General features: G+C 38.5%; 1 protein-coding gene and 3 long non-coding RNA genes across 6 annotated transcripts; 1 reads left to right on the forward strand and 3 right to left on the reverse strand.

The window, feature by feature from the left end:
* Positions 1 to 4,947: 4,947 nt before the first annotated feature.
* Positions 4,948 to 6,808, reverse strand: LOC130996743 (uncharacterized). The gene is made up of 2 exons (XR_009092776.1): positions 6,353 to 6,808; positions 4,948 to 5,902 (listed from the first exon to the last, which is right to left on the reverse strand). It is a non-coding gene; the product is annotated as an uncharacterized LOC130996743 (long non-coding RNA).
* Positions 6,809 to 13,446: 6,638 nt separating this feature from the next.
* On the forward strand, positions 13,447 to 18,214 carry LOC130996744 (nuclear transcription factor Y subunit A-10-like). Of its 3 annotated transcripts, none has more exons than XM_057922033.1 (6): positions 13,447 to 13,642; positions 14,224 to 14,426; positions 16,950 to 17,047; positions 17,124 to 17,198; positions 17,421 to 17,549; positions 17,631 to 18,214. In XM_057922033.1, the coding sequence occupies exons 2-6, from the start codon at positions 14,231 to 14,233 to the stop codon at positions 17,823 to 17,825; spliced, it is 693 nt and encodes a 230-aa protein (XP_057778016.1). In that variant the 5' UTR covers positions 13,447 to 13,642; positions 14,224 to 14,230; the 3' UTR covers positions 17,826 to 18,214. The 3 variants fall into 3 exon arrangements, with proteins under 3 accessions (XP_057778016.1, XP_057778015.1, XP_057778014.1); XM_057922032.1 differs by lacking the exon at positions 13,447 to 13,642 and adding an exon at positions 13,725 to 13,969; XM_057922031.1 differs by lacking the exon at positions 13,447 to 13,642 and having other exon boundaries at positions 13,979 to 14,426.
* A 25,230-nt stretch (positions 18,215 to 43,444) lies between these two features.
* On the reverse strand, positions 43,445 to 44,531 carry LOC130996746 (uncharacterized). Its single transcript, XR_009092777.1, has 2 exons — positions 44,109 to 44,531; positions 43,445 to 43,636 (listed from the first exon to the last, which is right to left on the reverse strand). It is a non-coding gene; the product is annotated as an uncharacterized LOC130996746 (long non-coding RNA).
* Positions 44,532 to 45,179: 648 nt separating this feature from the next.
* LOC130996747 (uncharacterized) lies at positions 45,180 to 46,271 on the reverse strand. The gene is made up of 2 exons (XR_009092778.1): positions 45,844 to 46,271; positions 45,180 to 45,371 (listed from the first exon to the last, which is right to left on the reverse strand). It is a non-coding gene; the product is annotated as an uncharacterized LOC130996747 (long non-coding RNA).
* Positions 46,272 to 72,089: the final 25,818 nt, after the last annotated feature.

Consider the following 72,089-nt stretch of genomic DNA (forward strand, 5'->3'; position numbering starts at 1 on the left):
GGTACATGGACACAGATGAAATTCTGCCAAGGTACCAGTGGCTAACCTTCGTCGTTGCTGAAGCCCCTTACTTTTTGAAGACCCCGATCAACCAGTTCTACGAAGAAGTCAAGTTTGATGATGCGGGTGACATGATAACCAAGATCAATGTTTTCACTACACCGGACTTCAAGGAACAAGAAAAAGTCCACATCAATGTCTCTGAGAATGTTCGAAAACTCTTCAACCTACCGAACACTAGCCCAAATCCCTCCATCATCACTGATGCGGAAGCAAATAAAATTCAGAAGACGGCGATGCTTCAGGAGAGCACTCCCACCGAAGGGACTCTCAAGCTTGCGCTCTACAAGCCAGGGGACAACCTTTTGGGCAAAATTATTCAAAAATGCTGGTTTGGCGCTACAGGTTCCCCAAACCAGGCTTTGCAGCCGCGAGCCAAAAAGGAACTAAACATGTCTGAGCCTGCACCTCCTCCTCCCACCATCAAGTTGAAAGAAAGATAACTGATGAAGAAATATGTTGAAGAAGGTCTTTTGGTATCCCATCTGGAGAAATATGATTGTGAGGATAAATGGGTACCTGAAGACATAAATTCTTGGTGAGAAAGAATAAAGGAAATCTACACCAAATGGGTTGTTTTCGGCAAGCTCGATCAAGACCCAGATTTCCAGAGAAAAGCTTGAAGATACTTTCTCTCCAACTGGACTGAAAAAGGGATGGTGAAGAGACTGCTTGAAACGAAGGATAAAGCTAAGATGTCAATCATCCGCTACCCCCTGAGAGCTTTTGTAAGTCCTTCTAAGCACAAGAATCACATCAATCGCGAAACCATCAAGAAGGAGGTTGAAGCTCTGTGCAGAATCTAGGGAGTCACAGAAAGAAGCCATTCAAGAGAGTATGGTGACATCAAGAGGACCGTTTTTAGTTTGTATCAACAGAAGCCTTAGCCTGTTTCTTTCAGTTGTAATTCTTTACTGCTTTGGCTTTGTACTGTTTTGTACCAACTACTGATATCTCATCAGTTCTTATGAAATAAGAATATCTTTCCTCTTGATCTCAACCTGAAGACAATATCTTTTTGTCTAGGCTCTGATTACTTGTTTATGTCTTTCAGTTATGCTTTCTTCCTGCTCTTTAACTGTTTAGTTTTTCTTTCAGCTCACAAGATTTTAGGTTCTATTGTTAAAGGGGAATAGTATTCACCCTGTTTAGTGTCTTATTTTCTGTTTTCAGTCGTCTCATGTCTTAGGACTGATTGTATGGTTTTGACATCATTAAAAAGGGGGAAATTGTTGGGAACTTAATGAAATATCCTAGTCCTAGTTTTGATGACCGGAGGACTGAATACTGAAGGCTGAAGATCTCTCGACTGAAGATAGCATATGAAAATGACCAAGTCAATTATTGATGTATTGACTGGATGAGGATCTCACTGAAGAATCAATTATGACTGACTAACTAATGTTGGCCACATGGAATTAGCGGACTGATACTCAAGTCAAGTATCAGTTGACAACTTCATAGGACTGATTGTTTTAAGTTAAAAGGAAGCCACATACACTCAAGTACAGCTGCATTAAATGTAGAGATTTTGAAGATCGTCCTTCTCTGCAGATCATTCTTTTTTGGTGCAACCTTTTCAGAGGCGTCTTACTTCTGTACCTGAGATACCGTTCTTAACCAAATTAGGAACCTCGAACATTGAAGCCTCAGCCAAATTCAAATTACTCTCACAACGGATGAATTCTTGAAGACCATCTTGCCAACGGATCTATTCAAGACATCGCCTATAAATAGAGCTCGAGGAACACCACAATCTTCCCCGATTCAAACGCACAAGCTGAACCTCTGCCAAAATTGCAACTCAGCCATTCACTGCCTTCAAAGTTTGAATCGAAGAAGAGAATACTCAAAGCCCACATCAGTTCACTGATTATACACATTCTCTTAGTTTTTTAGGCAAATCTGTGTACTATCCAAAGCCTAAGTTCCCGATTACTAAGAGCCTATTCTCTGTAAACTAGTTGGTAATTCGAACCCCTTTTCAACTGAGCGAAAAGAGAGTTTGAGAGAGAGTTCAAGACAGGTGCTTGAACTCAAGAGTTCTTAGCCCCCACACGCAAGACGAAGTACAGTCATTGCATCTGCGAGCTGAGAAGGAGACGAGAAGTCCAATCCAGTGTATTGGCACTGAAACTTTATTTTAGTTGAAGGTTTTTTGTGCACCCGCAAGCACAAGCCCAAAGTGATTGTCAATGTGTTTAACTGACCGTGGACGTAGGAACTTGTTCCGAACCACGTAAGAATGCTTTGTCGTTTATCGTTTTCAGTTTTACTATTTTTATCTGTGCACAAATATTTTCTTAACTGAAACTGAGTAATTGCAAAGTGAAACTTTATTTGACAACGTGATAATCACACCGGCTATTTCCTAAGTTTAATTTTCCGCTGCTTGTGTTATTAGTCTAACTGATAAATTTTCGGATAATCAGTAAGATTCATAACACTCATCTATTTACAAAATATAGACTGAAGCCTTACGTGGATATCAGTTAATGCTTTAAGCCTAGCTGAAATTAAAATATTGAAGTCATTCAGTATCAGTCTACAACCACCTTTTAACTGAAGTTTTCTTTAACTACTCATTAGTTAACCTTTTCAGTATCAGTAGATACTCTTTTAGTTAATTACAAAAGAATTTTGAAAAATAACCTACAGGTGTAAGGAAGTGAACTCTCGGTCGAATTTCGACGGATAGAAAAAATGTACACTTGTGAAAGGAGGTGAATATCTTTTAATTTGGCAGCGAAGTCTTTACCATGCCCAAAATGTAATTTCACGTACATCACAAATATGTGTATGACTTTTCTCATCAAAGTGACTTTACAACATAATTATACCATACATACTTTGGCAATAAAAGTAAAACTAATAATTATCATGTGTCTGGCAAGTTTAATCTAACTATTTTTCTAATCAAGATATATAATTCAATTTTTTGCGTTATTCTTTTATAGGTCCGGGACGATATAATAATATTTTGAATATTTAGTTTTTAATCGATACGAATTGAATGGATTTGGTACGTTCATCAACCAGAATTTGTCGGGAGAACTTTATAAGTTTCTAAAAATTATACTCCTTTCATTTACAATATCGTTGTCATTTTATGAATAACATGAATTCCAAGAAAAATTATGAATAATAATAAATATTGTTGTGAGTAGAGTTTGTGTTCTATTATTATTGCGAGTGGAATTTGTGTGCTCAACTGCTATAAAATGAAAGTATGCAAGGATATTGTGGACGAATCAAAATAGCAAAAGTCACAACGATATTGTGCACGAAAAGAGTAAGAGATAGTCTCTTAAGAAGGCATTTATTTTGAAGGATTGACATTGATAGATAAAAAAAACTAAGAGTGGATTTTAAAATGGCTCATATTGTAAAGATAAAAAATGTCCACCAAAATAAAAAAAACTTAAAAAATGTCCACTATTACCAAAACACCCTTCACATTAAAAATTAAAAAAATGTCCACTTTACATCACTCCTTTAAAAAATCTTGCAATTCACAACTAGTGTGAATTCACAACCAAAAGTTTTTGGTTGTGAATTCACACTAGTTGTGAATTGTGAATTCACAACCAATCGAATTCACAACCATAATTTTTTATTTGTGAATTCACAACCAGTCGAATTCACAATTAAAATTTAATTCACAACCAGATTTTTTTGGTTGTGAATTCACAACCTAAATTTAATTCATAATAAGAATTTTTTGATTGTGAATTCAAAACCAGTCGAATTCACAACGAAAATTTAATTCACAACCCTAAACCCTAAACCCTATCTAAACCCTAAACCCTAAACCCTAAACTCACTCTAAACCATAAACCCTAAACCCTGAACCTTAAACAGTCAAACTCACAACAAGAATTTTTTGATTGTGAATTCACAAGCCTAAGCCCAATCTAAATCCTAAACTCTAAATCCACTCTAAACCCGAAACCCTAAAACCTAAACCCTAAACAGTAAACCCACTCTAAACCCTAAACCCTAAAACCTAAACCCTAAATCCTAAATCCTAAATCCACTCTAAACCCTAAACCCTAAACTCTATCTAAACCCTAAACTCTAAACCCTAAACTCACTCTAAACCATAAACCCTAAACCCTGAACCTTAAACAATCGAACTCACAACAAGAATTTTTTGATTGTGAATTCACAAGCCTAAGCCCACTCTAAATCCTAAACCCTAAATCCACTCTAAACCTTAAACCCTAAAACCTTAACCTTAAACCGTAAACCCACTCTAAACTCTAAACCCTAAAACCTAAACCCTAAATCCTAAATCCACTCTAAACCATGAACCCACTCGAAACCTTAAACCCTAAACCATAAACCCTACACAGTCGAATTCACAACAAAAAAAATTTGGTTGTGAATTTACAACCAAAATTTAATTCATAGCCAGAATGTTTTGGCTGTGAATTCACAAACAGTCGAATTCACAACCACAGTTTATTTTGGTTGTGAATTCAAGTAGTTTTGAATTTGAGTTTTTAAAGTTTGAATTCATAACAAAAACTAAAATTTATTTTGATTGTGAATTCGAGTTTTAGTGCATTCACAAACAGAATTCAATTCACAACCAGAATTTATTTTCGTTGTGAATTCAAGTAGTTGTGAATTTGAGTTTTTAAAGTTTGAATTCACAACTAAAACTATAATTTATTTTGATTGTGAATTCGAGTTTTAGTTGTGAATTAATAGATGTGGTTGTGAATTCAAGAATATAAAGTTGTGAATTTATAGATGTGGTCGTGAATTCAAGAACATTAAGCTGTGAATTCATAAATTTGGTTGTGAATTTAAGAACATTAAAAAAATAATTATACAGCTCAATCAAATTGTTGTACAACACCAAAATACAACAACTCAATCTACCATCAAAATACATCATTTCCTCTAAATCAACAATCAAAATATTAAACAATTCAATCTACAATCAAAATACAACAATTCATTCGAATCAACAATCTCAGCATTCAATCTCCGAATCAACAATCTCAACAGATCTTAGAACGAAAATCATTCACAGACGTCTCAGATCTAAACTTTTTTCAAGGAATTAAGACAAAAATCCCCAAAATTACTCAGTTATGGAACTAGGGGTTTTTTTGCCTGGGAAAACGCGCCGCCTCTGAGCGGCACCGCTGCACTGCGCCTTTCTGCTCGCCGCCCAGACCACTTCCCGGGGGCCTCTTCCAGACGCCAAACACCATCCTCAGCAACACCGCCTCCACCCTGGGGAATCGCCACAACCGCACGAAGAATGTACATCCCTGCTCAAAATCCTAATTCGTCCCCAATTCATCCGCAATGGCTCGAAATGAAGAGAAATTGCAGTCGATGTTGAACCGTGAAAGAGGATGAGAAGAAGAAGCCGAAGGAGTGTGGCACCACCTGGGATTGTAGGTGGTGATCATGTTCGCCACCAAAGTAATGAACAAGTTCTTTTACACATAGCTAGTCCTAGGAAAAAGTAAAAAGGGGATGGAAGGCCAGAGAGAGCAAGAAATTAGCAGATATAGTAACTAGCTCATATCCATGCCATCTCTAATTGGACTGACTGCAGATGGGGCTAGCAACAGTAAATGATCTCTGAAATGGCGATGGATGATGTTGTGCATCCCTTGTGTGCTTGAAAGCGCAACTCTCTACTGTGGAGCAACTCTCAGCGTCGAGCTTACTACGGACACCTCTCACGGCTTGTTGTTCACCTTGTGTTAATCGGCCAATGGCTTCATCCTATACTCCCTCATATTTCCAATCTGAATCACAGCTCTCAAAAACACAATCATCCAATATTTCCAGAACTACGTCCAAGAAACCAAATCTACACCAAAAAACATCACTTAAATACAATAATATCATGGAATTCACACCATTAACAAACAAAACGATGAATGAGTGCAATTCAGCCAAAACAGAGCAGTCAATAGTCAATACATCATTTTCTCTATGAAAACAAATAAAAACTTCCGCAATAAATTGAAGCTAATCTACAGAAAAAATTAGCCCATAAATAATTGATATTCTAGATAAATTCCCAATAAAGCAGCGAAATTCATCCTGATCCCCCATATTCACTGTGCATAAAAGAAATTAAATACATAAACTGACAGCATCTCAAGCTAATATAACAAATTTGACTACACTAATTAAGTACAGAGATAAACAAACTGGTCGAAATTTTTTTATTTGAGCTAAGCATTTCATCAAACAGTTTCTACTCAGATCTCAGAAAACCCCCCAACTTCTTATTGAATAACAAAATCGAGCTTACCCTAGCCTTCGGAGGAGCAAATACGAGATAGAGAGAGATAGACGGTGGAAATAACGATGCCGGATCCATTGACGACAACGATAAGCAATGCATCTGGTTTGACGATTCCGTAGTAAGTCCACAACGACACATTCAACACCGAACATATGTATGGGAAGCTTGAGAAATCTTCGATCGATCGCCTTTCACTATCCTCGCGAAAGTTCCTATGCAGCGAACATGATCGGAATCCTCAATTTTGAAAAAAATCCGATGATATCAAGAGATCGAAGATGAACGACGAAAGCAGAAGAGAGAGAGAGAAAAGAGAAAGGATGCGTTACAGATAGAGGGAGAGAGCGAGAATTTGCTCCTTTTTAAGTAGGGGTATTTTAGTCTTTTCGCACAAAAAGTGGGTAAAATTTTATATTTTTATCCTAGTGGCTAAATTTTTTTTTTTTGCTATATGAAAGTGGATATTTTTATATATTGACACAAAAACTAATAAGGTTAATCCCTTATTTACTTTGATGGATTGAATTTTACGATATCGCTAGTCCTTAATTATTTCAATTATTTGAGCTAGTTTTGCTTGATTTTTATCCTAACAAAAAAGTGAGATTGAAGAAATTCTAATCTTAATGATAAAAAAATGTTCAATCGTGCATTTATCAATCATGCAAAGTAAACGCCCCATAAGTGGACTGCTAAGATTTTAAATAAATTTTGATTTGGAGTTAAAAATCCTAATTAACCTTATATTATCTCTTAATTATAATTTATATATTAATTGTGGATGTTCGTACTTAGTTCACCGTAAAAATAAGAAATACCACTAATCTATAGGCTTGTGTACGAATTCATTAATTCTTAAAATTCTAATGCCCGTTTTAATAACCAACTAAATTAAATTAATAGAATATTATCATAGGCGACGAGCATGTATTCCTATATGTTAGATTTTTACAAAGAATGTTCATGTGATTGTATGTATCAAGACAAGAGCAAATAAAAAGAAGTACGGAGTATTTATATAGGTCTTTTCATCAAGTTTTACATGTCGATTATCATCTATCATTATCATAATATTGCCAGAAAACTAGACAATCATCATATTCATGGATTGCTAAAATAAAATAAAATTCAAGAAAAAAAAAATTAAACATCAGGGTCCCAATTGGGATGGCCTAGCTGGTGCAAAAGTGAATATTTATAACGTCAAATGTCATAGGTTCAAATTTTATTATCGCCTTTATATAAGTCTGCATGTCAGTGATGTCACACTTAATTTTTTAAATATAATTTAATTGTTGTGACAATAGTTAAAAGTGTCCACTTCTTATAGTGAAAAATTAAAAATGTCCACTTCTTATAAAAACTTGATTCGATGCCCAAAATACCTAAATTCCCTTTGATTGACACATCTCAAACGTACTTGTATGACAAATGTCTTACAACATTTCAACTTTTCAGCAAAAGTAGATGGAAAAGTATGCAATCAACCGAAAATTATTATGTTTTTTATTACTTCAAGGAGTCAATGCCTCGGTTAAATTAAAAGTTGTCAATTTTGAACAACACCCGGCAAGATACGTGATCTTGCCGACTCAAATTGATTCCAATTGTAGGCGGCAAGGTGATCCACGATCGGCACGGTCATTTTTTTAAAAATAATAAATAAATCTACAAATGAAAACGGCAAGGTTGACGAGGCTGCAAGACTAGTTGATTCTTTTAATTTTTACCGAATCAATTCACGGGGCGGCAAGATTCATACAATCTTTAACCAAATATACACATTTTGAAAAAGTAAAATCGGGCCAACAACATTTTAAATCACAAACCCTAATCTAAGATTAATAAATAGACATAAATCGGCAAGGCAAACCCCACTATCCTCACTCAATTAAACGGCAAGTCGGCAAGTACCCATCTTTTGCTTTCCTACATATTGCGGCGGCTGCGAAGTATATCCCGGCGACGGCGAAGCAAATTTTGGTCATTAGGTATGTAGTTTTAATTTTCGAAATTATTAACTCTTGAAGCGAATTCCGGCGAAGCATGATTTCGGTTGGGTTCACGCAAATTCCAGCTACTTCAAAAATATGGCTTCATTTACACAGGTCTTAGATTCGTCAATCGTGCTTTTTAATTTTTAGCTATTCTATTTTAATTAAATTGTAGCTTTTTGGAAATATTTAGTTTCGAATTAATAAAAGGGAAAAGGTGCATATTAGCCCCCGAAGTAGTAGCCCCTATAGCGTATAACCCATCTTACTCACTGTGTGTACAACTAAACCCATGAACTCCGAGAAAAGAGTGCAAATTCCCCCCTCTGACCTAACGCCGTTAAGTGTCCGTTACTGTTTGAATTTAATTGCACCCTCTACTTCAGGGGTGGATCTGCACCTTATTTATTTATTTTATATAATTTCAGCAACTCACCTCCGGCATCAACTTAACCACCCCCGTACTCATCGATTCTGACTTGCACCTTGTCAGCTCGCACGCGCCCAATCTCTTGGTTGTCGACTGCCCACCGCTTACATGCAGCAACGCCACCAGCTTCTTCACCGCCCCGCACAACATCATCTCCTCCAACACCTTAACCTTTTAGGCTTATCTTATGATATTAATTGTGTATATATTTATCTATGTAATATATATTTAAATTTTATTTATTTATTTTTGAATAATTATTAAAACTCTAGATAATAATTATGATTTTATTTTTGGTTAATTTAATATTTGTAAATTTATTTTAAAAGAGAAAAAATAATGGATCCGAGTCAGGACTCGAGACCCTGTGAATCTAATGGATCTGGACATGAATCTCATTTTTTTGGACCTAATGGATTTGGACCGGATCCTGACCTAAGTAAAAAAATACGGATATGGATTGGGACCAAGCAGGATTCGATCCAGGTCCACATCTGGAGTTGGTGATGTTGCTGCATGTCGGCGGTAAGTAGGGCTGGCAATTTTCGACACGACACGAAAACACGACACGAAACCGCACGAAATTAATGGGTTAGTAACACGCACGATAAGGTTCGGGTCCTTATCGGGTCGACCTGATAAGGACCTGATAATTTCGGGTCGGGTTCGGGTTGGGTCGGGTTCAGTTCGGGTAACCCGATAGTAATATTATTATTTTTATTAAATATTTATTTTAATTTTTTAATTTTTGATTTCTTTATTCACTTTAGTTTAGGGTTTCATTCATTTCAATATTTTCAAATTTGCACTAGAGATTGGTTGTTTGGAGAAAAAGGTATGAGTTTTTTGTGTTATTAATGTTAATATTTTATATTATTGATATATATTTAATATTAATTCATATTTTTTTCGTTCAAAGCCTTCAAAAGCGAAGTACCAACATCTGAGTTAGCCGAAGACTTTCTACATGGCGATGATGAACCTCAAACTGAATCTTCTTCGGTCTCCACTATTGTTGTTGCATGAAGGCTGTCACTTAGTCTAGTAATGTTTTGATTTGTTAAGCTCACTTGGATTATGTTGTAGTTATGTGAGGGATTGACAACTCTTGGTTGATGCATTGTTATTTTCATTTGAACTTATTATATTTTGTTAAGCTTATTGATGCTTATTGGTTTAATGCTTTATATTGATTGTATTTTTAGTTTGGCATACGTTGAATTGTTGATTTATTGGATATGTTGATTGTTGAGCACATGTGACGAATTTTGTATTTTTTTTATATATTATTATTCATGTGAATGAATCAAATCAAATTCGTGTTGTTATCAGGTCGTAATCAGATCGTGTTGCTATCGTGTCGTGTCAACCCGATTCAAATCGTGTTGTTATCAGGTCGTAATCAGATCGTGTCACTATCGTGTCGTGTCAACCCGATTCAAATCAGGTTGTTATCGGGTTCGTGTCGGGTTCGGGTTGGGTTCGGGTTTAGGTGTATCAGGTTGGGTTCGGGTTGGGTTCGAGCATTCCCTTATCAGGTCGGGTTCGGGTTTGGCCTTATCAGGTCGGGTTGATATCAGGTCGACCCGATAACGATCCGACCCGCACGATTTGCCAGCCCTAGCGGTAAGCAGTCGATGATCAAGAGATTGAGCGCGTGCGAGCTGACAAAGTGTAAGTTGGAGCCGATGAGTAAAGGGGGCGGTTAAGTTGATGTCGGAGGTGGGTTGCTGAAATTATATAAAAAAAAAAATTAAGGTGCAGATCCAATCCTGAAGTAGAGGGTGCAATTAAACCCAAACGTTAATGGACACTTAACGGCGTTAGGTCATAGGGGGAATTTGCACCATTTTCTCGGAGTTTAGGGGTTTAGTTGCACACAGTGAGTAAGAGGGGTTATACGCTATAGGGGCTACTACTTCGGGGACCAATCTACACTTTTTCCCTTAATAAAAATAGAGCATGCTCGGTTTATTCTATCTTTCTTGACCATGGCTCTCTGTAGTAGAGTGTGTCTAGTGGGAAAGGAGTTGTAGTCATTGTTGGGAGATATTTGGTGCTTCAAAATAATAAATGATCTCCGACTATTTATCAAATTCATGTCATACATATTGTACTAGAATTACTATAGTAAGTGTGACTACACATTCACGTGAATTAATTTAAAGGTAAGAAAGCTGCAGAATGATGTACTATGAAGTAATTGACTCGAATTTGAAAAATAAAGAGCTTGCCGCCAGACGGCAAGCTCAACATTCCGGTCGGCAAGCTTCAATCGTGGGCGGCAACCTATATACGTGTGTCAAGGATTTAATTTCAAGTCGAACCGTATATTTTGTTTTTTTTCACAATAAATTGGTTAATTCGAGATTACTATATAGCATAATAATAAGTAAAAAAACACCTAATTAATTAAAAGTACACAGCTGACAGTATTAAACAAAAATTAAAAAAAAATACCTACCATTCAACTCTAATTTTCGGTTATTGAACAATAATTGACACCAATTCTCACACTTTTCTTACACAATTGTACTTGTGTAAGAAAAGTGTAAGCTTTAATTTTTACATAAAAGCAATGACACCTTATCCACATTAAAAGGTAAATTAGGTGGTTCACTCAAACTTGGACATAAAATCAAGTTTCTATACGAAATTGGCAAATTTAATTTTTCACTTAAGAGGTGGGCACTTTGAAATTAGGGATAGGTTCTCATAAAAAAGAAAAATATTTAACGGGTAGTTCAATTTATAGATTCCTACTTGCCGTCCAAAAGATCTACCTACTTAGAAAATCTTACCAAATATTAGAGTATCCTTGAATCCGACAGTGAAAATGACCATAATCGTGATATATATTCTCAAATTTACATACACTGTATGTTAATTTTAAGTTTGGATATCAATATAATGAACTTTGATTAATATCCAACTCTGCTTTTTTTTTTTTTTTTATATGAATATTCAACTCTGCTTATGAACTAAAAAATGTACATTAATATTTTTTTGGTGGACCTTAACACGCTTGTTTTAAAACTCCATGTACAAAAAATCTATTTTCTAATTGAATTTCAAAATGGAGCACAAATTGGAAAATTCCTCGTACCTAATTTAGAATATTTTTTTTAAAAAAAAGCTCTTAAAATTAAAGAGTATATATATGTAGATGAAGATGCTCAAAGACGCTTAGTTAAGACTTTGGGCTTAAGCCGCTTAACTATAATCAATTTAGATAGTACGTAGATTTACATAGGAAGCTTTTAATTAATTCTTGGGTGGTGATCATTAGTCTAAATATGTCATTAAATATGGGTAGAGATAGAGAGGAATATAATCCTAGCATATATTAGTGTATTGTAGCAAAGAGCCATCCCATTAAAAGGGGACCAATCTCTTTCACGACATTAGATCCCATTTTCGATATTTAAAAGCCCTCCACATGTAATCCACTTAATTTGCCTAAGTAAACAGTTGGCAGTTGCAAGATTGTCAACATCTCCTCTATATTCATATAGTATTTCGTTTCTTTGAATTGATTTTATTACTATAATAAAATCATGCAACTTGTAGTTACCAAAGCTAAGAATAAATTATTAATTTGACCAACTTTTTAAGAGAGAGGGTTTGATGCTTATCTCATGTTTTTTTAATTAATGTATTTGCTAATAATTCTGGGTAAATTTTTATTTTTTTTTTAATTAGAAGATGTATATTTTATATAATCAAAATAAGCAAGCAGCACGCATGCAAGACATCTACATCACACAAATGTGAGAAAACTATCAACACACAGACGAAGCTATTAACCAAACAAAAGTGGAAAAACTACCTGCATACAGGCGTGCATGACACTTGAGCTAGGGGAAGATGATGAAGATGATCAATTCAAAGGGGAATTGAACCCAAGACCTATTACAAGAGTTTTTGCAAGCCTCAATTTTGCCACTTGAGTTAGGCCTAATTTGCATAATTCGGGATAATTTAAAACCTAATTGCTCTCCTTTCATATGTCCAATATTTCAAGGAATTTGGAATTTTTAATAAAGGGTTATTGACGGATAAATATACCAACTTAAGTTGAACCAATTCTAATTTTTAATATCAACTTTAAAAAGTGTCAAAAAATATAGCACTAACTTATTGATTGTAGTAATTTTAATAACATGAATTCTATTTACTTTTATATATACAATTTATGACGAACCAAAATAAATATCTTATAATTTAATATAATCTGACAATTCAAATTCGTGTTAAAATTACTACAATTCGATTTGTCCACATCAACATTTCGGCATGCTAAATTAGCTTTAATTTGATCAAAAATATAATTCGTGCTAAAATTATTACAATCAATAAGTTAATGTATTTTTTGGCACTTTTTAAAATTAATGTTTAAAATTAAAATTGATCCAAAATTAATATATTTATATGCCAATAACCCTTTAATTAATTGGTCAATTATAAGAGAAAGAAAAAAAAAACGCCAATATCCTACGTACTCATCAGTTTTATCTAGGTATTAATTATTAAATGTCGATATAACCTCGAAGATGGATCATCCATTTTTCATTTTTATTTTTTTAATTATTATCCTTTTTAGAAAAAGAGAAACAAATATTGCTCCTGATTTTGCACCTAATAAAGAAAGACGTAGAATGCCGGGGAAGGTTTAAATAATAATCATATAAAGAAAAGTAAAGTTGATGAAAGATACCTATTATTTGCATTCGTGTGCATTTGTCACTATACATATATACTCCCTCTCCCTCTCTCTCTCTCTCTCTCTCTCTCTCTCTCTCTCCTGTTTGAATAGTACCGACAGTTGATTTGGTGGTTGTTTTCTTCTCTAGCTAGGCCACCTGCAAATTGGTATGTTCTTCTCCATCACTTTCACTCTTATCCTTATATATTTATTTTAAAACGATGTTTAATTCCTAGCTGCTTCTGTTTTCATCTCGATATTTAATTTAGTGAATACATGCTACAGCAACAACCATCATGATTCAAATTTCTGCAGCTCTGAATTTATGAGCTGTACATACAATACTAATAATTGCAGTAATGCAAAAACAGCTAATGTTTTTAAGTTTAACTATACTTTGTTTATATGTATCTATCTATATGTGTATGGAATTTTTAGGTAAAGAAAGCCGGCTATTTTTTATACACCTCCAACATCCAAAGAATTTGGATAAGGTGCCCACTTTTGTTTTTGCTCCTTTTCTGATTATCACTATTTTACTTTATTCTATCTTCAATTATTGTCCTTTTTAGTTATTGCAGTGTTAATATCTTATTTTAATCAATTTTCAACTTCATTTAATTCCCCTACAGACCATAGCCATAGCTGTTTCCGCGACCACCAAAAAAAGAAAAAGAAAAAGAAGTCATTTTTAGGGTTTGTTGAAGGACCAATTATATTTAATTGGTTAATGCATTCTGATTTTCAGGTGAAAAATGACCCTGCACACTGTATTCTTCAAAGATGGGAGTGCGAATGCGGCGGCGCAGTCAGCCGTGCCGCGGTGGAGCGGACTCGGATGTCAGCCGCCGGGCGTTTACGGCGAAGGGTTTATCCAATCAAAGGGCGCCGCCGCGTGCCTCGATGGTGTTAAAGATCATCATGGAAAGCCTCACTTCACTCTTTTCTCTGGTAATTTTTGTTTCTCGCAGATCTACTATACTATATATATATATTCTCTCTCTCTATAAATACGTGTATATAATACTCTACGCCACATAATTATTCATAAGAGTGTAGTGTAAAGATGCGTTAATCATTTCTAAAATAGTTTAAAATAATTTTCCAAAAAGAAAATAGGCAAGTTAAATGGGGCAACCAAAATATATAATACATGCCAAGTCAAATGGTATATAATTTAATTATGCTTCATGGCCGTGATTGAGAGTTGAGACCACAAAAATGTCCTAGAATCTGCTGATGCTTTTGGGTTGGCAAATAGTATAATATGAAAGGCATTCATACGTAGTTAATTGATGCAGTAATCTTAACTACAGACCATAATTTTTTTATGTTCCACTTTGCTATAGATATATACATCAGTATTGTGAAGTTGTTATCAATGTACAACATATATGCATGTATATATGATGGGACACTCAATTAATTAAGTGTTAATGGATAAATATGTCCATATTTATAATTTTTTATTAAAAATGTCATTTTTATAAAAAAGAATTACTCATATGTCTAAATTAAAGTAAAGAGTCGAAATTACCCTTCAATATTGATGACTTTACATCATTTTTTGTGTGAAATTTTATACTTTTCTGATACAAGTACAAATGTATAATAAAAGTGTAAAAAAAATAGATTGTTATCGGAAAAGTAGATTATCGCCCAGGCGACAACCTACTTAGTGAGCGACAACCTACTTTTTCTTGTAGCAAATTAAAATTTTCAATAAAAAAGTAGCTTGTTGACAGAAAAAGTAGGTTGTTGTCTGAGCGGCGACCTACTTTTCCGATAGCAAATTATTTTTGTCTTGCAAGTTGCAAGTACATTGATTGAAACATTAGAGATAATTTAATTAATTATAGATATAAACACAATAATTTTATAAAAGTGGACATTTTTCATTACAATTTAATAAAAGCGGGCATTTTAAGCTTTTACTCCTCAATTAATATCAATATACACTATGTCAATATCGATATTGTAGATTGGCCATTAACTATGCATGTATAAGTATATAATCCATTATATTCTACTCTACATATAGTCGATCGATAAAACCCAATAAAATTCAAATTCGTCGTAATTCGCTATTCCACAGCTGAACAACTGTATCTTCTATAAGTTTTTTGGGCATTTCTTAAACCCATCGATTTAAGACACATTCTGGTGATATTTTCAAGAGAAATTATCTAATGGGCAGTATATACTTTAATATTATCTAAATGAGAGTTTTGCAAACCGACAGTTTTCGCCGGTTCCGATTTATAATTATTTTTAATGATTTTATATATGACTATATATAATAACTTAAATATTAAAATTGAGTGGAAGAAAAAGTAAGATTGAAAAATAATGTATAGTTCTAACTTCTAATTAATATTTGATAATGATGTATGATTCCAATTACAATTTGCAAGTCACAAATATACAATCTTACAAAATAGAACTAATAACTCTAGTAATTTGCGATCTTTAAAACAGACAGCAATTAACCTAGAAAATATTAATTATCCTCCATATACGTATTTGATATCTTGAGAGATAATCAATGCCAATTGATGGTTTTTTTTTTCTCAATTAGCAGAAAGATCACACTTGAAGGAAAACTAACTCATCATTGTTATTCAAAGTAGTTCTTTGGAATATATATTTATTTGTACTATATATGTTTTGTGTTACCGATTTGGTGGATTAGACGAGATTTAGAGGGTGTTCGGCTAAGCTTATTTTAAAGAGCTTATAAGCTCTTGGAGATTATAAGATGTTTCAAGAGCTTATAAGATGTAATTTCTTAAGAGCTTAAGTTGTCAAAGTGTTTGGGTAAATGAACTTATAAGCTAGAGACAGAATTAATTTTTAGTTAGTGAGAGAAAATCTTTGTTAGAGAGAGAAAATCGAAGAAAAATGAAATTAGAATGATATATGATGAAAATAAAAAATTATAGTTGAATTATTTTTGTAAAATAAGTGTTGCTTATACGATAATGAGAAAATAAGTTGGGGTAAATGAACTTATTTTTTATGGAGCTTATAAGCTCTTGGAGCTTATTTTTACAGCTTATAAGTTGTTTAGGAGCTTAATTATTTTGTCAATACTTTGAAAGAGTTTATAAGCTCCTAAACAACTTATAAGCTGTTTTAAAGAGCTTATAAGCTCAGCCGAACACTCTCTTAATCTCATTTCGGTACGTTGGGTGGATTTGACCAAGTATTTAGTCTCAGGGCAGTGGGACATATGTGATTAGTCTTGTCTCCTCCGATCAAAAAATTAACTCGAAGCAATTCAATATGATCAAATAATCTCTAGCAAATTTAATCTCGAACTCCACTAGTTTGATAATGTAGAAATAGTAAATTTTGAGAGATGTCCCCGTAGTGTGTTCGGGCTTGCGTATTTGTTTCTATAAATTAGTGTAGTCTACTATTCTTGGAGATTAGCCACACATACTAATTGTAGAAAGAATATGGTATGTATAGGTGACTGCAAAACTACTCATGAAAATGAAAAAACTCCGTTGCAGACAGCTTCCTCTGCCGCCGTGGACTATCTAGAGCTTGGATTTGGACAGCCAATGGTAAACTTTAATTTCTCACAAAGTGCACATTTTTTTTATCAAGAAAGATGAATTGAAATGTGCATTAATTTTGCAGATTTGTGGTGCTAAATATCCATATCCAGATCAGTGCTACGGGTTATACTCATCCTATAATGGACCTCAGTTTGCGGTAATCGTCTTCATCATATTAAAAATAATTTTGATGAATAAATAATCACTCCCTCCATCCCATTAATAATAGTTGTAGCTAGCTTCACCCCTTTCTATCTCTTTTATTTTTTAATTATTTTTTTTAATAATGGTGCCTAAAAGTAGGGAGCGATACTTAGTGTAGGACGGATGAGGTATATATTAATTAATTAATTTGGTCATGATGACATTAATTTATCAGGGGCGAATGATGCTGCCGTTGAACGGAGGGCCGATCTTGGTGAACGCGAAGCAGTACAACGGAATCATGAGGCGCAGGAAGAAGCGCGCCGAGGCGGAGCTCGAGAACAAGCTGCTCAAGATCCGAAAGGTAAGTAATTAATGAAATACAATTAATTGTAATTGTAATATAATGTAAAGAGACGTTGAATTTGAATATATGCGCATGCAGCCGTATCTGCACCTGTCGCGGCACCTCCACGCGAAGCGGCGGCCTCGGGGAAACGGCGGGCGCTTCCTGAACACCAAGGGGAAGGAGAAGATGACGACGTCGAGCAGCAGCCAGGGATCGGATGTGAGCAGCGATCAGGAGCTGCACTTTCCGAGGCTTCATCTCTTCCATCACCCCTTCTCCTTCAAGGTCTGATGTGATATCATCACAATGGGCAATTCATTCTTGGCTATCTCAACTTAGTTTGATCAATCGTATCCTCTATATATATATATATATAATAATTATGGTTTGCATGTGATTTAGGCCTTTGCATCTTCTCATTAGTTGAGAAATGAGAATCGCAATGTCGCCTGATTTGCACTACTTTCCTGCTTTAATTTGGAAGTCATGTATGTGTGTGTAATTATAAGATCATAGCTAGTGTGTGTTTTGAGGTTGCAAAATAAAAAAAAGACTCTCGTCTTTTAATGGTGTTGTAATTTAAGCGTGTGGTTTGTTTTAATCTTGTAATTAGAGGTGAATAGATGCTATAGTCTCCTTGTAACATATTTAAAGTTGATATTTAATTAAGGTTTTTGGTATGTTTGATCTATAAGCGTCTTTAATTATTCAATTTTATGTCGCTTAGTCTCGGCCGATTATTGTATATAAACATGTGGCTAAAAGGTTTGGTGTAGTATATATTATGCGAGTGGAATCTAATTGGAGAACAATACAAGATACATCTATACTATCATAAAAAGGCAACTCTCAATTTCAAATTTATTTGAATGAAAATTTTAATTTGATCCTAAAATAGGATATTTTTGTATACATTTAAAAATAAAGTTTGGATTCAACATTGATTTTTTTATGAAAATTTATCAATTAAAATAATAAATAAATTAATACAATTTGAATCACACATTAATTTTCTTAAATTTCACATGAGATGATTTTCAGAACTTAGTTATGATTTTCCAAAATTCAAATGAGATGATGCCCACAAATCAATTTTGTTATTTCGAACTTCAAATGAGATGAAGCTCGAAACTCAATAATGATATATATTTTAAGATCCACATGAAGTAATGCACAAAAGTTAGTCAAGATATTTTGAAGCTTCATACAAGATGATCTTAACTAATAAATAATTTATAATAATTTCCCGTCGAAATTCGACGGGTTACACACTAGTACTATCATAAAATGACAACTCTCAATTTCAAATTGAATTGAATGACAATTTTGAAAATATATATAATATGAAGGTTACAAATAAATCACATTTCATTCACATCCTCATTGTCTTACCCACTATCTTGCACCCTTTATAATTAGTAGAATTCTTTACATATGGCATTAAATGAATTAATTAGTATGGTATATATATTTGAGTGGATTTTGAAAATAGCTTATTTCTTTTAGTAAACTTAAAAATTAACCACTAAAATAAAAATTTTAAAAAATATCCACAATTACCATTTTACCATTGCATATAAAAAGTTAAACACTACCCTTTAAAAAATTCACGCATTTCACAACCAGTCGAATTCACAACCAGGATTTATTTTGGTTGTGAATTCAAGTAGTCGTGAATTTAAATTTTAAAGTTTGAATTTACAACCAAAACAACTAGTTGTGAATTCGAGCTTTAAAACTCGAATTTACAACCAACACTAACAATTCAGTTGTAAATTCATCGAGTTGGTTGTGAATTCTAGTTTTAGTTGTGAATTCATAGATCTGGTTGTGAATTCAACAATATTAAGTTATCAATTCATAGATGTGGTCGTGAATTCAAGAACATTAAGTTGTAAATTCATAGATTTGGTCATGAATTCAAATTTTAAATAAATTCACAACTATAAATAGTGGTAGTCGTGAATTCACACCTAGAAATATTGTTGGTCGTGAATTCGCGTGAATTCACAACTATAAATAACATTAGTTGTGAATTAAAGTTTTAAATGAATTCACAACTAGAAATATTGTTAGTCTTAAATTCAAGCTTTAAAACTTAAATTCACGACTAGCATTATTTCTAGTTGTGAATTCAAATTTTAAAATTTGAATTCACAACCAACACTAACGATTCTTTTGTGAATTCATTGAGTTGGTTGTAAATTCTAATTTTAGTTGTGAATTCATAGAACTGGTTGTGAATTCAAGAATATTAAGTTGTGAATTCATAGATGTGGTCGTGAATTCAAGAACATTAATTTGTGAATTCAAGTTTTAAATAAATTCACAACTATAAATAGTGTTAGTCATAAATTCGAGTGAATTCACAACTAGAAATATTGTTGGTCGTGAATTCGCGTGAATTCACAACTATAAATGTTGGGAACTTATTGAAATATCTTAATCCTTGTTTTGATGATACCAAAATCCATAGGCTTTAATTGTAATAGACTAGAACTGTTCGAACTCAAGTGTTAGAGTTCTTTTCTAGTATAGTTTGCTGTTCTGAAGACTGAAGACTGAAGGACGAAGGACTGAATACTGAAGTAACCAACTGAAGTATCAGTTGAAGAATCAGTCTAGAACTGATTACGTAATGCGTGCCACGTGAATTCAGCGGACTGATACTAAAGTCAAGTATCAGTTAAACATTCTTCCTCGGACTGAACCTTCAACGTTCAAAGGAAGCCACGTACTCCAAAAGTACAGCCGCATTAAATGCAGAGATCTCAGGATCCTCTTTTCTCTGCAGAGGTAATTCCTATTTGGTGGCTACTTTATCAGAGACGTCGCATATCCTCCTCTTCAAGCGAGGATGCTCTGCAATTCATCCGAGACTTTTGCACACAAGTGCAAACGATTCCTCTGCTTAGCCTCACGGAGGACCAACTCAAGCTCAAGTGCTTCCCCTATGCACTTAAAGACCGGGCCAGGACGTGGATGCTCTCTCTGCCACCCAACTCTATCACTACGTGGGGAGATGCTTGTGAAAAATTCATGCTGAAATACTACCCAAGCCATAAAACACAGGAGCTGAGAACAAAAATAATGGAGTTCACCCAAGGAGCGGATGAGCTTTTGCATGAAGCTTGGGAGAGATATGAAGAACTCCTCCGTCAATGCCCTCAACATCAATTCACGAATGTTATGTTGATGCAGTTCTTCTACGATGGGTTAGTGCAAACTACCCAATTTATGGTGGACAGCACGGCAGGAGGAAACATAGCTCGAAAGACTACGGCAGATCTGAAAGAGATTTTCAAGACCTTGGCCGAAAGCTCCCAACAGAAGTCAGTCCGTGGACGAAGAGTGGAGGCTAGTGCCGTGACAAATCAGTTCGAGATGCAGCAGCAATTGGCTTCGATCATGCGAGAAGTTCAGCAGCTCAAGATGGAAAAGATGGAAAATTCTCCAGTTCAGAGCTCAGCGCCGCCGATGACAACTCAGCCGAATCCAGCTCTGCCAATGTCAACTCCGCAGAACCCAGCCATGCAGTATGTTGAGCCGTGTGGTATCTGTGGAGATTTCAGCCATGGAGCTAATAAGTGCCATAGAATGGGAGAGTTTACTCCGGAAGGACAAGCTGAGGTCTATGTAGCACAAGGATTCCAAACCTACAATCAAGTGCAGAACAGACCATATGGCCAGAATATGAATCAAGGTCCACAGAATATAGTTGGAGGATGGAGAGGACAGCCGAATGTTGGATGGGGAAATCAAAATTTTGGGGGGAATCAATTCCGTCGACCACCCCAAATGGGCTATCAACAACAACAGTATTTCTCACCACATCAGGGATCTTCTCAACCATACAGACCACAATACCAACAGCAGCAATCCATTCCGCAACAGAGTGCGCAGCCGATTCCACCACAAAAATCCACGCTCGAAGAAACGCTGCAAGCCTTTATGGAGATTAGCAAACAAAGTATGGAGTTCCAAGCATCTACAATTAAAAGGCTTGAAACAACGGTTGGACAACTTTCCGGTGCCTTGAATCAAATTCAACAACAACAGCAGCCCGGGAAGTTTCATGGCCAACCTACTTAGCCACATCAAGCTCTAGCTGTAACTGTTCTCCGCAGTGGTAAGATTTTGGATAACAAAGTGGATGTTCCAATACAAACCAGAGCAGAGGAACCGTCCCGCCAAAGTAGAGCCGATTCCTCTGGCTTTACCAGAACAGAGCTGCCGAACTCTGCTCAATCCAGACCAGAGCTGCCGAGCTCAGCTCTGCCCAGCTCGACTGATGAAGAAAAGGCAGACCAGCAAAAGGAAGGAGAGAAGGAGAAGGAGGTCAAGCTCCACAAGGCTTCTACACCTTATCGACCACCGATTCCCTTCCCGGGCAGATTGAGCAACGAGAAGCAGGACCAACAGTTCACCGACTTCTACAACATGCTTGCCAAGGTGAACGTGAATCTCCCTCTCCTTGATGTGATCAGAAAGGTCCCGGCATATGTGAAGTTTTTCAAGGAATTGGTCTCCAACAAGCGGAAGTTCGGAGACAATGAGAAGATTCTAGTCTCAGAAGTAGCAACCTCAATCATGCAACAATCCCTACCACCAAAGCAGCGCGATCCAGGTAGCTTTGTAATTAATATTGCTTTGGGAAATGGTAAGGAAGCCACGGGTATGTTAGATCTGGGAGCGGGAATTAATTTGATGCCTTACTCTATTTTTCAACAATTAGAGTTAGGTAATATGAATTCCACTCGCATGTGCCTACAACTTGCTGATAGGTCCGTTAGGTACCCCCGTGGGATAGTAGAAAATATTCTGGTTAGAGTCGGGGATTTGATTGTGCCCGTTGATTTTGTAGTACTTGAGATTGGGGATGTGCATGAGAATGGTAGAGATCACACTCTGCTATTAGGAAGACCCTTTATGGCGACCACTAACACTTTGATTGATGTCAAGAATGGAACTATTAAAATGACAGTGTTAGGGGAATCAGTGTCTTTCTCGGTGCATGAAAATCGGGCTATGCCTTCTGCCAACTTTATGAAAGAATGCTCATATATAGATGCTATTAATGGCTTGGTTGAGAAGGTATTTTTACAGGAGCAGGAATGCGTGGAAGTCTACGCTGGATCAGCCGACATGGAGGAATTGGCTAGGGAAGTTGAAGAGTTCAGCGCTGCCCAGCCAGCTTTGCCCTTCAGTAATGCCCAGCCAGCTCTGCCCTTCAGTGATGACCAACCAGCTCTGCCGAGCTCAGCGCTGGAACTGAAGGAACTTCCCGCCAATCTCAAGTATGTTTTTCTGGAAGAAGGCGATGAGAAGCCAGTCATCATCTCGTCTACTCTGACTCTAGAGCAAGAAGCGGCGCTGCTCGATGTGTTGAAGAGAAACAAAGCAGCGCTGGGATGGAGCCTAGGTGACATACGTGGCATTAGCCCAGCCACATGCATGCACAGGATCAACCTAGAGGAAGGAGCTGCACCCAAGCGAGATTCCCAGCGACGCTTGAACCCTATTCTGATGGAGGTTGTGCGCAAGGAAATCCTTAAGCTTCTTGCCGAAGGGATTATTTACTCTGTCGCCGATAGTGATTGGGTGAGCCCGGTGCATGTCGTGCCAAAGAAAGGAGGAATGACGGTTGTGCGCAATGATAAGATGGAGTTGGTGCCGACACGTCCTACCACGGGATGGCGGATGTGCGTCGACTACAGGAAACTCAATGCCGTCACCAAAAAGGATCATTTTCCCCTCCCTTTTGTTGATCAAATGTTAGATCGGTTGGCAGGGCATGATTTTTATTGTTTTCTAGATGGTTTGTCAGGATACTACCAAATCGCAATCACACCGGAAGATCAAGTCAAAACTGCCTTCACCACGCCTTTTGGGACATTTGCATGGAAGAGGATGCCGTTCGGATTGTGCAATGCACCCGGGACGTTTCAACGATGCATGATGTCCATATTCTCTGATATGATTGGTAAATTCGTGGAGGTTTTTATGGATGATTTTTCGGTTTTTGGGCAGTCCTTTCATGATTGTTTGACTAAGATTGATGTAGTGTTACAAAGGTGTATTGAAAGTGGCCTAACCTTGAGTTGGGAAAAGAGTCATTTCATGGTTACTAGCGGGATTGTCTTGGGTCATGTGGTGTCTAAGCATGGACTAGAGGTCGACAGAGCCAAGGTGGAGGTAATCCAAAAGTTGCCACCCCCTATTGATGTCAAAGGGATTAGGAATTTCTTAGGTCACGCCGGTTTTTACCGGCGTTTCATTAAAGATTTCTCTAAAATTAGCCAACCTCTTTGTTTAGCCCTATTTTGTGATGGTTTTTGCTAGTGTTTCTACTGTTCATGCGAGCTCATTTCGTACCATTGTGATTTATTTTGCACGTGCTCGATGACTTTTTGGGTGTACTACTGTCGTGTGCAGGATTCGGGAGTTGATGAGCGGTTTGGCATCATTTCGAGCATTTTTTTTGGAGTCAGGCTCACGGCCCCACGGCGCGGGCCGTGCTTTACTTGGAGAAGAGCAGCGAAAGGCTCCCACGGCGGCCGCCGTCCACAGCGCCGCCGTGTCACGGCGGGCGCCGCTAGCCATAAACCAGCCCAAGTCCCACAAATTCAAGAAAAGGCCGAAAGGGGGGGACGGCGCCGCCGTACCACGGCGGCCGCCGTCCACGGCGCCGCCGCCTCACGGCGGCCGCCGCCCCTGTGCAAATCCGGCAGTTACGAAAATTGCTATAAAATCCGATTTTTAGGGTTTCATTGGGAGCCGATTTTTCTCCCAGCCTCCACCTGCGATTTTATGCCTTTTCCCTTAGCTTAGGTAGACAGAAACATTTGAGATACTTGTGGATTCCGCTAGATCGTTGTTTTCATTGAATCGTTTGTAAGTTCTTCATTTTGATTAGTTAATCTTTACAAGCTTTCTTGTTATTGCATTGCCTAGATAATCGAGCTTTTAGATAATGATATTTGATTTATGCTTTTGATGTTTTCATCGCCTAGATAATTAGTGTTTATGATTGTTGATTTACTATTGCTTTCTAGATTGCTAGTTAAAACCCTAGGTTTTTGGCTTTCCTGCGTTCTTAATCTGCTTCCCATCTTTCGCCTAGATAGATTTATATGCTTCCTGTTGATTCTGCATTAGAAAATTTACAAGCTTTATTTAATTACGCCTAGAATTAAAGAGAGAGTGTCAGACCCAACCTACCCGATTAGAGTGTTTAGGTTTTATTTCTGTTTCTTGTGAGTAGCACGATCGAAGCCCTGCTAAGCCTTCCTTGAGAGACGACTTGAGTCACCTTACCGCCCTAGGACGACCTCGTATAAATTCGAGTCCATCCGTTAGGTGTTTTTGGATGAGTCACTCTTTGCAAACTGCTAGCTCAGGATGTTCCTTTTAATTTCGATGACTCTTGCATGCATGCCTTTGAAACATTGAAACTTAAGTTGAGCTCTGCCCCGGTTGTGATTGCGCCTGATTGGTCATTGCCCTTTGAGATCATGTGTGATGCGTCTAACTCTGCTGTAGGAGCGGTGCTAGGTCAGCGTGTGGATAAGATGTTACGTGTGATTTACTATGCTAGTTTAACTCTGAATAGTGCACAAGTAAATTACACCACTACTGAAAAAGAGATGCTTGCTGTGGTCTTTGCCTTAGATAAATTTCGAGCATACATCATTGGGTCTAAGGTCATTGTCCATAGTGACCATGCCGCGCTTCGATATTTGATGACCAAACCTCAAGCTAAAGCTCGTCTAATCCGTTGGATCTTACTGTTACAAGAGTTTGATGTAGAGATCAGGGATAGGAAAAAGAGTGAGAATCACGTAGCTGACCACCTTTCCCGTTTGGATAATAATCTGATGGACTCGAGTCTTAATTGCATCCCTGAATTTTTTCCTTTTGAGCATGCATATGCATTCACCCTTGATAAGTGCAGAGCTGCCGAGCTCTACTCTGCCGACTCCAGAGCAACCAGCTCCCCTCTGGCCAGTTCCACCGAGATCACCTCTGCCAGCCTTGCCGACCTCAGCGCTGCCCAGAGCAGCCTTGCGAGCGCCGAGCCCTGGTATGCAGATATTGTCAATTACTTAGCTTATGGTATTTTACGGCCGGAGCTGACGTCGCAGGAGAGAAAGAGATTTTTAGCTCAGTGCAGGCATTATTATTGAGAGATTCCGTACCTCTTCAAGCTTGGAAAGGACGATGTCATCCGACGGTGTGTGCCGGCAGAGGATCAACAACAAGTGTTAAAAATGTGCCATGAAGATCATTGTGGTGGACACTTTGGGGGGCAGAAAACAGCTCATAAAATTCTTCAATCAAGTTTGTTTTGACCTTCCATTTTCAAAGATGCACACACTTTCACTCTTGCATGTGATCGGTGCCAGAGAGTAGGGAATATCGGCCGCAAGAATGAGATGCCTCTCCAAAGCATTTTAATTGTCGAAATTTTTTATGTATGGGGCATTGATTTCATGGGGCCATTTCCTACTTCGCATGGGTTTCAATATATTTTACTTGCTGTAGATTACGTGTCCAAATGGGTTGAGGCTATCCCCACGCGGACATGTGATGCTAATGTGGTGCTTAAGTTTGTGCAAGAGAACATTCTTTCTAGATTCGGATTTCCTGGAGCTATTATTAGTGATGGAGGCAAGCACTTCTGCAACAAGTTGTTTGCAAAGCTCATGAAGAAGAATGGGATCACGCACAAGGTTGCAACACCATACCACCCACAGACCTCTGGACAAGCCGAGACGAGCAATCGGCATATCAAGGGAATTTTGGAGAAAACGGTCCAGCCCTCGCGCAAGGATTGGTCTGCGAAATTGAATGATGCTCTCTGGGCGTACAGAACTGCCTTCAAATGCGTGCTTGGGATGAGTCCATACCGTCTCGTCTATGGCAAGGCCTGCCATCTGCCGGTGGAGATTGAGCACAAAGCTTATTGGGCGATCAAGGCTGCCAGTTATGACTTGGACTCTGCTGTGAAGCAGCGCACGCTGCAAATGGAGGAGTTAGATGAGCTACGCAACGAGGCGTACGAGAATGCAAGAATCTACAAGGATAAAGTAAAGCGACTACATGACCGCCGCATTTGTCACAAGACGCTTTGCCCTGGAATGAAGGTACTTTTGTTCAATTCTCGATTGAAGTTATTCCCGGGTAAGCTGAAATCTAGGTGGAGCGGTCCATTTTTACTCAAGGAGGTGTTCGAGCATGGTGCCGTTGAACTATTCAATGAAAATACGAATGAGAGCTTCAGAGTGAACGGCCACCGAGTGAAGCCATATTACGAGCACCAGAGCTCGTCCATGGTGGTGGAGTCTCACACTCTGCACGATCCTCACTAAGGGTCAGATCTGAAGTCGGGCTGGAGACTCTAACTCTAGCGCTTGGTGGGAGGCAACCCACCGTTGGTTTGTTTTTAGTTTTTGTTTTTCGTGTGTTTTCTTTGTTTTCTGTTGTTGTTTTGTGTCTTTCCTAAGTTTCGGTTGCTTTGCGGATACTTTGATGCTTGGTGAGCATGTCTTGTTTTCAGCGCTGCATTTTTCCCCGCTGCACTTCTCCGCGCTGCCCTTCTCCACGCTGCTCTGTCAGCACTGACCGATTCAGCGTGGCACTCTCCACCCTGCCATAGACCGTGAATTCCCCTCTTCACCACCTCTCACGATGCTTCAGTTTTACCATGCCGATAATCAGGGACGTTTTCTCAACTCTTCTTATTTCTTTTTTGCCCTGAGGACATGGCATGCTTTAAGTGTGGGGGGGTGTCTTATTGTGCTTATGCTTTCAAATTGGGCGAAATTAATCTTTCTATGCTTAGTTTTTAGTCTCGAATCTTGCGAGTTTTTATGAATTTGTGGAAGAGTAGATGGTTTTCGATGCGAATTTCGGGTTTGTGAATGAATGGTGGTTATTCTTGTTTTACTCTTGATATATGTTTCTTGATTGTGCAAAGGATTTGAGTTTTGTTGCAACATGTTTGTAAGTTAGTAAAACGTGATTTGTCCGGTAGATGCTAGAAGGAGTGTTGTCATTGTGATTGCCTAAGATCGTATCTTATCTGTGAAAATGTTGGACGAATTGCCAACTTCAAAATTCAAAATCGCCAGCTCTGAAACATCTGGCCTGTTCTGAAAAATGTGATAGCTTTGAGTCTCTGCTCCTCTAGTCTAACTATGAGCATGGGAAACCACGTGAAAAGACTTTGGATTACATCCAAATGGTTTTTATTTCATGAATTATGGCTGAACTGTCGAAAATCTTAAGCACACAAAGTGTGAAAAATGGTGATATTGATTATAAAGGCGATCACATTAGGGAATTCACTTCTAGCGGAGAATTGGGTCTGATCGAATTGCCTACATTACTGTTTTGTTGCTTCTTAAACTTTGAGTTACTTGCATGATCGAGAGATGTGTATTGATTGTAAAATTTTGAATTGACTTTGAGAATGTTGGATGGAAATTAGCATTGTTGAAATCAATCTCTTCCTAGGATTCATATGGATTTTGCTTGAGGACAAGCAAAAGGCTAAGTGTGGGGGGGTTGATTTATGCCTAATTGTTCTAATTTTGGGGGTTTACATGCGCATATTTTAAGTTAAATCTTCTGGAAATTGGTGCGTTTTATGGTTTGTCTTATGCTTTTCAGGAGATTTAGGTCTTATAGATGGAAGAGTGCAATTTTGGAGATTTTGGGGGTAAGAATGGTGTTTTTAGGCACACTTTGTTATGCAGAGCTGAACTTCTCTATGAAAGCCCGTGCCAGAGTAGAGAAGCCCGCTTCAGAGCAGAGGAGTGCGCTCCAGAAGTCGCCAGCGAAATCCGCTCAAGCCAGAGAAATGAGAAATGCCAGAGGAATCGAGGCGAGCGCGGAAATGCCAGAGGAATCGAAGCGAGCGAGGAATCGCCAGAGAAATCACTTCGCTACTGGAAACATAAGTGTCAGAGGAATCGCTATGCCAGAGGAATCAAAATCCAGAGAAATCACCATTTCTCTGGAGTCAGAAAACTATCCCGCTGGCGATAGCCAGAGCGGAAGCCATTCCGCTGGCGAGAACCCCGAATTCGGCCAGAGAGGAGATTATTTCTGGGGCGCGCGTCACAGCTGGAAAGTTGCCTTCTTTTGCACGATTCTATTGCCTTTAGAGTTTTACTTTGCATGGCAACTTTCATGGTGATCCAGAAGGATTTGAAGTCTATAAATAGGGCCATACTTTTCATTGTAAAATCATCAATCTCTTGCCCTAATTTTTGGAGTTCTGCCGTGAAGAAGCATCCAGCGCTGCACTGCTCCGAAGCTTAGGAATTTACTTGCTTTCATAGTTTTTCATAGTTTTCAAATTCATTGCTTTAAGTTAGAATTCAATTCAGTTTTTAGTTTATTCTTGGATTGTGATTGCGTGACACAATTACACGTTCAAGACGTTTACGGTATTTTGTATTTAAATTCAATTTCTTTCGTTTAATCATGTTCATGTTTTTCATTCATGTTTATGCTTTCGTTTTAATTATGCACTTTAAATTATGCACTTTAGTTTCACGCCTAGATTAGAAGTCTTTAAATTTACAAGTATTTAATTTCATAAATAGGTTTAATTTAAGTTCTTTAAAATGTTGCCTAGGATTTAGTAGTTTAATTCGCCTAGTTAATTTTAAGTTCGGTTTTTAATTAAGTTCTTCATTCTAAGTTTTAGTTTAATAATCGATTTCTTTATTGCTTTCTTTTATTGCTTTTTCCTACGATACTATTAAAAGCCCTTAAAGACTTTCCTTGAGAGATGACACTGGGTCAACTTACCATCGCTAGGATGTCCTTGTTCTATTGCAAGTCAACTTAGAGGTGTTTCTAGTTGAGTCACCCATCTTCTTGGTGTGAACAACTACATTTTCTTATTTTTCCTTGGGATCCTGCAATTTTGAGAGAGTTTGAGGCTTTGCACGCCGGTCTGATTCTTCAAGTAGCCTCTCTAGCTCATCTACTATGCGTCTATCCTCTGTCTCCTCGGGATTGACAATTTTTTTCTCATTCTTGCAATGGGAGATCTCCAGCTTGATTTCTTTGGCATCCTTGCCGTCCCGCTGCTCTGAATGATCCCGCTGCTCTGGATGATCCCGCTGCTCTGTCCCGCTTCTCAATTGAATTGCGTTACACTTTTTGCTCGACTTCACAGCACATTGCTCTTCAAGCACCTCCCTCTTCATCAGCCTACGGGGGAATGGATTCCCTAAGTGGAATAGGAGATTTGTATGGTTCTTTACTTGGTTGTTCATTCTCCTTGCTCATTCTCCTATCTTTTGGAGATAGAGTGCCATCGAAAATAGCATTGCATTGGCCCTTTGGATTGGCTGTAGTGTTGCTCGGGAATTGGCTCGACTTGTGCTGCGCAGCTGCTTGGTTGGCCATCTGACCAACTTGAGTCTCCAACATCTGCACTTGCTTGGACAGTGCTGAAAAATTATTTCCAATATGACCCACTTGAGACTCCAAATTAGTCATCCTTGAATTAACAGTTGTCTTCATGCTAGACATCTCTGTTAACATCTGCTGCATCATATCCTCCAGTGATACTTTCTTCGGCTCATTTATAACTCATCCGCTAGATACAGAAAATCCAGGTGGAGGCTGCAAAGCATTGTTTGGGTTGCCATAAGAAAGATTCGGTTGCGATCGTCCTCCTTGCTGGAACTGCTGCTGGCCCTGCTGATATTGCTGACCTCTGCCATACATTCCTGGCTGACCTCGATTCAACTCACTGATCTTAGTAGTCAGCTCTGCCAGCTGCGTAGCCATCGCTGCCTGTTGAGTAACCATTGCTGCCATAGGATCAGAACTGGAAGCAGCTGCCACCCTTTTCAATTGTACTCTCTCTGATGGCCATTGAAAACTCGTAGCAGCCATACTCTCAATGATGCTCCACGCCTCGGAACTGCCTCTCTGAAGCAGGGAACCTCCTGCAGCTGTGTCCAAATGCATTATTGTACGCTCTCCACAAGCATTGTAGAACATGATAATGAGCGTGCCTTCATCAAATCCGTGGCTCGGACACTTTCTCAACTTCTCTTGATACCTCTCCCATGTATCTGCCAGCTTTTCTCCCTCAAACTGCTGGAACTGCACAATGTCCATCTTCAGTTTCAACGTAAGGCCAGGCGGATGAAACTTGCGTAGGAATGCATGAGCTAAATCCTCCCACACGATATTCTCTCCCAGCTGCAGCGTATGATACCACGACTTCGCCTTATCCCGCAGTGAGAAGGGAAAAAGACGAAGACGGATAATGTCATCAGGGACACCATTCATCTTTACCGTGCTACACAGCTCCAGGAAATACGCCAGGTGCGCATTAGGGTCTTCAATCGCTTGTCCACCATATTGGCTCTGTTGGACCATCGTGATCAAACCCGTTTTCAGCTCAAAGTTGTTAACGTTCACTCGTGGAGGCTCCTGATACACATACTGCGGAATGAACGCTTCATTGATGGTTGGTTGTTTCTGAGCCTCTTTAGCAGCTTGAGCATCCAACAGCTGTTGCAGCTGCTCCTGTAGAGCACGAATCTGTTCATTAGTAGCCATCGTATGCAGTGCCTGAAAAAAAATAAAAATTAGAAAAATAAAAATAAAAAGAAACAGTAAACGCCTGAAGTACTACTAAGTCCTATCGGAAATATTAAGGTAACTTCTTATCAGTCCCCGGCAACAGCGCCAAAAAGTTGATCACTAATTTCTTAGCAACAAAAACTGCAACTAACACAGGCAATTGTAGCAAATAATAAGTAACCGAGTATCGTATCCACAGGGACTGACACAACGAAACGACTTTAGCTATTTCCTAAACAAACTATAACAGTAGACAGGCAAACGAAAGTAGAGAATAATTGACTTAAACTAAAACGCAAATAGCAATAAATAAAAGCACGTAGACGAATTCAAATATGAAAGACAACTGATCCTAAGGCAGTACTTTTACTAATTAACTACATGCATTTAATCTATTGATTCAATTACCAGTTTAATCCAACCCTGATGAGAGATCACAGAACTATTCACAAGCTTCTCTAACGAACACCTATGAAAGTAGATTAATTTATCCCCCTTCACATTCAAGATTCCAAGGAATAAATTAACTCCCAAGCGTACACAAAGAATAGCTCCCTACAGTTTCACGTATCCCATTCAAGTGTCAAGGTTACTACTATAACATGCATTCCTGAATCAGCTGAACAATTATCGCATTCAAGACTCAAACTGAACAGCTAGACATGCAAAATTATTGATCAGATAATTCACAAGAAATTAAGCACCAGGAATCATGAATCACAAGTTGGAAGGCAAATTGATATCAATAAATCATACACACATAATTAATCAGCTATGTACAAACCCTAGGTTCAGATTAAAGAACTAGCTAGACATCGCAAAAGAAAACATAAACATAATAAATAAGAAAGCAATTGTAAAAACTAAATTATATAAAAACTGAATGAAAACAATTGTAGCGGCTTGAATCTTCAATCTTGATCCAAGCCTTGAAAACTGGAAAGCTAAAATATTCTAAAGCTATAAAACTGAAATATGAATGTTGGGCTCCCCGAATAGGTCAAAAGATGACCTATTTATAGTTTTCAGATTTCCTTCGATCACCATGGAAGTTGCCATGCAAAGTAGAATTCTAAAGGTAATAGAATCGTGTAAAATAAGGCAACTCTCCAGCTGGATGCGCGTTCTGGAAAATACTCCCACTCTTGCCGAATTCGCAGCTATCGCCAGAGGAACGGGTCGCGCCAGGGAAATGGGTATCGCCAGAGGAATGGGTCGCACCAGAGGAATGGGTCGCGCCAGAGAAATGGGTCGCCAGAGGAATGGGTGATTTCTCTGCTCTGTCTTATTGACTCCTCTGGTGATGACTTTGCTACTATGGAGATTGATTTCTCTGACTTTTCACTTCTCTGACTATTGAGCGCTGGGCTTTACTTCTCTGATTATTGAGCGTTGGGCTTTACTTCTCTGATGTTGGCGCTTCTCTGCACTGGAGATGTCGGTTCCTCTGCTCTGGAGACCAGAACACCTAGAAAATGCCAAATTCATCCAAAATTCTCCAAAATTGCATTATTCCATCTCGAAGGCCTAAATCTCCTGCAAAGCATAGAATACACCATAAAACGCACCAATTTCCAGAAGATTATCTTAAAATACGCACATACAAACCCTTAAAATAGAGTAATTTAAGCATAAATCAGCTCAGTATGTTGAAATTTGACTTGGTTTGCCGAGCAATAGTATACATCCGCCATTCTGCAAAAGTTAGGCTTCGTATGATCTTCAAGTTGATCTCGCGCTGAGTGTACTTGTTTCTGGATATGGCTTGAACTTCATTCAGTATTTGGTTGAATCGATATTCCACCTCTTCGATCGATTCATCTTTCAGCATCTGGAAGTTGTCAAACTTTTGACAAGCAATCGACAGCTTGTTTTCCTTAATTTTCTCAGATCCAACGCAAATCCTTTCAAAGGTATTCCACATCTCTCTGGCAGTTGTGCACTATATGATCTTCATCACATGTTTGTCTGAAACAGTGCCTGACATGATATTCTTCGCGAGGTTGTCCAGTTCATCTTGCTTCCGTTCTTCTTATGTATACTCGTGTTTTTCTTTGATCCTGCTTTCAGGGTTCTTTCTCTGTATCTGTGGAAGGTCTCAAGATTTTCTTTTTGATGATGATTGGACCGTCTGTAATCACTTCCCACATCCTGCAATGTTGAGCGGTAAGGTAGCTCTTGACTCTGAACTTTCATATTTCGTAGTTGTCTATGGAGAACACCAGTAGTGATGTAGATCTGCTTAAGTTAGTTTCCATAATAGTAAAATATAAACAAGAAAAACACTCACACAGCACGAAGAGAAGATAGAGATTTTCGAAAAGGATCTAGTTCGTTAGAACTGGGTCAAAGCAGACTGTCCTTGCGAAAAACCTGCTCTTATACCAATTATTGGGTCTCGGAAGGTCACTGAACTGGTATATGGGGGGGGAATACACAAGTAGGCTATTTTTAAAAATTCTTTTGGAAAACTGAATTTAGTATCAAAACTGATACTGGAGTTGACTGAAGTGATCAGTGTAAAATAAGATCAGTTAAAAGCGGGCGTCCACTGATACTGATAGTGTTTCAGTAAAGCGAGCCTATCCTTAGCTCCTAACGGACCGTATCTTTTTAGACCACCGACTTCTTGGCCCAAAGAATGAGGCCCAATCCATTTGGGCCCATACGTGCACACGGAGACTCGACCCGATGGGAGGACCCATTGGTCTCCCCGTAAGAAGTTTCCACAACCGTAACAGCTGTTATAATGGGACGGAGGGAGTTACATGGCTGGATTCAAACAGCCTACTGTTACACTTGTAACTCCCCTGCAACATTTGAATTCCATCCATTGGAATTAAGGCTGCAGGCTCTCCCATGGGTGGACTGTGCCTATAAAGACAGTCACTCCATGCATCCATTACCTTAGAAATTCTACATACATGCTTCATCTGCACTCTCTGCATTTTTGATAACACTCATATTTCCATGGTTTTTAATGTTCATATGATGTTAATTTTATAGGAAATTGAGTGTTGGATGATTGTTTTGTGCTTTTATTGCTTTATCTTGTGAACTATGTTACTTGCTCGAACTTTGATGGATTTTACAGTATTTTCGAGATGGAATTTGGAAATATTTCCAGAAATAGAAGTTGTAGTTCATCTCGATACGAGTTCGTGAGCATAAACGGATCATAAATCGGAGTTTGGACGAGAAAGTTATGGCCGAAACAAAAACATTGCGCGCAGCAGTCAAGTTGGTCGCCGAAAATGGGCATTTTGAAGAAGACATTCGGCGACCTAAACGGCGACCGCCGAGTTGGTCGCCGAAATTTCTGTTTCAGATTTGCACTGCGAGTGTTAAATTCGGCGGGCGCCGAATTTGGTCAATTTTTAGCACAAAAACGGCGGTCAACTCGGCGACCGCCGAATTGAGCGGATTTGCGAGTTTTTCCGTTTTTTAGAGTTCTTCTGGGTTCCAAACAATGTATTTTACCCTGACACTATAAATAGGTCTTCTTTTGACCTATCTGGGGTTCCTTTTTCAGTCCAAAACTTTATTTTCTCAGTTTCATAGCTTTAGATTATTATTGCTTTCCAGTTTTTACAGCTTGGATTGGATTTCCACAAGATTGAAGATTCAAGCCGCTACAATTGTTTTATTCAGAGTTTTATTTAATTCAGTTCTTTCAATTGTGTTCTTTTTAATTATGTTTATGATTTATTTTAGTATGTTTGGCTAGTTCTTTTATCTGAACCTAGGGTTTGTACATAGCTATTTAATTATGTGTGTATGATTTATTGATATCAATTTGCCTTCCAACTTGTGATTCATGATTCCTGGTGCTTAATTTCTTGTGAATTATTTGGCCAATAATTTACATGTCTAGCTGTTCAGTTTGAGTCTTGAATGCGATAATTGTTCAGCCGATTCAGGAATGCATGATATAGTAGTAGCCTTGACACTTGAATGGGATAGGTAAAACTATAGGGAGCTATTCTTTGTGTACGCTTGGGAGTTAATTTATTCCTTGGAGTCTTGAATGTGAAGAGAGGTAAATTAATCTACTTTCATAGGTGTTCGTTAGAGAAGCTTGTGTGTTTTGTTGTTAATTACCTATCTGATGCTAATCGAATTCGGATTCTGAATGGGACCGCAAATCCCTTCGGAATTAGTGTACACCCTTGTGATCGTGAGTCATCTAGCGGGTTGGCCGATCATAGTGTCCGTAGAGGGAGGCCTACCTCTCGGCACGAGTTACTGATATGGTGATTAATGATGTTAAAATGCCTGCGCGGGATATTTATTAAAGAAATGATATTTTGGTAAATACGAGTCTTTAAAGGAAAACCCTCGTATCTTACTACTGTTGAAAGGCTTGACAATAAAATGTATGTATGTATGTATATTTCGGCATGTGTCCACTAAGTACCTTCGTGCTTAGCCCTGCATGTATTTCTAAATGTGCAGGTTGAGCGATGATCGGGAATGTGGTGTGCAAGTGGAGCTTTTGTCGAGCTAGGACGAGTACATCAGAGCAGGGTATATGTCTTCATACATATGCCCGAGTTGTTGTTATTCCGCTGCATACACTGATTTGCTAGATATCATGATATTCGTCGAACAATATGTACTATCCAACAATGTCCTCAAATACCCGTTTGGGTAATATTATGTTTCCCCTTTGACCTCCATCAATATCTGTTGTTCTTAAATTGTTGTCTTATATAATGTTGAGTCATCAAGAGGTTAGATATGCCCCTTTCTAATCCCGCTCCTAAATCCCCTCCCCTTTTGTCGCGATTTTCCCGAACTCGCTATCCTTAGCGGGCGCGGCCGTGACACCCGGCTTCTTCCGAATCTCTTACCCCTACTCCCAAGATGCCCAAGACCATTCCTGAATCCCGATTAGGTGTGGCGGACATGCATAAGATGTTTGAGAAGTGCAAACGTCCTGAGGGCTTAACATTTGAGCCCTATTCTAAGGCTTCCGAGCCCCTCCCCAAATTGTATATGAATAAGATACCCCTTTTCCGGGCCCAGGTGGAAGCGGGTCTAAGGCTCCCCCATCCTGCCCTCCTAATAAATGTTTGCAACCATTTCCGCATCCCCTTTTTCCAAGTAGCTCCCTCCGCTCTTCGGAGGTTATTTTCCTTCCACATTCTTTGCACGGCCCATGGTGTTCAGGACACCACCAAATTATTCCTCCAAACCCAATCCCTCAGATGGCAAGGCCACCCTCTGTATAGTTTTGTCGCTCGCAAAACCTACCCCACTACCTTCCTTAACTCCCTCAACTCCCATGACAATGGCTTCGTGTCCTTTTATTATTTTGTGAAAACCACCAAGGGCACCTGGCGTCAATATGGTGCCCAAGAACTGCAATGGCATGAATCTCGGACCAGCTATAAGCCCCCTGCTCTGGAGAAGCCTAGCGATTTTGACTTAGGTATAATAGGCTTTCTTAATCTTTGAATAGGGCAGATCCCCACCCTTGTAAGGAGCTGGCTGAGAACAATTCGGCCTTAGCTGCCACCGGCTTATTTCCCCTATTTCTCTGCGGATCTATAGGTAAAAATAAACGTTAGTAGGTATGCATAAATTACTTATTACCTCGATTTTATTGATAAAATTGTGTTTGTTTGCAGGGATGTCATGGAGGGAGAAATGCCGAGCCACGCTCGTGTCTGACCATCCCTCTGGCGATGAGGGGCAGGGCTCTGGTCAGCCCGCGGAATCCGGGGTAGACACTTCCTGGACTGTGTCTGATGCCGCTGGGGAGACTACCCCCATGCAGCACTTCCCCCCAGGCAAGGGGAAAGATATGGCGGTGCTGTCTTTATTCAGCCCCGACAGCCAGGGGGTTGGTGGCTCTGGCTCCGGCAGAGTCGAGGGAGGGTCCATCCCTGTGGTGGACATTACTGATGATGTTCCCGTTCCCACCTCAGTCCAAGATATCCCAACTCCTGCCTTCGCTCATAAGAAGCGGAAGGCTGTTGTGGTTGCCCTCGCTGAGAAGCGGGGGAAGGCTAGCCTGCAAAAGGCTAGCAAGTTCGTGGACCCAGAGGCTGGGTCAGCAGGTGAAGCGGAGGCCACCTCCGTGGATGCTGAGGAGGGTAAGGCGTTGGCCCTGCCCGCAGGGGAGTCAGAGGCTTCTGGCTCCAAGCCAATCTCGTCCCTGAAGGGGCGAGACTTCATCCACACTTTACTTTCCCATATCCATCCCAAGGATAGGGAAACAACAAAGAAGCTGAAACAGGCGACATTGGCTAACCAACTTAGCCAGTTGGCTCTTCAAGTACCCTGCATTTTTTATTTTGTTCAAGTGATTTTATTACTTACCTCTCTATTTCTCTGCTCTGATATTGTTCCCTTCGTTTCCCTGCAGTTGGAGTCCCGAGTTGGAGAGGCCATCCAGTGTATCAACGACTACGATGCACTGGAAAAAGACCTGGAGAAAGAGAGGGAGCGGACGTGTCACGACCGCACTTGCTAAGGATAGCAAATTCGGGGAAACCGCGACTAGGGGAGGGGATTTAGGAGCGGGATTAGAAAGGGACATGCTTAACTTCTTGATGACTCGACCTTGTATAAGGGGAACAATCGAAATAACTAGATATTAACGAAGGCCACAAGGGGACCGTACATAATATTATCCAAAAAGGGTACTCAATGAGTTCGAGTACATTGTTAAATAATACATATTGTTTGACAAATGACATAATATATTTTCGTAATCAGTGTTCGCAGCGGAAAAACAACAATTTGAGTATATGTATGAAGACATATACTCCACTCTGAGGTTCTCGTCCTAGATTGACAAAAGCTCCGCTTGCACACTACATCCCCGATCACAGCTCAACCTGCACATTTAAAAATACATGCAGGGCTAAGTACGGGAGTACTTAGTGGACACTTGCCGAAATTTACATACATGCATAATATTTTATTGTCAAGCCCTTAACAGTAGTAAGATACGAGGGTTTTCCTTTAAAGACTCGTATTTACCAAAAATAACATGATTTCTTTCATCAATAACCCGCGCAGGCATTTTAATATCATTAATCACCATATCAGTAACTCGTGCCGAGAGGGAGGCCTCCCTCTACGGACACTATGATCGGCCAACTCGCTAGATGACTCACGATCACAATGGTGTACACTAATTCCGAAGGGATTTGCGGTCCCATCCGGAATCCGAATTCGATTAACATCAGATAGGCAATTAATAACAAACATAAAGCATTTAGACATTGACAACATCATTCAAATTCATAAGCATAAAGTCTTAACAATTCTACTATATGGTTTTAGTTTATACGTAAGAAAGCCCACCTGGTAGTGGAGACTCACGACTAAGCCTTAAACTCTTGCGTTCAATCTTGATTCGGAAAAGAATAACGTAAGGTCTTAGTCCGAGGAAATTCTCAAATAAATGAGGATGCGTAATGTAATTATGCATGGCTCATATTCCTTTTTATTAAACAATTAACCCAACTAGGTTCCGTCCCATGAAGTCAAGTAATTAACTACATTGATTCGTTCTCATTAGGGTGTTCTAAACTGCCAGTAAAAATATAATAATCTTCCTTCGTGTAAGCAAGGGAAAGAAAATAATAAAGATTTAAACACCCTATGTTCTCTTCTCTCTCTCTCCCTCTCTCTCTCTCTCTCTCTCGCGGTCTGCTCTGCCTCTTCGCTTTCTGCTCTGGAGGTCAGCTCTGGCCTCTAAGTCAGCTCTGGCTGAGTTAGCTCTGTGGCAAAGTGATTCCTCTGGCGAGGAACGATTCATCTGGTGAAAGTGATTCCTCTGGCAAAGTGATTCCTCTGGCGAGGAACGATTCCTCTGGTTAAAGTGATTCCTCTGGCAAAGTGATTCCTCTGGCGAAGTGATTCCTCTGGCGAAGTGATTTCTCTGGCGAAGTGATTCCTCTGGCGAAGTGATTCCCCTGGCGAAGTGATTCCTCTGGCGAGGAACGACTTCTCTGGCGAGACCATTTCTCTGGTCTGGCATTTTCTCTGCTCTGCTCTGGTCATTCCTCTGGCCATTCATCTGCTATGGCCATTTCCAGGTCTGGGAAGAACGACGGGGACTCCAGTTTCCAAAACCAGAATTCTCCGTCCTTATCTCGCCTCGATTTTCACTCGTATACAGACCTTAATCTCTACCTATGTGAGCATGCTGTGATTATTCACGTTCGTCTACGTTTAAAGCTAAAGTTCTCGTCGTTCATCAAGGTTTCAAGTTGTAGGTTCCACAAAAACGTGACTTAACATGCTTTTTGTTCATTCGTTTACAGCCCATAAAACATGATTTCTGCGAGTGTGATTCATGCCGATTGGAGTAGCAACAGAGGTCGAAGGTTACCTTGATATATCACGTGCTTTGGTCGGGTAAAGAACGATGGTTTCTCTCTCGCTTTTTCGAGCGTCGAGGTGCAAACTGAAAATGAAAATTCTAAATGTTGAAAGGAGAAAGGGGTGGCTCCAGGATTGAAGAGTGAATTTATACTTGGAGCTCGGTTGATGTGCACTTGAGTGCTAAAAGGAGGAGCATGGTTGTAGTGTGGCTGAACTGACATGTTAGGTGTACTTAGGCATGGCTTGTTGCATGGGGAAGAGCTGCTGCTGCAGCACACCTTTCTCACCCTTTTTCCTTCTTTTTCCTTAAATATATCTTGGATGTGGCAGACGTAGAGAGGTGTAGGGTGGGCGTGTGATGTGATCTAAATGAAAGATCTAAAATAAAACCCTTCAGTGTTGGTTTCTCTGTATTAGAAATATTGGTTTCGTGTTTGCTAAAATCGATAAATGCTAAATTAAATCCGTAGATTTAATTCGTTCGTCATTCTAATACTTAAATTAAATCCGTAGATTTAATTAGCTTCAAAGTCGGAAATAATTCACGACTTAAGTAACAACATGAAATAAACTCCATCTTGATTAATAAATAACACAACTTCGCTAAGTTGGTTATAACTGAGTAATAATAATTCATCGACTCAAAGATTCTCGTCGCGGTCTTAAACACGTGAAGATAAATAAAAATGCATACTGCTAGTGTAGTGACTCTGTCTCCAAAATACGTAATTCAGAAACATAGTTGAAATCATAAGGTGCTTCATTTACTAGCAGATAGATAAATAAACACGCAATACTGGAATTAAATACTGATAAAAGAGCGGGTTGTTACATACTACCCCTCTTAACAAAAATTTCGTCCCGAAATTTGCATACCTATGTGAAAAGTTCTGGGTATTTTTCTTTCATCTGGTCCTCAAGTTCCCACGTCGCTTCTTCAGGTCCATGGTGTCTCCATAATATTTTGACTGACGTGATCGATTTATTCCTCAACTCTTGCACCTTTCGGTCTAAAATGGCTTCAGGTCTTTCCTCGTACGTCAAGTCTGGGTTAAGAATGATTTCCTCTTGGTGGATCACGTGTTTGGGGTCAAACACGTACCGTCTCAACTGTGACACGTGGAACACATTGTGGACGTTTCCAAAGCTAGGTGGTAGCGCCAACCTATATGCTACGGGACCTATCCTTTCGAGGATCTCATAAGGTCCTACAAAACGGGGTCTCAACTTACCCTTAACACCGAATCTAACGATCCCTTTCGAGGGTGATACTTTAAGAAAAACCTTGTCTCCAATCTGAAATTGTAGTTCGGTTCGTCGGGTATCAGCATAAGACTTCTGTCTGTCCTGGGCCTCTTTAATTCTTGCTCTAATCTGGCGGATGGTCTCGATCATCTCGCTTACTGCATCTGGCCCAAGGATTTTTCTTTCACCCACTTCATCCCAGTAAAGTGGTGATCTACACTTTCTTCCATAAAGCGCCTCGTAAGGTGCCATATCAATGGTCGCCTGGTAACTGTTGTTGTAGGCGAATTCGATCAGTGGCAGCACTGATTCCCAATTTCCTCCTCGGTCTAGCACCACTGTCCTCAACATATCTTCAAGGGTCTGAATTGTCCTTTCCGATTGTCAATCAGTTTGTGGATGGAATGCGGTGCTAAAGTTTAATCTTGCTCCCAACTCTTTCTGCAAGCTGATCCAAAATCTAGAAGTAAATTTTGAATCTCTATCCGAAGTAATGGATATTGGTATTCCGTGTAGCCGTACAATCTCACGGATGTACAATTGGGCTAACTTCTCCGATCCATGGGTAATTGGAATCGGTATAAAATGAGCGCATTTCGTGAGACGGTCTACTATTACCCAAATAGCTGTGTTGCCCCTATTTGTCTTGGGTAAACCCGTCACGAAATCCATCGCTATGTGCTCCCACTTCCATTCTGGGATTTCCAAAGGCTGCAATTTCCCATATGGTCGTTGATGTAAAGCTTTCACTTGCTGGCATGCAAGGCAGCGCTCTACAAACGAGGCTATATCTCGTTACATCTCGTCCCACCAAAACTTCTATTTCAGATCTTGGTACATTTTGGTACTCCCGGGATGAGCGGTATAGGGCGTGTCATGAGCTTCACTCATGATCTCGTTTCTGAGTTCCTCGTTATGGGGAACACATAGTCTCCCTTCAAAAAGAACGACGTTATCCGTTGCCTCTTGGTAGCCTCCGGGCGTGCCTGTTCGGATCTTAAGACGAACTTTTTCCAAGCCCTCGTCCGCTCTCTGGGCACTGATGATTATTTCTCTGAGGTCTGGGGCGGCTAGCAGAGTTGCAATAATTGCTCTTGTTGTTGCCGGTGGATGAACCACTTCTATCTTCAATCTGTCAAAAACCCTTACAAGTGTGTCCTCTTGAGTGAGAAGAAGTCCTAACTCAGATTGAGTTTTACAACTTAAAGCATCAGCTACTACATTAGCTTTCCCCGGGTGGTAATTGATACCGCAATCGTAATCCTTCACGAGTTCGAGCCATCTCCTCTGTCTCATGTTCAAGTCTTTCTGCTCGAAAAAGTACTTAAGGCTTTTGTGATCAGTGAAGATTTCACATCTAACTCCGTATAGATGGTGCCTCCAAATTTTCAGAGCATGCACAATTGCTGCCAGTTCCAGATCATGAGTGGGGTAGTTCAACTCATGTGGCCTTAGTTGTCGCGAGGCGTAGGCGATGACCTTCCCTTCCTGCAACAACACACAACCTAGCCCATTTTTGGACGCGTCTGTGAAGATCATGTATTCTTTATCGGCTGCTGGAACTGCTAGCACTGGTGCAGTTGTCAATTTCCTCTTCAGCTCTTGGAAGCTGGCTTCACACTCTCCGGTCCATTTATACTTGATTCCTTTGTGAAGTAATTGCGTCATTGGCCTTGCTATCTTAGAGAATCCTTCGATGAATCTCCGGTAGCATCCCGCCAAACCTAAGAAACTCCAGATTTCATTAGGTGTGGTTGGTGATTTCCACTCGCGCACTGCTTGAACCTTGGCGGGGTCTACCTTGATTCCATCTGCTGACACGATGTGTCCTAGGAACATTACTTCTTTCAGCCAAAATTCGCATTTGCTGAATTTGGCGAATAACTTCTCCGTCTTTAATGTCTCCAGGATGATTCTCAAGTGCTTTTCATGCTCTTGGTCATTCTTAGAATAGATGAGGCTATCATCTATAAATACAAAGACAAATTTTTCTAAGTATGGATGGAAAACTCGATTCATGAGGTCCATGAATACTGCCGGTGCATTGGTTAAACCAAATGGCATGACAACGAATTCATAGTGACCATATCTTGTGCGGAAAGCGGTCTTGGGTATATCCTCTGGTCTGATCTTCAGCTGGTGATACCCAGACCTTAAATCTATTTTTGAGAATACACTGGCTCCCTTGAGTTGATCAAACAAATCATCTATCCTTGGGAGAGGGTATTTGTTTTTAAGCGTCAGTTTGTTCAACTCTCTATAATCAATGCACATCCTCATGGTTCCATCTTTCTTTTTGACAAAGAGTACAGGCGCTCCTCAAGGTGAGACACTGGACCTGATGAAACCCAAGTCCAAGAGTTCTTGTAGTTGCACCTTCAATTCTTGTAGTTCCTTTGGGGCCATCCTGTATGGTGCCTTTTATACTGGGGCAAATCCAGGTTCTAGATCAATGGTGAAATCTAGTTGCCTGTCTGGTGGTAGTCCTGGCAATATTTCAGGAAAAACTTCTGGAAAGTCTCGTATTATTGCCACATCTTCCACCCTCTTGTCATCACTAGCTTCCCCGTTTAGGTAGACGAGATAAGCTGTGCTTCCTTCCTTCATCATCTCTTTTCTGGCTGGCAATGCGGATATCACTTGTAACACCCCAATTTTCATAAACTTTTCAAATTAAAAACTTTGAAGAACTAATATAGTGAAAATAAAATTTATTGATTTATAAAGAAAATTTAAACTAATTTCAAAGTCAACTTGCCAAAACTAAAGTAGTAACATGAAAATAAAATAAAACTTAATAAGTTCAACTAAAATGTCCAATGTAAAAGAAATCCTTATCCCTAGTCATTCTCCACTTCCATGGCCACTTCGACTCTGAAACTGCAAAACTGAAACGATAAGGGGTGAGCATATTGAAAATATACTCAGTGAGGAACATAACAAATATCCACATACGTCACATATATAATCAAATCACATTATCATACTTGCAAACATACGCCAAGAGACCGGAGCCCCTTGACAAACATAATCATAGTTTGAGTCGATGGCTTAAGTCCCATGACCAAACACATACATAGATCAATGGCTTAGGTCCCATGATCGCACATAACATAGATCAATGGCTTAGGTCCCATGATCGCACATAACATAAATCAATGGCTTAGGTCTCATGATCGATCAATGGCTTAGGTCCCATGATCACACATAACAATAAATCAATGGCTTAGGTCCCATGATCGATCAATGGCTTAGGTCCCATGATCACACATAACATAGACATAAGATGCACGTAAACAAGTAATCAAACGCGATAATAAAAACATATATAACCATATGAATAAGCGTAAAATCCCTCACCTAATTCTTGAAATTGATAACTCCCTTTGATGATTTCTACCAACGCATCCCTATATGAACTCTTGAAATTTCTAAAGTTTTCGTCAAACTCGCAGCTGAACAGACCAGTCAGCTTCAAGCCTTCGTTTGAAGCCTCAAACATCCTCAAATCGTATTTCGCCCAGAAATACGACTTCTTTGTCTTCGAGAGAGCTTTCCGTGGCCGCCTGTTTCGCCTGAATCGGAGTTCGGTGGAGGAAGTTATGGCCGTTCTCCCGAAACTGCCAGAACTTGATTTCCTGCGAAAAACTGACTCCAGCTCCTCACGTTTCCTGCGCCCCACAGCTCTCCAAAACCCGACTAAAATTTACTGTTGGCTTCGAGTTTCTATGTCTAGGGTTTGTAAATTGATTTCATATTTATACTAGTCTTTAAAGAGTTCTAGTTCTAATAGGAAACAAAAATAATACTAATAATAATAATAATAATAATAATAATAATAATAATAATAATAATAATAATAATAATAATAATAATAATAATAATAATAATAATAATAATAATAATAATAATAGTCTAGATAAAATTAATGGTGCATATCTATATGTATCATGTAATTATTTAAAAATAATAAGCTATACACGAAAAAAATACTAATAATTAAACTTATATAATAAATCTAAATATTTGGGGTGTTACAACCTATCCCACTTAAAAATAATTTCGTCCTCGAAATTTCTAATCATTCTTCATTCGTGTCATCTAAACAATTTCACAATTACAACTATTTCTAACAGAGCTAAACATAATAGTACTAGAACATAAAAACATTATTAAAAAAAATATCTTGTAAAACATCATAACTGCCATAACTATAATTGAACAATTAGAACACATACCTTGGAGTCGATGCAGCGCATGAGTTTCGAATGACTAGGCTAGTCTAACCTTTTAAGCTTACTTAAACCTTTTTGAAAGCAAAACATTTTTTTTAAAGCACGAGTCTACAGGAACGTAGACCCGCTCTGATACCACTATGGAACACCCCAATTTTCATAAACTTTTCAAATTAAAAACTTTGAAGAACTAATATAGTGAAAATAAAATTTATTGATTTATAAAGAAAATTTAAACTAATTTCAAAGTCAACTTGCCAAAACTAAAGTAGTAACATGAAAATAAAATAAAACTTAATAAGTTCAACTAAAATGTCCAATGTAAAAGAAATCCTTATCCCTAGTCATTCTCCACTTCCATGGCCACTTCGACTCTGAAACTGCAAAACTGAAACGATAAGGGGTGAGCATATTGAAAATATACTCAGTGAGGAACATAACAAATATCCACATACGTCACATATATAATCAAATCACATTATCATACTTGCAAACATACGCCAAGAGACCGGAGCCCCTTGACAAACATAATCATAGTTTGAGTCGATGGCTTAAGTCCCATGACCAAACACATACATAGATCAATGGCTTAGGTCCCATGATCGCACATAACATAGATCAATGGCTTAGGTCCCATGATCGCACATAACATAAATCAATGGCTTAGGTCCCATGATCGATCAATGGCTTAGGTCCCATGATCACACATAACAATAAATCAATGGCTTAGGTCCCATGATCGATCAATGGCTTAGGTCCCATGATCACACATAACATAGACATAAGATGCACGTAAACAAGTAATCAAACGCGATAATAAAAACATATATAACCATATGAATAAGCGTAAAATCCCTCACCTAATTCTTGAAATTGATAACTCCCTTTGATGATTTCTACCAACGCATCCCTATATGAACTCTTGAAATTTCTAAAGTTTTCGTCAAACTCGCAGCTGAACAGACCAGTCAGCTTCAAGCCTTCGTTTGAAGCCTCAAACGTCCTCAAATCGTATTTCGCCCAGAAATACGACTTCTTTGTCTTCGAGAGAGCTTTCCGTGGCCGCCTGTTTCGCCTGAATCGGAGTTCTGTGGAGGAAGTTATGGCCGTTCTCCCGAAACTGCCAGAACTTGATTTCCTGCGAAAAACTGACTCCAGCTCCTCACGTTTCCTGCGCCCCACAGCTCTCCAAAACCCGACTAAAATTTACTGTTGGCTTCGAGTTTCTATGTCTAGGGTTTGTAAATTGATTTCATATTTATACTAGTCTTTAAAGAGTTCTAGTTCTAATAGGAAACAAAAATAATACTAATAATAATAATAATAATAATAATAATAATAATAATAATAATAATAATAATAATAATAATAATAATAATAATAGTCTAGATAAAATTAATGGTGCATATCTATATGTATCATGTAATTATTTAAAAATAATAAGCTATACACGAAAAAAATACTAATAATTAAACTTATATAATAAATCTAAATATTTGGGGTGTTACATCACTGGTACTCTTTTCTTCATACCGATGCCGTAAAATTCTGTCGGTTCTTTTCCAGGTGGTCGAAGAGAAATCTTTCGTTCATTACAAAGGATGGTGGCGTAATTCTCGGCTAGCCAGTCCATTCCTAAGATCATATCTACGTCCCACATGAGCAGAATATTAAGATTGTTCGCTACCATCTTAAGTTCTCCCATTTCAAATTCTACGTTCGAGCAAACATGAGTGGTGGTAGATCTTCCTCCTGAGGGTGTAGTGATTCTTAAGGCACACTTAGCTCGTTCTGATTCGATTTCTAAGGTATCTACGCAAGGGGCAGAAATAAAAGAATGCGAGGCACCAGTATCGAACAGAATCATAATGGAAAAACCCTTAAGCTTGCCCATACCTGCCAGGTTTCCCTAGTTTTTCTCGGGCTGGTTTTGGGTGATAGCAAAGGCTCTCGCCTGCTGCGGCAGTTGTTGCGGCTGTTTCTGTTGGTGCTGGTGTTGGTGTTGCTGTTGGTGTGGTTGTTGTTGGCGGGGCTGATGTTGCCCTTGAACTGCTCGCAGGGGCTGGGCATAAGTGGCCCTAATTGCCGCGCCCTGCTGTTTGTTGGGGCACTGTGTCACAGCCCGACCTAAGCTAGTGAATAGTTAAGTCGGGAAAAAGTGTGACTGAAAACAAAATAAGAAAATGAAAAAGAAAATAGATCTCAATAAAAATCACTAACCTGCTTAAACAATAATTTACCAAAATATTTGGTAATCATAAACAATCTTTTCTAAAACTCAAAAGCAGACAACTCACAATACATAACGACAAGTTGTCTAAGTATCAAGTGACATAATTCTGTAAGCTATTAGTTTGAAATCTTTGCAACACATCAATAAAGTAAAACGCACTAAGCGTTGCAGCGGAGTAACTTAAGTGGATTACATGTATGAAGACATGAAATCCTGAGCCTAATTTAGTACTTATGTTTCAAAGCTTCGCTCTGCCGACATTCATCTGCATCACAGCTTAACCTGCACATTTAGAAAACATATGCAGGGCTGAGTACTCAAAAGCACTCAATGGTCACATGCCAAAATAACTTGAAAGCTTGCTCTTAGAGCTATATATTGAACTTGCCATCTCAAGCATCACACAGGAGTTTTATTTAAATAACATGTGCATGCAAAACTGTAAAACTTCTCTGTAATCATCATATGCGTCTGTAGACATACTTCTTTGTACTCTACCATATCTGCAATGATAACTGTGTGCCGAGAAGGTGGCCACCTTCTACGGTCACTGACCGGCCAACCCGCTCGATGACTCACGGTCACAACTATGTGCACAAACCCTTACTGACATCTCGCTTCAGCATAGGGCCACATGCCAAAATAACTTGAAAGCTTGCTATTAGAGCTATATATTGAACTTGCCATCTCAAGCATCACACAGGAGTTTTATTTAAATAACCTGTGCATGCAAAACTGTAAAACTTCTCTGTAATCATCATATGCGTCTGTAGACATACTTCTTTGTACTCTACCATATCTGCAATGATAACTGTGTGTCGAGAAGGTGGCCACCTTCTACGGTCACTGACCGGCCGATACGCTAAATCGGCTCACGGTCCTAGACCGGCCGATATGCTAAATCAGCTCACGGACCTAGACCGGCCGATACGCTAAACCGGCTCACGGTCCTAGGCCGGCCGATACGCTAAACCGGCTCACGGTCCTAGGCCGGCCGATATGCTAAATCGGCTCACGGTCCCTTGTGTACACTAATCCTGTCTAATATCTGGATAGAACAGGATCCGAATTCGATTAACTTCTGGTGCCAGATAGGTATCATACAAGCTCATAAAATAATTTGGCAAGTCAATAACTTTAATATAACTTCATTCATGTAAACATCATGAAATAGTGTGCACTTCAGATTTTGAGTTTAGAAAGCCCACCTGATCGTGGTCTGACGACACAAGTAACTCTGAACTAATGCTTTACTTCTTTTCCCTTGTATTTAACCTTCAGTATAAATACTGACTAATAAATAATGAGAGCATGATATGAAATTTATTTAGAGAATACTTATGTGGGTCTTAGGGTGATATTCCTATTGAAATATGGACTGAAGACTAACTGTTATTGACAACCTTATCAACAAATACCAATATAGATTCAAATGCGGTAGCCACTTTAATTAATACACCCTTTTACGCCTCTTTTTAGAATATGATTCTAGTATCTAATTTATTAATAGCTTCTTAAAAGAATTCTATATGCTCGAATACTTTAATTAATCACTTCTAACTATTAATGAATAGCTAATCTTATTTACATAAATTATTGGGCTCAAATGATAATAATGCAGCCCATTGAATAAATCAAAGGTCCAATTAAAACAATCCTATTACCTAATTAATCAAAAGCCCAACAGATAGTTACTTAATTTAGCCCATTAGAGAATTAATAGGCTCCTCAAAATTAACCTGAGCCCAATTAAATAAATTAACTATTTTCTGATTTAATAAGCAATTTAGAATTTTAGAAAACATTTTAATTCTTCTTTCTTAACTCATTCAATTCTCTTTTATTTTGAACAGAACTCTTTTCTCTCTCTCTCTGCTCTCTACCGCCCCTCTCTGTCTCTCTTTGCCGCCTCCGGCGCGGCGAGGTCGGCCTCTTCTCTTCCCTCTTTCTTTCCTTCCATTTCTTCTCCTCTTTCTCCTGAATTTAGAATAGATCTAGGGTTTCTAAATTTCCTGAAGTTTGTTCCTCCGATGAACTCCGCCACTGCCGCCGCCGTGCTCGTCGCGTCGCCACCCCCTCTGATTCAGGTAAGCCTCCCCATCTCTCTTTCTCCTTTTCTTTCTTCCTTTCTCTGCTCCTCTATCTCGATCTCTCTCTCTTTTCTGGTCGGGCCGCGGCGGCTGCTGCGAGCCGCGACGGCGCATGCAGCGCCGGTGGTCGCCGCCACCCTGCACTCCCCTCTCTCTCTCCATCTCGTTCTATCCGTCTCTTTCTATTTCACTCTCTATCTCCCTGGTTTAATCTCCCTCTCTATCTCTCTTTCTCAACCTCTCTCTCTGCTGTCAGTAGCCACCACGGCCGCCGTGGCGCCAGCGACCATCTCCGCCAGCCGTGCCTCCGCTGCGGTGACTCGCGGCTGCTGCTGCTACTGCTAATTAGCTATAAATCAACTAAGTTATAAAACTAATGCCCAAAAATGAAACCATCTAAGCAATTAAAGCTCAACGGCCTAGTAAATGACCACTTTGATCATTTCATATCATGGGAAAATTTGCCTCAACGAGTTCTCATACAAAAGATGAGAATATACGTTGCAAAAAGGCTCTTAGTACTAATTGTGATGCACTAACTGTATAACGTCACTACTAGTACTAGGTTACAGTGCCATTGACATAACTCGCTACTATATCATCTAACTGTCTATATCTGCATCCATCCAATGTATAGATATACGTACATATATACCATCATCTCAAAGATTTTCATTGCTATACAACAATATATCAAGATACAAGTATTAAAATATGAACAACACTTTATCTGTTTAAGAAGTTCATACTAGTAGAGGATACTCATAAATAAACCATGTTATTTATATTCACTCACTTGTATACATGTAAACTTCTCCAAATACTAGTTTCTTGCAAAATTGCAACTCATACTCAAACTTGTTTAAAACTATAACATGATACTTTAAAACTCTGAAAATTCATACCTGGCTAGGCTGGATGAGATGGAGCGCAGAGCTTTTACTATATTACTCACACTAGTCCAAAGATTCAAATTTCGACTAGACTCAAAGGAATATTTAGGCTCAGAGCAAACGACCTGCTCTGATACCACTTTGTCACAAAAAACTCTCAATCATATTCAACCATGGTTTTCTTTCCTTGCTTTAAATCATTAAATTACGTATCCTTTTTGCTGACGACGGCTTCTGAAAATATACTCTTCATAAAAGCTTCTATGAACTGGCCCCAAACAATTACTATTGGGCTCACAATTTTGGCTGAATAGTACTTGGGCTTATACACTAATATAATCATTGGCCCAAAAAAATATAATCATTGACCCAAATCAAAAATATATTGAGCTTATTTAAACTTAGTCCACATACATATATTGGGTTCTATGCCATAAATAATAAAATCACTAGTCCAAATAATATTTAGTGGGCTTTTTGCATAATAACCTGAGAATTTAGCCCATCTCTATTAACTTAATATAAATTGGGCTTCTAAAATAATATCCTGGTCCAATTTTCGATAATAAAGTATTTGGACTGCTATAACTATAAGTCTCAATATAACTTAATTCACTAGATATATAATAACTCAAGTCTTTCATGCAACTATCTTTGATTTAATTAATCAAATATATCTAACCTATTAAGAATGGATATCTCTATTTAACTATATATTAACAAATAATAATATAGTTAAGTTGGGGGCTACTACACACTGAGAGGAGTAGTGGCCCTTCTGGCCACACGTGTAGCAACTGTCAGTTCCAGCCCTACAGACACCACGATGTGGTTTGTTGCATTTTGGACAAAGGGGAACTTCATTTTGTCTTTGGTTGCCCCAGGCCGGGGCAGGACCCTGTTGCTTCCCTTGTCCTTGTTGCTGAAATTGTCCCAACGGCGCACTTCCTTGCCATGGCCTCTTGTTAGTCTGGTTTTCACTCCCTCCCTAGTCGTTCCAGTTGTGCTTCCCCTTAAAGTTCTGAGGGCGTGCAGGTGGGTGGTGCTGAGGTCTGTGACAGAGCCAACCTTTCTACTGGCATCGCAGCTTCGATGTCCAGTGCCCTGTTCAAAGACTCGGTGTATGAAAGTCCACCATGACTAGCTAGAGTCATCCAAATCTCGTGCCTCAGACCGGCACAAAATTTCTCCACCATTTTCTCATCAGTATCCACCTGCTGCGGAGCATAACGCGATAGATCGCAGAATTCCCTGTCATATTCTGTCACTGTCTTCTTTCCTTGTTTCAGGCTATAGAACTCAGCCTCCTTCTTCTTCCTGTAACTCTTGGGAATATACTTATCGTATAATCCAATCTTAAAGTCTTCCCAAGTATAAGCTGCCCATTGCTCGGGAGTCAGAGTCTTTCGGCGGGCTTCCCACCAAAAGTCAGCCGATCCGGCTAGTTGGAAAGACACGCACGAGAGTCGCTCCTCTTCAGTGTAGTGTAGAAAGGTGAAAATACGCTCCAAAGCGCGTATCCAGGCTTCGGCCTCGGCTGGGTCGCCTGTCCCAGTGAACGTGGGCGGATTCTGTCGATGAAAAAGTTCTTCAGTTCTTCTAGCAGGGGGTGGAGGGGGTGGGGTAGGTTCTCTGTCGTTTCGCGGTCCTTCTGGTATTTCATCGCGATTTCCATCGTTGTTAACGTTTCTCCTAGCGGGGCGACCTCGTTTAGGCGGCATTCTGCAAATTACAAAACACCTATTTTAGCACATTCTATACGGGAGTCTCTAAGGCAAATAATAAAGAACTGCTCATCAAAATTAACTTATCATAACTCCAAAAACAAAGATACTAACAGGAACTGTTGCATACACGAGTCACATTATTCATAGATACTACATCCTTAACTGACTTGTGAAGAATAAAACCCGTAGAGAAACATAAAACATACGCGAGATTGTCGCAGAAAGCCCATGCTAGGGTCATATATACATATCATGGAAAATTACCTCATCAAGAACTTTTACATCATCAATCAAAACGTAAGTAAAGTCTATCCAAGTACTCCCTATGATGTACCGGCTTACTAGCTAAGCAATCACAAAAGGGTACTTAGTCGCGGAACGTCCTAGAGATCAACGTTTCCGTACTATCGTTAGCTAATGACATCAAAATAAAATATAGTCATAGGGTTACAAAAACATCGGAATGAATCATCGTTTCCGGAATACATCCATAAGCTAAAACTATCAAATCTGCGAACCCTGAGTCGCGGTACGGCTGCTCCTCGGTGACGCCAGGGGGTCCTCCTCCGGATCCTCCTCGGGATCCTCCTCCTCCTCCTCGCTGGGCGACAGGGTCTCTCCCTGACCTTCACCCGTCTCCCGCATGATCTAGGCTGTGCGGAAGATATCGTCCGCAATCTCACGGATCGGATCGTCCCTGGTGCGGATCCTGGCCGTGGCACGAGGCTCGGTCGGGGCTGGAGGTGGCAACGGCTCGGGGCGAGTAATCCTCCTCATCGCACCATACGGTGCCGTATCATCATCCTCCTGCATAGGGGCTTTGCCCCTATCTAGGAACTCCCTCAAGTTGTCCATGACCCTGTCGATGTCTGCCATGGCCGCCGCAAGCTCTGCGTCTACCGTGGGTATCGGTGGTCGTGGAGGAGTAGTTGCCCGGAGAGCTGAGTCGGGAGGCGACAGGAAATCCCTGCGAGCCTGTGGATGAGAAGGGCCTGCCTCGTCATCGTGCCTACCACGGCGCCCTAGAACTGAGGCACGTGGTGGAGGGTCTTGTGGCAAGGCCATCGGGGGCTCGGGTGCAGCAGCGGGTGCCTCAGCGGGCAAGGGCGTCCCTACCTGTATGTAGTCTCCTGGAAGGATGTAGGGCCCTAGAGGGGCGCTGCCCCACAAGATGAAACAGGCCTGGAGCTCCGCAATGAAACTAGGGAAGTCTCCCACGAGGTCGTGGTAATCCTCCCGGCGAAAGATGTAATGGGCAGAGATCTGCCTAGCCCATCCTTGCCACTCGGAAGGTAACAGTAAGATCAACCTCAGGATGCCGTCATACCCTGACACTCCGTGTGCACTCGCCTCGACCCAGTGTCTGTGAAAACCTGCGAGGACCTGTCTGAGGTTATCCCCGTGACATGGGGCATAAGTGTGGTAGGACCGCTCGACCTCCTCTGGACTAGCCCATGGGGGCAATGGTCGTCGTCGAGTAAAGACAGTCCTTGCCATCTAACAAAAGAAGTTCTATCGTCAACTCAAAGTAAAACGTGACAAGTAACTTAAAACGATAAGGTTCCAAACGTCTATACTTGGCAATCAAGAATCGGTTCGAAAATCATAACTTGTAAAATCTAGACATTACAACATCATCTAAATATAGTATTCAAGCACATGTCATAGAGGTCCTTAATACTTAATCACAGATTAAGAATTCGACAATCATAAAGTTCTAGTGTTATTGTCTACCGATCTTAAGGCTTGTCATGCGATGATGATGTACTCTTCTATGTTCCATCGTGAGAGTGAGTATGTATATAACTTAATAGCTCTAAGTTCTTGTGATTCATGCAATAATCATACTTATTCATGCTTCATGCATTTCAAGAAATTAACTTAATTTAAACTTGAAAGTACTTACCATAACCTCCGTTGAGCGTGACGAGATGTAGTGCCAAGCTTTTGTCAACTAGTTCAAAAGTATATTAACTTACTTAATCTAGACTCAACTTAGAAGGAATTATTAGTACTCAGAGCAAAAGAATCGCTCTGATACCATTCTGTCACGACCGCACTTGCTAAGGATAGCAAATTCGGGGAAACCGCGACTAGGGGAGGGGATTTAGGAGCGGGATTAGAAAGGGACATGCTTAACTTCTTGATGACTCGACCTTGTATAAGGGGAACAATCGAAATAACTAGATATTAACGAAGGCCACAAGGGGACCGTACATAATATTATCCAAAAAGGGTACTCAATGAGTTCGAGTACATTGTTAAATAATACATATTGTTTGACAAATGACATAATATATTTTCGTAATCAGTGTTCGCAGCGGAAAAACAACAATTTGAGTATATGTATGAAGACATATACTCCACTCTGAGGTTCTCGTCCTAGATTGACAAAAGCTCCGCTTGCACACTACATCCCCGATCACAGCTCAACCTGCACATTTAAAAATACATGCAGGGCTAAGTACGGGAGTACTTAGTGGACACTTGCCGAAATTTACATACATGCATAATATTTTATTGTCAAGCCCTTAACAGTAGTAAGATACGAGGGTTTTCCTTTAAAGACTCGTATTTACCAAAAATAACATGATTTCTTTCATCAATAACCCGCGCAGGCATTTTAATATCATTAATCACCATATCAGTAACTCGTGCCGAGAGGGAGGCCTCCCTCTACGGACACTATGATCGGCCAACTCGCTAGATGACTCACGATCACAATGGTGTACACTAATTCCGAAGGGATTTGCGGTCCCATCCGGAATCCGAATTCGATTAACATCAGATAGGCAATTAATAACAAACATAAAGCATTTAGACATTGACAACATCATTCAAATTCATAAGCATAAAGTCTTAACAATTCTACTATATGGTTTTAGTTTATACGTAAGAAAGCCCACCTGGTAGTGGAGACTCACGACTAAGCCTTAAACTCTTGCGTTCAATCTTGATTCGGAAAAGAATAACGTAAGGTCTTAGTCCGAGGAAATTCTCAAATAAATGAGGATGCGTAATGTAATTATGCATGGCTCATATTCCTTTTTATTAAACAATTAACCCAACTAGGTTCCGTCCCATGAAGTCAAGTAATTAACTACATTGATTCGTTCTCATTAGGGTGTTCTAAACTGCCAGTAAAAATATAATAATCTTCCTTCGTGTAAGCAAGGGAAAGAAAATAATAAAGATTTAAACACCCTATGTTCTCTTCTCTCTCTCTCCCTCTCTCTCTCTCTCTCTCGCGGTCTGCTCTGCCTCTTCGCTTTCTGCTCTGGAGGTCAGCTCTGGCTGAGTTAGCTCTGTGGCAAAGTGATTCCTCTGGCGAGGAACGATTCATCTGGTGAAAGTGATTCCTCTGGCAAAGTGATTCCTCTGGCGAGGAACGATTCCTCTGGTGAAAGTGATTCCTCTGGCAAAGTGATTCCTCTGGCGAAGTGATTCCTCTGGCGAAGTGATTTCTCTGGCGAAGTGATTCCTCTGGCGAAGTGATTCCCCTGGCGAAGTGATTCCTCTGGCGAGACCATTTCTCTGGTCTGGCATTTTCTCTGCTCTGCTCTGGTCATTCCTCTGGCCATTCCTCTGCTATGGCCATTTCCAGGTCTGGGAAGAACGACGGGGACTCCAGTTTCCAAAACCAGAATTCTCCGTCCTTATCTCGCCTCGATTTTCACTCGTATACAGACCTTAATCTCTACCTATGTGAGCATGTTGTGATTATTCACGTTCGTCTACGTTTAAAGCTAAAGTTATCGTCGTTCATCAAGGGTTCAAGTTGTAGGTTCCACAAAAACGTGACTTAACATGCTTTTTGTTCATTCGTTTACAGCCCATAAAACATGATTTCTGCGAGTGTGATTCATGCCGATTGGAGTAGCAACAGAGGTCGAAGGTTACCTTGATATATCACGTGCTTTGGTCGGGTAAAGAACGATGGTTTCTCTCTCGCTTTTTCGAGCGTCGAGGTGCAAACTGAAAATGAAAATTCTAAGTGTTGAAAGGAGAAAGGGGTGGCTCCAGGATTGAAGAGTGAATTTATACTTGGAGCTCGGTTGATGTGCACTTGAGTGCTAAAAGGAGGAGCATGGTTGTAGTGTGGCTGAACTGACATGTTAGGTGTACTTAGGCATGGCTTGTTGCATGGGGAAGAGCTGCTGCTGCAGCACACCTTTCTCACCCTTTTTCCTTCTTTTTCCTTAAATCTTGGATGTGGCAGACGTAGATAGGTGTAGGGTGGGCGTGTGATGTGATCTAAATGAAAGATCTAAAATAAAACCCTTCAGTGTTGGTTTCTCTGTATTAGAAATACTGGTTTCGTATTTGCTAAAATCGATAAATGCTAAATTAAATCCGTAGATTTAATTCGTTCGTCATTCTAATACTTAAATTAAATCCGTAGATTTAATTAGCTTCAAAGTCGGAAATAATTCACGACTTAAGTGTGATGCCCCGCTCTTTTAAATACATATTAGATTAAATATGTGCATTAGTTATAAAATTCTTTTAATTATTTATTGTGACTATGTTATTCAGATAATATTATTTCAGCAAAAGTCTGTATAAGAGATACAGAGCTGCGATTTAATATTCAATCATGAATCAAACCAATAATTAAATTATTGGTTTAGCTACACGTTTGAGACCTTGCATTATCAGTTGATTGATTTAATCAGTAGTATTAGAAATTTTAGATTTATAACCGATTTCATAAATCGTGTTATTTAAATCAAATTGCTAGAATTATAATTTGAGATCATATGCATAATAATTTTATTATTTCGCGTTATATGTGTTAAGGTATTAAGTCGCGAATTAATTCCGACTTTCACGTATTAAATCTCAAGATTGAGGATTTAATTTATATAAATACGACGAGTATTTATTAAACGAGAATTGGAGAATTATTACAGGAACTAGGAGAAACTAAATCACGGCACTACACGTATTTCTCGATTTTTCATCCAACACATCAATTCCTACACTATTCCACCTTCCTCTCAACGCATCATTACTGCAGAAAATTTTCAAAGCTGCAATATCTTCCATGCAATCCAAAAAAAAAAAGCCCCAATTTCAGGAGCAGATGATCACGCCGAGGCAAAGTTTTCAAAGGCGGCAGAAGAAAATCACGCCAATATCCACAATTTTCAAAAGCTGCAGATTTCCATCGTCTGCAATCCAAAATCTTCAAAGATTCTACAGTAATCTTCTCCTACTCCCTTCAAAAAATTTCAACCATCTTAAATTCCGTTGTCTGCGGAAGCTCCTCTATATAAACTCACAATTGTCAGTTCAATACTCATCACTTTCACTCCCGCAAAAGCAATACTCCATTGTATTGAAAACTCTTAATTTCTTCATAGCAAGAGCTCAAGTGAGCTCCCTTCGCCGGGCCGTTTATTCACCGACCGGCCACTAGGCTCTGAACCGACAACGTGTACTCGTTCCTCCATCTTCAGGCTACCAAATCCAACAATCGAAAGGCCGAAGCCTTCTCTGTTTTTCCCTGATCAAAGACCGCAATATCCTTCAGCGGCCAACGTCGAATTCCCTACTTAGCCACCGGCCAACTTACGGCTTTCGTTTCTCACTATCCTTACGACGAAAAAGGATCGAGAAACCACCGTTGTGTAGCCTGATCTACCTCGCACGAGGAAGACTAAGTCGTAGACCTTCGCGGCTAAACACCATAGTGGAACGACGACCAGAAAATCCCCGACGAACAACTTCCATTAGTGCTCACTTGGACAAGGGTAAGTTGACGCCCTTATTTCGATGCATTCCCATTTCTATTATATTATGGGAAATTTCTGGGGTATAGATGGGAGTGTGTTGAATATTTGTACAAAGTTTCATGTTATTTGAACTTCGTTTACTACCCTTTTAAAATTTGAGAAGTCTACTGCCAGTATCTGCTGAAACTGTCGTGAGGCAGATGATTAGGTTAATTATTTCAGTACCCATATGTTGATATTTAGCTCTCAAATTTTTATTGTATGAATATATATGTGTTAGATATCTGCATATAAAATTTGAGGTTATTCCGGTAACGTTTGCTATTTTTTTCAAAAATCTGGACTTTCAGTTGGCAGAAACTGCCGAATCTGGTAGGCGATGGGAAAATCGCTATATCTCTTAAACTACTTGGAGTTTTTCAACATATTGTTTTTTTTCAATTAAACTAGACTCAAAGAGGTTTCTATTGATATAAAATTCGACTCCATACGAGTTCGGAGTAAAAGCAGTTTATTAGTTGAAGTTGAATCTATACAGTTTTGTTGAGATGGAAATGATTCAAAATAATTCCTATTAAGGATTTTAAAGTTTTATTGTTGATAAAATATCACTTTTAGTTTATAAATGAGCTATTGATGTGTATATATATATATATATTGGTGATTGACATTATTAAATGGGGAAAAGGAAAACGTTTTATGTTTATAGAATTATTCTTTATTTATAATAGATAAATAAATGAATTATATAAAATGGAATTTCCTACATCCTCAAAGGTACATGAAGTATTTTGATAAAGGAAGAACGATTGTATATGAGTTAGATATAGTCGTTTAAGGAAATATGGGTAATTAGAGAAATGAGTGAATAGTGATTCACTGCATTTGTTGTTATCTTTTCTATTATTCACTCGAACACATGTTTTCGTATTATTAAAGGTTCAAATAAACAAAAGCGTCTGAGTAACCTATCGCGCTAAGGAAAGAGAATCATTGTCTTAAGTAGCAAAACACTGCAATCAGGTGGGCATTACTTTTACTATACGTATATAGAGATCCTCTGCGTGTCTTAGGCCTCTTATACGAATGAATGCATGAGATGATCTAACTGTTAATTTCAGTTTCATATATATATCAAATGAGTTTAAATGTTACGTTCAAGCAAGTTATTTCATGACAAAATCTTTGAGTTAAAGTTATTTCAAGTATTGTCTTGCCATAAAATGTTTAAATTTTAGTATGATATCTATCTGCTTTGGCTTTGCCAATGATGCAATCAAATTCGGGTCTTGAGCAGTTGATAGCTATCCTGCCAGGGCTAGTGTACACCAGTGACCGTGAGTCATCTAGCGGGTTGGCCGGTCAAGTGACCGTGAGAGGTGGCCACCTCTCCGGCACACAATTCCAGATATGATAGATTACAAGAGAACTTAGACTGCAGTCGAACTTTAAGAATCACAACTGAATTTAGTAAGCTTGGGCCTTTTTAGCGAAAAACCCCTTGCTGTACTGCTTATGATGGCATGACAATTTAAATCTTTACGAAGCATGTTATATTTCATAGTAGGCATATGTGCCCACTGAGTATTTTTATACTTAGCCCCGCATGTATTTCTAAATGTGCAGGTTGAGCAGCTGATGGAATGGAATGATGTTGAGCGGGTGTTCCTTTGACATTTCAAGAAATGTAACCTTGAGTATACATCTTCATATGTATATCTCACACGTTTTCCGCTGCAAAACACTTTAATTAGAATAACTCTATGTTATGAAGTTGTGACACGTGTTATTGGGTAACCCACCTTAATCAGTTCTCCTTTATGTGTATGTTTTATAAGTATCCAAATGATCATATATGATCCTAGCATTTTATCTATGAGTGACATTTCCATATACTTTAATGTTAAGTAATTGTCCATATCCGTTCCCATTCATTAATTCTCATCCCAAGTCATAATCCCGGCTAAATTTGTCATTAAGGGTTGCGGGCTGTGACAGAATGGTATCAGAGCGGTTCGTTCGCTCTGGCCCTAGAAACCTTATTCTAAAATAGTCGAGTCTAGTTTTATTCTTTAGACTTACATGGGTTTATATGGCACCGCTCAACACTCCATTGCATCGTGCTCAATCAAGGAAAGAAGGTAACTGTAGTTCAACGTGTTAAAGATGTTATTGTTCTAAGATGTTTTATGAATATGTTTATGTAAAGAGCATGCTATGATGAAATGTTGAATGTTTTGTCTTTCATGGCATATTTTCGCAATCTATGATGTTATGATCAGACGAATAATAGAAAAATTTACATATGTTTTCCCAGAGAACATAGATTGCTATAAGTTGCATGATCACAATTTCAAAAAAAGAACATAGACTACTAGGTTAGTAGGATATTGTAGAAGAATGAAAGAGAACTTAGAGCATTTCAGCTCCCTCAAGAAAACAATGATTCTTTTGAACTACAAAGAGGAATGAAAAGATATGTACGAGGTAAAGGAAAAGCACAGAATGACGATACGCGACGAATTCAAGGTAAACGTTGCATCAAAGGTTGAACCATAGTCTCTATGTTCGAATGTTCAAGTGCGACGGAACATCGAATCAACTTTTGCTACACGATAGATTTTAAGAATAGTGTGTTTTGCCTGTGTACGTATGTCTGTGCGTATATGTCTTAAGAGAGGTTTGGGGTCAATAGGATAGGGAACCTTAAGATAAGTTGTCATGATGAGCTTATGTTATGTTATGTATAGTATGTTCATGGCTCTCCAAGTTCGGGACGATGTTTCCCGTGTGACTGGGAGGTGATGATGTTGGACCTGGCCAGTCCACATGATCCAAATCTCAGTAGACGTCTTTTGGGTTGAAAACCCATGTGTTGCAACTTTCGGTTAAAAAGCCAGATGGGTTCTTACTCGAGGTCATTTCGTTCGACCTAGTAGTTAATCATTTCATACCCTATGGTCATTCTTTTGATTCTCTTGAACAATTTCTACAACACCTTGCTTTGATGTTGTGTTGAGTTTGAGCCTTGCAACTCGTGAGTTGTCATAATAAGATCCCCTTGTTTGATAAGACCAAGAAGTGTTAGTCTACCGATATAGTATACTACCCAAACTATGGCTTCATATAATTGTGTCTCATTGTGATTAATTTCCTTAGCCTTACTTGAAGTGGACGTGTGGTATGAAGGTGAAGGGAAGGGAATTAGTGTATAGGTTTAGGGGGGGACAAGTATTAAATGGTGAATAGTATTTGGTCTCCAATCATCCTTCCTAAGCAAGACAAATTCACTTCATTTTCCTCATTTTCTTCACCATTCGGCCACTCTCAATTTCTCTCCCTCTCTTCCGATTTTGCTCCAAAAGATCACCATAGATGAATCACCAAAGCTTCCAAGTTCACCTCAAGATCAAATCCTCCACCAAATCAACATAAACACCTTTCAATTCTTGAAGATTTCAAGAGGACCGTGGGTTTTGGTTTGAAGAGTGAGAAAGGAAAACTTTGATCTTTGTTTAATCTTGGGTAAGTGATTCTTATTTTTATAGATCTAGATTGTATGATGTTATATGTATATGCCTTGAGATGTGAAAGTTTGATGGAGTTTAGTTTACCCAAAATTGGGAACTTTTGAGTCAATGGTTAAGATGATTAATAGATGATGAAGATGAGTCCATGAGATGTATATGATGATGATTGATGGAGTAAATTGAGTATATGATGTCAATTGATGATTTTGATATGAGTTAGTTTAATAAAATTAGGGATATGTGTATCTATGCTCTAATTTGTAAATTGATGGGTTATATGTGAGATTAATTGGCTAAGATTGATAGATCTATGAATGGATTAAGGTATCATGTGTGTTTATTAAATTTCAAAGAGTTTACTTTAATAAAAATTAGGACTTTTTGCCTATGTGTTATTTAAGTGATTTTGGCTTAAGATATATGTATTTGAGCATGATATTAGTGTATAATTATGTTTGAGTAAGTCTTTTGTTGGCTAAGAAATTTTTTGACTTAGTTTAGTTTGTATGAGTTTTTGAGTTTTCATATTTTGAGAAGTCGATGATTGATAAAATGAGGTCTAATTGCTTTATGACCATTATGTGAAAGTTTGTCATGTTTTATTAAGAGTTTTATGATGATACATGAAGTTTCATTAGAGTTTAGTTTACATGATAAAAGGGAATCTATATGTGTATAATGATTTATATGATGAATGAGATCATGTTTGAGTATTTGAGTAATTTTGAGCACGAAAATGAGAAGAGAATTTTAATGATGCGTTCGTTGAAATGTTTTACTTGAGATTTGAGGTTATGATGTAAGAAGAGAGTCAAGATTGAGTATGATGAGTATTATAATGTGCTTGAATGTTTTCAAGTGCTATATGTGTTTAAAATGAGCTCTGATTGGTTTTCTTTGAAGGGATGTTGAGTTGAGCATTTAAGAGTTTGAGATGAGATTTTGGTGAATTTCGTAGGCCTACTGACCTACTGTGATCGACGGTTTTTAGATGTCTAATAGCTTTGAAAATTTTATAGAAAATTCCTACATGAGTCTTAAGCACACCGGTAAAATTTCAAGTCATTTGGACTTCGTTTACGATTTTTATAAAATACAAAACCTAAACTGCACATTACTACCGAGAATTTCAGAGAACAGGAGAAAGAGTCATTCATTTCAGTAGCTTCCTGTGTGATCTAGATTTCAAAATTTTTATGGTATTAACCTTATAGTGTTAGCTAGATATCCACCAAAGTTGAGCCCAGTTTGACAACGTTTACTATTTTTGTAAAAAAATCCAAGTTTTCGATTGCTCAAAATTGCCGAATATGGTAGACTGTAGTAAAACAGTCATATCTCCTACAATACTTGGAGTTTTTGACTCTACTTTTTTTTATATGAAACTATACTCGAATACCTTTCTTTTGGTATGAGTCTCGAGTCCAGGAGGTGTCGGAGTCAGAACAGGTTAGATTTTGAAGTTGAGTCAGTATAAAAACAGAGCATGTTTTGATAATATTTGATTGTGTTTTCTTATGGGCCTTAGGTGATTGTGTTGTCTATATGTTTGAATGAGATTAGACGAGCCTTATATGAGAGACAAATCGAGACTTGGAACCATGATTTTCTTGAAACCTATCCTTGAACTTAAGAATTTGAGATGAGTGGAGAGTTTATATAGAGTTGAGTAAGGAGATAGAATATGAGATAGAGCATAAGTTTCCTTTCATGTCTCTGATAATCATAAGTTTTTGATGTCGAGTCTAGAATAGTATCTCTAGACTTCTAAGAATGTCAGTAACCCTCAGCTCGCCGTCACACTGCCGCAACAAAGGTACGATAATAGTTTCAAAAATATACATATATGTATTTCAGATGTTATGAAAGTTTTTCAAGAAAATGTACGCCTTATGTTTACGATGCTATGTGAATGCTTTTTGTCGTGTTTGGGACTACCCGAACCCATAACGACTCAATGAATGTATTTCGTGTTTGGGACAACCCGAGCCCTTAACGAATCAATGTATGTATGTATGTATGGTCGAGTTAGATTCCTTGAATCTTTCCGGCATAAGCAAAGTTTTCATGAAAGGGACATTAAATGTCCATATATGTTAAGGTTTCAAAAGAAACAGAAGTATGTATGTATGAATGAATGAGAAAGCTTTATGTTGTCGTTTTAGGCTAGTTGCCTATACGATTAGAATGATGGGTCCTCTTACAAACCGTTTGAGTACCACCCAAGAATGCTTTGAGAATGTTAATCGTGATAGCACCACTTGATCGATTTAAGTAAAGACTGGTAAGATAGAAATGTTTAACATAGAGATGTTACAACATAGAGGCAATGCCTTAAGACTAAGGATTCATTTGAACTATTTCAATAGCGGTGAGATTAAATTTTTTTTACATAAGAACTTATGTTGCTTGTGATTATGATGTTAGTCGTGATAGCTTGGCTAGAACAATATAGAATGGACTTTCATGGTATCAATAACTTATGATGAAATACTTATTAGTAAGTGCTTTAAGTTAGAAGTTGACTTAGAGCTTTATAAGAGATAAGAAGTTGACAAGATTGGGGGCGAAGCTCCCATTTGACTGAGTGATTCATTGTGCTGGGTCTGGCCAGCCCATATAACTAAGATCTCGGTGATTGTCAATTAGGATTTTGACCTTGAGTAGGGCGTCATTCCAATGTATAGACTCACACTATGTAGTTGTCACAATAAGATCTTATTAAAGCACAGTAATGACTAGAATGACTTGGTTTGCTGTCAGTTCTCGAAGTACTAGAAGGTGATATTCTCACAAATAGAAAGATACACTAAGCATCAACCTATCTATTGACCGACAGTCGGTAGAAACAAAGCAACTTCTGGAATCCCAAGTGGAGAACCAGGGCAGATAACTAGTATGATAGAGTTTTCAACAAAATGTCAGGACGTGCTCCAAATGTGGTGGACACTTATGAGAAACGCGTGAAGGAGTTCGCAAACGAATGGCGTCATGAGATATTCAATTCCCCTACCAAGCCAAAGAAATATTACGTAGGAGCAACCAACGAGCAAGACTCTCACCATCGAATCACTGCTACCAAGGGAGAATGGGAAGACTCCGACACAATCTGGATATACACCACCTCAAGATGTGGTGAAGGAAAGAAAATGGAATGAAGAAAACAACAGAAAATTCGAGAATAGAAAAAGAACTTTAGAATAAGACTTAAGATCCAACCCAGCCTTAGAGCCAACAACCTCACACTAGAAGGGTGATTGTTTCGGCTAAAGTGTCAAAAGCTCCATCAATAGGAATGTTCAAAGGAAGCAAGTATTTGTTTTAAACTTCAGAGAACTTGAGCACTATGTCTCATTAGCCCCAAAGTTGAATTACTTGACTTATGACTTAGAACTCGTTGTGGTTGTGCACGTGTTGGAAATTTGGAGATACTATCTCTACGGAGTTAAGTGTGAGGTCCTTATAGCTGACAAGAATTTGAAGTGCTTTTTCGAGCAAAGAGATTTCAATGTAAGACAACAGAGACGATTCGAATTAGTGAAGAATTATGATGGTACCATCAATTGGAAATTAAGATAAGATGTTTCACCACTAAATATGAAGTACTGATTGGTGATTGCCTTATTCGGTTTAGTAATTGTTCACCATCCGGAGACAATATCAAGCTGTGTAGTTGCATCAAGAGTTAAGTGTGAATTGCAAGAAAGGATTATGAAAACACGAAATGAAAATGGATATTGGTGAGAAAATGTGTCTCGCCTCAAGAATAAGAAAAACGAAAGGATTCACGAAAGTCAGGAATAGTGCACTAATGGTTAGTGGAGGATTGTGGATGTATACACTGAATATTACGTCTCGCAGTTAAGAAAAGTATGTGATTAAGAAAGATGAGATAGTCCAAGCTCAGGGCTTAAGTTATGAAGAGAAATCAGTTTAGTGACTAGATTGCAAGGTTCAAGTGTTACGAGGCAATAATATTGTTCTCGTCATGTAGTGGAACCATCACAGGATGGAAAAGGCTACAAAAGAGATGAATGAAACGAATGACTAGTATCACAAGCTAGAATACCAGGTATGCAAATTTCGGGACGAAATTTATTTTAAGGGGGGTAGTATGTGATGCCCCGCTCTTTTAAATACATATTAGATTAAATATGTGCATTAGTTATAAAATTCTTTTAATTATTTATTGTGACTATGTTATTCAGATAATATTATTTCAGCAAAAGTCTGTATAAGAGATACAGAGCTGCGATTTAATATTCAATCATGAATCAAACCAATAATTAAATTATTGGTTTAGCTACACGTTTGAGACCTTGCATTATCAGTTGATTGATTTAATCAGTAGTATTAGAAATTTTAGATTTATAACCGATTTCATAAATCGTGTTATTTAAATCAAATTGCTAGAATTATAATTTGAGATCATATGCATAATAATTTTATTATTTCGCGTTATATGTGTTAAGGTATTAAGTCGTGAATTAATTCCGACTTTCACGTATTAAATCTCAAGATTGAGGATTTAATTTATATAAATACGACGAGTATTTATTAAACGAGAATTGGAGAATTATTACAGGAACTAGGAGAAACTAAATCACGGCACTACACGTATTTCTCGATTTTTCATCCAACACATCAATTCCTACACTATTCCTACACTATTCCACCTTCCTCTCAACGCATCATTACTGTAGAAAATTTTCAAAGCTGCAATATCTTCCATGCAATCCAAAAAAAAAAAGCCCCAATTTCAGGAGCAGATGATCACGCCGAGGCAAAGTTTTCAAAGGCGGCAGAAGAAAATCACGCCAATATCCACAATTTTCAAAAGCTGCAGATTTTCATCGTCTGCAATCCAAAATCTTCAAAGATTCTACAGTAATCTTCTCCTACTCCCTTCAAAAAATTTCAACCATCTTAAATTCTGTTGTCTGCGGAAGCTCCTCTATATAAACTCACAATTGTCAGTTCAATACTCATCACTTTCACTCCCGCAAAAGCAATACTCCATTGTATTGAAAACTCTTAATTTCTTCATTGCAAGAGCTCAAGTGAGCTCCCTTCGCCGGGCCGTTTATTCGCCGACCGGCCACTAGGCTCTGAACCGAGAACGTGTACTCGTTCTTCCATCTTCAGGCTACCAAATCCAACAATCGAAAGGCCGAAGCCTTCTCTGTTTTTCCCTGATCAAAGACCGCAATATCCTTCGGCGGCCAACGTCGAATTCCCGACTTAGCCACCGGCCAACTTACGGCTTTCGTTTCTCACTATCCTTACGACAAAAAAGGATCGAGAAACCACCGTTGTGTAGCCTGATCTACCTCGCACGAGGAAGACTAAGTCGTAGACCTTCGCGGCTAAACACCATAGCGGAACGACGACCAGAAAACCCCCGACGAACAACTTCCATTAGTGCTCACTTGGACAAGGGTAAGTTGACGCCCTTATTTCGATGCATTCCCGTTTCTATTATATTATGGGAAATTTCTGGGGTATAGATGGGAGTGTGGTGAATATTTGTACAAAGTTTCATGTTATTTGAACTTCGTTTACTACCCTTTTAAAATTTGAGAAGTCTACTGCCAGTATCTGCTGAAACTGTCGTGAGGCAGATGATTAGGTTAATTATTTCAGTACCCATATGTTGATATTTAGCTCTCAAATTTTTATTGTATGAAGATATATGTGTTAGCTATCTGCATATAAAATTTGAGGTTATTCCGGTAACGTTTGCTATTTTTTTCAAAAATCTGGACTTTCAGTTGGCAGAAACTGCCGAATCTGGTAGGCGATGGGAAAATCGCTATATCTCTTAAACTACTTGGAGTTTTTCAACATATTGTTTTTTTTCAATTAAACTAGACTCAAAGAGGTTTCTATTGATATAAAATTCGACTCCATACGAGTTCGGAGTAAAAGCAGTTTATTAGTTGAAGTTGAATCTATACAGTTTTGTTGAGATGGAAATGATTCAAAATAATTCCTATTAAGGATTTTAAAGTTTTATTGTTGATAAAATATCACTTTTAGTTTATAAATGAGCTATTGATGTGTATATATATATATATATTGGTGATTGACATTATTAAATGGGGAAAAGGAAAATGTTTTATGTTTATAGAATTATTCTTTATTTATAATAGATAAATAAATGAATTATATAAAATGGAATTTCCTACATCCTCAAAGGTACATGAAATATTTTGATAAAGGAAGAACGATTGTATATGAGTTAGATATAGTCGTTTAAGGAAATATGGGTAGTTAGAGAAATGAGTGAATAGTGATTCACTACATTTGTTGTTATCTTTTCTATTATTCACTCGAACACATGTTTTCGTGTTATTAAAGGTTCAAATAAACAAAAGCGTCTGAGTAACCTATCGCGCTAAGGAAAGAGAATCATTGTCGTAAGTAGCAAAACACTGCAATCAGGTGGGCATTACTTTTACTATACGTATATAGAGATCCTCTGCGTGTCGTAGGCCTCTTATACGAATGAATGCATGAGATGATCTAACTGTTAATTTCAGTTTCATATATATATCAAATGAGTTTAAATGTTACGTTCAAGCAAGTTATTTCATGACAAAATCTTTGAGTTAAAGTTATTTCAAGTATTGTCTTGCCATAAAATGTTTAAATTTTAGTATGATATCTATCTGCATTGGCTTTGCCAATGATGCAATCGAATTCGGGTCTTGAGCAGTTGATAGCTATCCTGCCAGGGCTAGTGTACACCAGTGACCGTGAGTCATCTAGCGGGTTGGCCGGTCAAGTGACCGTGAGAGGTGGCCACCTCTCCGGCACACAGTTCCAGATATGATAGATTACAAGAGAACTTAGACTGCAGTCGAACTTTAAGAATCACAACTGAATTTAGTAAGCTTGGGCCTTTTTAGCGAAAAACCCCTTGTTGTACTGCTTATGATGGCATGACAATTTAAATCTTTACGAAGCATGTTATATTTCATAGTAGGCATATGTGCCCACTGAGTATTTTTATACTTAGCCCCGCATGTATTTCTAAATGTGCAGGTTGAGCAGCTGATGGAATGGAATGATGTTGAGCGGGTGTTCCTTTGACATTTCAAGAAATGTAACCTTGAGTATACATCTTCATATGTATATCTCACACGTTTTCCGCTGCAAAACACTTTAATTAGAATAACTCTATGTTATGAAGTTGTGACACGTGTTATTGGGTAACCCACCTTAATCAGTTCTCCTTTATGTATATGTTTTATAAGTATCCAAATGATCATATATGATCCTAGCATTTTATCTATGAGTGACATTTCCATATACTTTAATGTTAAGTAATTGTCCATATCCGTTCCCACTCATTAATTCTCATCCCAAGTCATAATCCCGGCTAAATTTGTCATTAAGGGTTGCGGGCTGTGACAGAATGGTATCAGAGCGGTTCGTTCGCTCTGGCCCTAGAAACCTTATTCTAAAAGAGTCGAGTCTAGTTTGATTCTTTAGACTTACATGGGTTTATATGGCACCGCTCAACACTCCATTGCATCGTGCTCAATCAAGGAAAGAAGGTAACTGTAGTTCAACGTGTTAAAGATGTTATTGTTCTAAGATGTTTTATGAATATGTTTATGTAAAGAGCATGCTATGATGAAATGTTGAATGTTTTGTCTTTCATGGCATATTTTCGCAATCTATGATGTTATGATCAGACGAATAATAGAAAAATTTACATATGTTTTCCCAGAGAACATAGATTGCTATAAGTTGCATGATCACAATTTCAAAAAAAGAACATAGACTACTAGGTTAGTAGGATATCTCTACAATCTAGATTCTTAAGGTGATGATGTAGAAGAATGAAAGAGAACTTAGAGCATTTCAGCTCCCTCAAGAAAACAATGATTCTTTTGAACTACAAAGAGGAATGAAAAGATATGTACGAGGTAAAGGAAAAGCACAGAATGACGATACGCGACGAATTCAAGGTAAACGTTGCATCAAAGGTTGAACCATAGTCTCTATGTTCGAATGTTCAAGTGCGACGGAACATCGAATCGACTTTTGCTACACGATAGATTTTAAGAATAGTGTGTTTTGCGTGTGTACGTATGTCTGTGTGTATATGTCTTAAGAAAGGTTTGGGGTCAATAGGATAGGGAACCTTAAGATAAGTTGTCATGATGAGCTTATGTTATGTTATGTATAGTATGTTCATGGCTCTCCAAGTTCGGGACGATGTTTCCCGTGTGACTGGGAGGTGATGATGTTGGACCTGGCCAGTCCACATGATCCAAATCTCAGTAGACGTCTTTTGGATTGAAAACCCATGTGTTGCAACTTTCGGTTAAAAAGCCAGATGGGTTCTTACTCGAGGTCATTTCGTTCGACCTAGTAGTTAATCATTTCATACCCTATGGTCATTCTTTTGATTCTCTTGAACAATTTCTACAACACCTTGCTTTGATGTTGTGTTGAGTTTGAGCCTTGCAACTCGTGAGTTGTCATAATAAGATCCCCTTGTTTGATAAGACCAAGAAGTGTTAGTCTACCGATATAGTATACTACCCAAACTATGGCTTCATATAATTGTGTCTCATTGTGATTAATTTCCTTAGCCTTACTTGAAGTGGACGTGTGGTATGAAGGTGAAGGGAAGGGAATTAGTGTATAGGTTTAGGGGGGGACAAGTATTAAATGGTGAATAGTATTTGGTCTCCAATCATCCTTCCTAAGCAAGACAAATTCACTTCATTTTCCTCATTTTCTTCACCATTCGGCCACTCTCAATTTCTCTCCCTCTCTTCCGATTTTGCTCCAAAAGATCACCATAGATGAATCACCAAAGCTTCCAAGTTCACCTCAAGATCAAATCCTCCACCAAATCAACATAAACACCTTTCAATTCTTGAAGATTTCAAGAGGACCGTGGGTTTTGGTTTGAAGAGTGAGAAAGGAAAACTTTGATCTTTGTTTAATCTTGGGTAAGTGATTCTTATTTTTATAGATCTAGATTGTATGATGTTATATGTATATGCCTTGAGATGTGAAAGTTCGATGGAGTTTAGTTTACCCAAAATTGGGAACTTTTGAGTCAATGGTTAAGATGATTAATAGATGATGAAGATGAGTCCATGAGATGTATATGATGATGATTGATGGAGTAAATTGAGTATATGATGTCAATTGATGATTTTGATATGAGTTAGTTTAATAAAATTAGGGATATGTGTATCTATGCTCTAATTTGTAAATTGATGGGTTATATGTGAGATTAATTGGCTAAGATTGATAGATCTATGAATGGATTAAGGTATCATGTGTGTTTATTAAATTTCAAAGAGTTTACTTTAATAAAAATTAGGACTTTTTGCCTATGTGTTATTTAAGTGATTTTGGCTTAAGATATATGTATTTGAGCATGATATTAGTGTATAATTATGTTTGAGTAAGTCTTTTGTTGGCTAAGAAAATTTTTGACTTAGTTTAGTTTGTATGAGTTTTTGAGTTTTCATATTTTGAGAAGTCGATGATTGATAAAATGAGGTCTAATTGCTTTATGACCATTATGTGAAAGTTTGTCATGTTTTATTAAGAGTTTTATGATGATACATGAAGTTTCATTAGAGTTTAGTTTACATGATAAAAGGGAATCTATATGTGTATAATGATTTATATGATGAATGAGATCATGTTTGAGTATTTGAGTAATTTTGAGCACGAAAATGAGAAGAGAATTTTAATGATGCGTTCGTTGAAATGTTTTACTTGAGATTTGAGGTTATGATGTAAGAAGAGAGTCAAGATTGAGTATGATGAGTATTATAATGTGCTTGAATGTTTTCAAGTGCTATATGTGTTTAAAATGAGCTCTGATTGGTTTTCTTTGAAGGGATGTTGAGTTGAGCATTTAAGAGTTTGAGATGAGATTTTGGTGAATTTCGTAGGCCTACTGACCTACTGTGATCGACGGTTTTTAGATGTCTAATAGCTTTGAAAATTTTATAGAAAATTCCTACATGAGTCTTAAGCACACCGGTAAAATTTCAAGTCATTTGGACTTCGTTTACGATTTTTATAAAATACAAAACCTAAACTGCACATTACTACCGAGAATTTCAGAGAACAGGAGAAAGAGTCATTCATTTCAGTAGCTTCCTGTGTGATCTAGATTTCAAAATTTTTATGGTATTAACCTTATAGTGTTAGCTAGATATCCACCAAAGTTGAGCCCAGTTTGACAACGTTTACTATTTTTTTTTAAAAATCCAAGTTTTCGATTGCTCAAAATTGCCGAATATGGTAGACTGTAGTAAAACAGTCATATCTCCTACAATACTTGGAGTTTTTGACTCTACTTTTTTTTATATGAAACTAGACTCGAAGACCTTTCTTTTGGTATGAGTCTCGAGTCCAGGAGGTGTCGGAGTCAGAACAGGTTAGATTTTGAAGTTGAGTCAGTATAAAAACAGAGCATGTTTTGATAATGTTTGATTGTGTTTTCTTATGGGCCTTAGGTGATTGTGTTGTCTATGTGTTTGAATGAGATTAGACGAGCCTTATATGAGAGACAAATCGAGACTTGGAACCATGATTTTCTTGAAACCTATCCTTGAACTTAAGGATTTGAGATGAGTGAAGAGTTTATATAGAGTTGAGTAAGGAGATAGAATATGAGATAGAGCATAAGTTTCCTTTCATGTCTCTGATAATCATAAGTTTTTTATGTCGAGTCTAGAATAGTATCTCTAGACTTCTAAGAATGTCAGTAACCCTCAGCTCGCCGTCACACTGCCGCAACAAAGGTACGATAATAGTTTCAAAAATATACATATATGTATTTCAGATGTTATGAAAGTTTTTCAAGAAAATGTGCGCCTTATGTTTACGATGCTATGTGAATG

The sequence above is a fragment of the Salvia miltiorrhiza genome, chromosome 8 (genome assembly GCF_028751815.1).
Source record: "Salvia miltiorrhiza cultivar Shanhuang (shh) chromosome 8, IMPLAD_Smil_shh, whole genome shotgun sequence".
In the NCBI taxonomy this organism is placed as follows: domain Eukaryota; kingdom Viridiplantae; phylum Streptophyta; class Magnoliopsida; order Lamiales; family Lamiaceae; genus Salvia; species Salvia miltiorrhiza.

Bases quoted from the DNA above. Each gene is read 5' to 3' on its own strand.
- LOC130996744 (XM_057922033.1), top strand. From the start codon at position 14,231: ATGACCCTGCACACTGTATTCTTCAAAGATGGGAGTGCGAATGCGGCG. The intron at 14,427-16,949 runs GTAATTTTTGTT...TGGTATGTATAG, and splicing joins TCACTTCACTCTTTTCTCTG to GTGACTGCAAAACTACTCAT. The intron at 17,199-17,420 runs GTAATCGTCTTC...TTAATTTATCAG, and splicing joins ATAATGGACCTCAGTTTGCG to GGGCGAATGATGCTGCCGTT.